Genomic DNA, 71,835 nt, shown 5'->3' with positions numbered 1-71,835 from the left:
ATGTTTATGTGTGAAATGTCGTTATTACTCAATTTTGGCTTTTCTTGCATATTTTGGTGGCTTATGACATTAGATTAAACTTTATTGGTTTACTCTTATGTTTAGGAACACTTGGATAAGTTCATTGCTCAAGATTGAAGAAATATAAAACATAAAAGAACAAGTAATGAAGAAATGTGCACTTGATTGGCAAAGATCATACTTCAAACGCCTATATCTATTGATCTACAAAACATTTTGGGGCGATTCCAATTGGAGATGAAAGCTTATCTTGAGAGCTTTCCAACGACAGGTCATATGCTCAATTCCGATGTAAAACGTGGGAGATATGCTCATTTGAAGCTGAGTAGTTTGCCCAGTCCGCAGCCAGGAGCGCCCGCTCCTCAAGGCCGCACGCCCGCTCCTCACAGGGTGTGCAATTTTGAAGTTTGGCAGAAAGTTTGGAGCGCCCGCTCCTGAGGGGGTGCACGCCCGCTCCTCTACGCGCTGCTCGACTTTTTGCGGAGCTTCCTAGGCAATTTAGTAAGGGCCATAAATAGATTTTTTGCTCATTTTAGAGGGGGGAATTCATATTTTCAGTAGTTTTAGGTTAGTTTTAGGTTTTTAGAGAGAGAAACTCTCAAATTTTGGAGAGAGAAAGTGAGAGAAACAATGGTTTTTATGGATTTTGGATAATCAAAGGAGGAATTTGATGATTTGAAGATCTCCATTTTATATCAATGAGCATTTCTTACTCTCTTATCTCTTTATGCTTTATTAATTGCTTTGTTAATCATGTTTAAGTAGATTTCATTCTACTAGGTGTTGAGTGAAGTGGTTAATTGAGTTACTTGAGATAAAATTTGATGATAATTGTGTGATTAAATTGATTGAATTGATGATGGCATGTTGTTTGTTTTAGATTGGATTGATCTCCTAAGATAACAAACTTAATTGCATGTTAGTTCTAGTTTGACAAGGGATTGTGAATTAGAATTTATATATTTGATTGCATTTTGGGTAAATTTCTTCTATGCACCTAGTCAATGAGGGATCTAGGCTAGGAATTTGAGAGATTACTCTTGAGTGTAATTAATTCTCATTTTAATTCTTTCTTTGCATGATTGATTATCAAATCGATTCCCATTAACTTGTTAATTATTCAAAGTGGAACTTTTCCCCTAGTAGACTTTATAATATCTTGATCTTTATATGTGTGTTAGTGTAGTTGTAGTGTCCACTATCCATAAACCGACTTCAGCGTAGCTTAAGCATTAGATCGAGAACAATCCAACATTACCGTTCCTTGTGGTTCGACTCCGAACTTACCACTAGACTTGTTTAGGGGTTAGTTTAGGATTATAATAAATTTTGTTTGGTCGTGAGGAGGTTAGTCAACGACCTAATTACCCCGCGCTCAGTGACCTATTGTACAAGCTTGTTTTGTCCCCATTTAAATGACATTATAATTTCAAGCAAGAATTGAAATCATTACAAGCGCTCTGTGCGCAATGATTTGGTTCAAGGCCTCATAAATTTTTACCTACAAATCTTTTGTACGTGATTCAACTTTAATTACATGGTTCCTTGTTTCGAGAGCTTCAACTTGATATATTACACGTCCAATTATGTTGGGAAATGAATGAGACTAACATTTGAATTGCATGTGGCCCTACTAAGGCGTTAGCCTCAATATGGGGCTTATTTTTAGAGGAAGTATCGAGATTTTGAGGCTTCCACAACCCACCTCTCCCCACCTCTCCCCTTATACTACCTCCGTTATATATAATAGCAATAATTGGACATAAAGTGTGAGTGAGAGATGTCCAATCGTTGCACTAAATACAACCGGAGGTAGTAGTAATTTTGAACCCCAAGACCTCCCCCCGGTAATTGTAGGAACTTTGAACCCAACTTTAAATGATCGAAAGGTGTACAAGAGAGAGCTTTCCTTTTAGAGAAATAAAGTACCCCGTAGATATTAGGTGGCTTTAGATAGAGAAGAGCTTGAACCTATCTATATAAATTTACAAAGAGAGAGCTTTCCTTTTAGAGAAATAAAGTAGATAATAGGCGGCTTTAGATGGAGAAGAGCTTGAACCTATTTGTATAAATTTCATCCTTTTGCAAACAAAGTTGTAATAAAGGCACATGAATAAAGTATTATCTTATTTAAGTATACTGATTATGTTTTTTTTTTTTCCTCATTTCTCTGTGGATTGTTTTGTGGTGAATGATAGTGGTGAGGAGAGATCTGCAATTTTCTGGCTATAGTAGTGATGAAAAGAGAGAAATTGGCAACGGAAAAGGAGATAAAAAGTTAGTCAAAGCATTTGACATAATTAGCTACATTGATAAAAAAAAATAAGTACAAAGTTGGTCAAAGCAGTTGACATAATTAGCTACATTGATAAAAATAAGTAGCATATCCATCTATATGATAATCCTGTTGCTTAACATAACATAACATAACATAGGATAAGATAAGAGGAACAAATTCATCAACACCACAGATATCCTAGTTTGTAGTAATACTATTACACCCATATTGGTTTGGGTAACTCCTCATACAAGAGAGGTCATCACCATCACCAGCACCAGCACCAGCGAGGTTCACAGCATTCATGGAAAACACGCCACTTAATCTTCGTGGTACATACATTCATGGAAAACACGCCACTTAATATTCGGGGTCACTGTGTTTACGGAATCCAGATCTGAGAACATTGAAAACACAATAAGTAACATTACCACTTGCACACTAAAATGTATACTACACTTGCTACACTTTCCATGGAGATAGATAGTAAAGGCAAAAGGACTATTGAACTGACCAGACAGCCTTTCAGCTTCATCTGGTGTGAGCTTTGCATAGAAGTTCAACGAGGTATATTGTGGACTCATCTTGAACTCAGGGCTGCAACAAGATTTCAACCCACACACACACACACACATATTTTAGGATAAAATAAATATATTTTAGGATAAAATAAATATATTTTAGGATAAAATTGTTTAGCTTTTTTATTTTCAAAAAAACTTATCATGCTTCACACACACACACTCACACACACTCACACACACACACACACACACACATATATATATATAAGAGTATACAGACGATTATTAAAAGGACAGATATACCAGCCAGCATTTCTCATGATTTGACGGAACAAAATCATCATATCTTCACCAGATCCACGATGCTTTCTGACGTCTTCCAACTCCACAAGGACAACGTACTGTAGTTTAAAAAGTATTGAGTGTCATTCCCTTTTATCATATAAACAATAACTGAAAGAAGACGAGTGCAAAAAAAAACCTCTTGTCCAGGAAGCTCACGATATTCTTCATATTTTTCTGTCCAAAAAAAATAATATAAAAATCAAAAACCAGATTATGAACAATTATGATAGGTACATTTATGCAAAGGAAATGGCTGTACTATAATGAACATAATAAAGTAAGACTTGCCATCTTCGGAGTCAGAAGATATCTCCAGATTTGCCTTCTTAGGCGCTGAAACCAATCACATCAAAAAGTCAAGCTATGAAAAATGCAGTAATGTAATAACCATGATAGGAACATTTATGTAAGGAAAATGGTTGTACTATAATGAACATAAGAAAGTAAGACTTGCCATCTTCGGGAACAGGAGCTATCTCCTTCAGCTTCGTCTTCTTAGGCGCTGAAACCAAGCAAACACATCAAAAAGTCGAGCTATTAATAATGCAGTATTAACCATGATAGGAACATTTATGTAAAGGAAATGGTTGTACTATAATGAACATAACAAAGTAAGACTTGCCATCTTCGGGGTCAGGAGCTATCTCCTCCAGCTTCGCCTTCTTAGCCGCTGAAACCAATCATATCAAAAAGTCAAGCTATGTAAAATGCAGTAATAACCATGATAGGGATATTAATGTAATTGAAATGATTGTACTGTAATGAACATAGCAAAGTAAGACTTGCCACCTTGGGGGTTATCAAAAAGTCAAGCTAGGTGTATACTTATATAGTTTGACCTTGAGTTACAAAGTTAGACAAATACTCATCAAACAAACAACCACTAAATTTTTAGGTTAAAGAGATATTACATAAATCCATGGGTTGAGGAGAGATCAAAAAAAATCTTTGGGTAGAACAAATAAATATAGTTGCATCTTAATAAGCCTTAAACAAGTTGTAAACAATAAAGAAACATTAAATTTCAGTAATGTCTTTAGGGTTGATCATGTCCTAAGCCATTTAGGGCTTATTCACGGTAGGAGTTGTCTCTCATTGTCAAATATTTTGAGCATTCCAAATAGCCAATAGCATTATCAACTCTATGAGACACCTCCTCGCTTAAATTGAACATCACATGCTACAAACAGGAAAATAAATCAGGCACTTTTCAACACCACAAATTCTCCCTAAACCAGCTGAAATCCCAGAATCAAAAGTCATACTTGACATATCAATTAAGCAAGAACATGAAGCCAAGTCCAAACATCCAATACTCAAATGCGTACAACTTCATCCCGGATAAAAAAAATTATTCTAATTTTTTGCAGGCTTTGAATGTTATAGTTACGGCATAAGTATAACTAGTAGCAAGGCATAGGCAATCCATACAATAAATTTTTCCGACTAAAAACAAAAGCAAAATTAAGATAAAAAAAGATTAGATTAGAATACATACGAGGAGCATCTTTGACGTCAGGAGAAGGCATTTCTTAATGTCAACTGAACAGAAAGAACAAATGTCAAAGGTCAAATATTATATTTATATAGATGAAAATACTGTGAATCAAATGACATAAAAACAATTGATCAAGCCAAATGAACCATCAATGCAGCATGTATTAACTAATTGGAAATAGAGGTGGTTATCGGGCGGGTCAGGTGAGGGTCGGATCAAATGCGGGTGCGGGTCATTGATGGGCCATGAAAGGTTTATTGGCTACAAATTACAATTATACCAAGGGTAGATACTTGACATTGTCAGCAAACTATGAGTCTACACAACACAACAAGAAAATACCACCATTTTATCTGAATGAATGAATTATTCCGCCATTCATCACTAACATCATCCAACTATACTTTTGCATGAATTTATTGATTTCTAACCAAAAATTAATAAATTCACCAACCAATTCCTAATTAAATTTTGTATCGCAACTTTACTAGATAGTTATCAAGCCCCAGCAGAATCAAAATCCAATCAAAACAAATAATATCAAACAAAACCCAAATTTCAAAAGTCAACAAATTGTTTATTATTATCTTGACATTAGAAGAAAACCCTAACCTCGAAGATGAACATAAAAAAGGGATGCGAGAAGAGAAGAGAAACCCTAGAATGATAGATAAATAATCTAGTAACAAAGTAGAGAAGAGAAGACCTTACTTACTCAATCTTACCTGTAATATCGGCGGTGGAGAACAACCGGATCTCAATTCTCAATTCTCAATTCTCAATTCAGGAGTTTCTGGAAGAAAGAGGAACGATATGATATGAATATATACAACTTTTATAAAGAACATGTTTGAGGTTTGGACCAAAACTCAACTATATGTATAAACCGATTAAAGCCCAATCCAAACCCAAACCCAAACCCTATTAGATAGGAGTAAGTAATAAATTGGAATTCAAAAAAGAAAAAGTTATTTTCACCTAATTAAGAAGCACATACACCTCTCCATTCTCCAAGGTCTAACATGGCGTAAATCCGTATCCCGATAAACCTTGGACGCACGTACCGCATTGATGCAATAATAGACTTTGCTCATTGCGTCACTGGTATAATCCATAAATCTAGTGTGGCAGGGCGAGTTTTATCTTTCACATTCTATCTTTGTCCCAACAATAATCTAAATTTCATCCACATCCCCGCCCCACTCGATCAACATAAATATATCATATTCACATATATCATATTCACATTTAGGAAAATTTGCGAGAAAGGACCTTTTATAGTAACATTTTGTGAGAAATGACCTTTTATAAAAATTGTTGTGAAATAGGACCTTGATCCAAAATTTTTTTGTGAAGAAGGACCTTTGCTCGGAAAGTGGCCGTTGACTGCCACTTTCCGGCGTTGACCACCAGCCCACCACAACCGGCAGTCAGAAAACACCCCCCACGGTCGTCAGAAAGTTAAAAAATTAAATGAAAAATAAAAAATTTAAAAAATTAATTTTTAAAATAAAAAAAAAATTAATCTGAAAATTTTTTAAAAAAAATATGAAAAAACAAAAAAAAATCTGAAAATATAATAAAATAATCTAAAAAATTAAAGAAAATTATTTGAAAAATTAAAAAAAAAATTGAAAATAAAAAAAAATCTGAAAAAAAAAAAAAAACTGAAAATATAAGTTATACCTCTTGTGCATGGTGTCTGTTGCTAGCACATACTTAGAAAATATAAGTCGAATTCCATTGAGAGATAATATCTACCAAGCTTGAAGAGCTTGTTTTAAGCCATAAATGGCTTTCTTCAATTTGCAAACATAAGAAGGAAATTTAGGATCAACGAACCCGGGTGGTTGTGCTACATACACTTCTTCTTGTAGTGTACCTAGTAAGAATGCATCATTGATGTCGTAACAAAGTGACAATTGTTGAGATACTGCAAGGCTAAGAAGAGTGTGAATGGTAGTCAGTTTTACACCCGGGCTAAAGGTCTCCGTATAGTCAATACCAGGACGTTATTGAAAACCTCTGGCTATTAATTGAGCCTTGTTGAAAACATGAGTTAAAAGGTGTTAATGATATTATTGCAGAGACTGGCTTGTTGGGGGCAAAACCTGCAGATTTTCCAATGGAGCAGAATCACAAGTTAGCTTTGGCAGAAGGGAAAGATTTTTTAGATGGTGAAAAGTATAGACGTTGATTGGTGGATTGATATAATTAGCAGTTACTAGGCCGGATTTGGCTTATTCGGTACATATTTTGTCACAATTATGCAGTCACCAAAGGAAGAGCATTGGGAGGCGGCTTGACAAGGTTTAACTACTATTAACATACTTCTAGAAACTACATTTATCATCTCATCTAGAAGCAACCTCCCCAATATCAAGCATCCTCCCTAAGCAACCTCCCCCATATCGGCAAAGCAAATTAAAAATTCAACCTTGAATTAATTCTAGTAGTTGTAATAGTAGATGAATTAAGGCTATAAATAGCCATTGATGTAAACCGTGAATGCTCAAGCCTTTGATAAGAAATACAATTAAACACTTTGAGTGTTCTTAGGTAGAGTGTTATCTCCCTAACCCTTGGAATAATATATTATGATATTTATATTATATTAAAATTCTCAGAGAAGATTTTATCAAATAAGAGAAGGGGTGTTTTTGAAGGGAAAAAACCACAGCAGGAATTGACATGTGTCATTCCTGGTGTATGTTTTAGTATTATGTTATTGATTGATAACTAAATGAATTACTATCTTACTTTTTGCTTGAAAGTACATTTTGCCTTTATCATGGTCCATGAGCTGTAAAAAGCTAACCCGGCCAGAAATACCGACCTAAACCTGATTATTAACCGACTTGTTTGAAACCCCAAAAAAATGGTGACCCGAACCCAATATGACCTGACTTGAAACCAACCCTAAACCCGAGTTAACCTGAGTATTTGAGACCCGAACCCGAACATGAATCGACCTAGAGATGACCCGACATTAATATAACTCGTAAATTATTGACCTAAACCGAACCCGACCTTAATCGAGATTGACCCAAACCTGTTATTACTTGTCAAAATCCAAATTTAACCGACCTGTTACTAACCAGACTCGAATTTTTTCGACTGGTTAAAAAAAAAAAATTAACTAAAACAAATTTACTTTGTCTAATAAATCAAAAGTAAAGCAATGCTCTATTCTTTTTTCTCTTTCTTGATTCTCTTCCAATTTTTGTCTTCATTCTCTTCCTCTTGATCCATAACCTTTGCTAGGAGACAACCATTAGAAGACCTACACTCTATTTTAGTATAGATAGTTTCCCCCTCCGCTAAAACCCCATGTTTCTTCTCTACCCAAACTTCCTTTTTCGTAGAATCAACCTTTCTTTTCCCTTTATCTTTCTTAGAACTTTTCTTCTTTAGCATAATAGGAGTTTTGAATTCACTCCTTTCCCCTAGGCGTTCCTTAACAGGGACCTTTTTGTCACCTAGACGATCCTTCACATTGGTCTTCTCAATCTTGACTTGAGATTTCTGGAATCTTCCATCAAGCCATTGTTTCACTTTGCTTGACAAACAAGGTGGATCCTTGTGGGTAATCACCTCCCATAAGGGCCTACCACTCCAACATCTGTCAAAATGCTCAATCTCTTGTGACACAGGAAATTCATAAGGACGGTAGAGATCTCCTGTAGGAATGGTTTGTGCGAGACCATATTGTCTCATAACTCTACAAGAAAAATTAATCTTGACAAGCTCGGGAGACGACAATATGCTTGGTTATTACAACCAACCATCGCCTCAATCTTCCACCAAGGAACGATCCAGCTTATGGTAAAATCACCGGCAGCAAACACCTTGCTCCATTCACGGCGACCTATCTTCAAAAATCGTTTCTTTCGACGGACTATGCAATTTGGGACATATGTGTGTATATCGTCAGGAGGATTAATAAGCTTTAACCTCTCCATGAGCCATATCTGTAAAATATGTATTTAATTAGTATTACGGTATAAAAATATTTTTTAGTTCTTGGTAAATTAAAAATAGCATTATTTTATACCTGTAATAAAATTGGAGAACCTCGAAAGGGTGCTCTTGGATTCTTTCTTAATGCATCCAACCATAGCATAGTCTCTCCAACAATTAGCGGCATTGGATTTCTCCCAGACTCAACTTGTTCTATAACAGATATAATCATTGATTGGCCTTAATTATCCTTACCACTAACTAAAAGTAATTGGTTAAACATGCAAAAAAGAAAAGCTCTTCTCTTATGGATACGAAAATCAGGATTAGGATTGTCATAAAAATAATGTGCAAATTCCGTCAAATCAACTACATTCCCATGCACTATATGTTTTAAGGCCGTACCCCTTAGATAAAAAAAACATTCAAAATCTTTATAATAATATTCACTAATTCTAGGCATTACCGCAAGATCTGTGGAATAATAGCCTATAATAGCTCCAAATTCTTCCGGTAAAGGGCATATTTCATCATGGAAAAATCTAAAACAGTCCCAATAGTCTATGGCAGAATGAATGAAATCAATGTCAAGACTCACCCCCTTTATTCCAAACATACCCCCCATATGAGAAGTATCTAATGCTTTTTAATCTTTAGCAGTTAAAAGACGACACCACTCACTCATGTACCCACAAAAAGTTCTTTTAGCTAAAGGCATGATTCCTAGTTAATTAGTTAATTAATAAACTGGTTAAGTTATGCAGTAAACGGATGATTCGGGGGCTATTTATAAGTTTTCCTTCACGACAGACTTCAATTTCTGAAGGAAATAGGAAAGTGAGTCTGTCGCCAAGCGACAAAACTGTCGCGTGGCGACGGACCTTGTTGCATGGCGACAGGATGAATTACGTGGCGCCAGTTTATTTCTTTGCAGCTACACCTATTACGCGTAGGAAACCGTGTTTTTACGTGCTTGATTTCGACTTTGACTTGACTTATTATTATCTTTCTATTCCTATTCATACACCCTTATGATTATTATTATTATTATATTATATTATATTAAGCTTAATTAATTTTAGGCTTATTTTTGGTAATTATACTTTCTTCCTTTATTTTTTTCATTTCTTTTTTGGGGAGAGAGTCGGTACCCTCCACTAATATTAAAAATGACGGAAATTTTGCGCAAAAAAAAAAAAAAAAATTACACTTTCTCACACACTCACATGCACAATACACTTGTTATAAAATAATGAGTCAGGTAAATAAAATGTTAATAAATAATAAAGTGCATATATATACAAGTGTCTAGTACATAAGTCATGAATAAAATAGACAAAGTCCTACAAAAGTTAAAATAAATAAACACAGGTACAACTATGGCGCCGGAGGTCGCAAGTCACGAGGGATGCCAAATGTATCGAAAAATGTCCTACTCCGTGGAGTATGTCCATCATCGTCCCCTAAACCACCACGCGGCGCGAACTGCAACTCAGGGCCAGGCCACCTAACCTCACCCTGAAATCCAACAGAAAGAGGCTGGGGCTGCAAAGGCTGCTGCGAAGACGAACCAAACTCGTATGTCCCACCACCCATCCCACCTCGAACGGTCGGCCCGGTCGGAACATCCTCAGGTGATGACGTCGAGTCCTCTACGCGGCCTCAGAATGACCACCTCGGCCACCGAAAATAGTTCGGCGACACCTCGAATCGGACATAGTAGTCTCTCTCTTAGGCTCGGGTCTCGACCGAGGGCGTGGAGAAGGAATAGGCTGCCCCTACAAAAGTAAATCAAAGTTAGCAAATGCAAACGAAAAAATAAAGTCAAGAATGATAAAAGCAAAAAGTAATACCTCCTCAGCATCATTGCTACGGCAAGTAGCGCGGTTCCGTAACCTCACAAGCTGGCTGCGACAAGCGTATGCACCTAGCCATAGCCGTCACCACCTCGCGAGAAAACTGTCAAAATAACTAAGTCAGTAACGAGTACGAAGCGAACATAAAGATAATATGTAAGAAATCACTTACTCGAGTCTGGTGACGAGGAATAGACCGCTCCACAAACTGCTCCCCCTCTGGAGCTGGTGGAATAAGCTCCTCGATCGGCCCATACCTACCTTGGTAGCGTATGGACATCCGCGGAGGAATGAACTCCCTAGGGCCAGCCTGTTAAGAATAAAAGTTAGAAAAATACTTGGGGGGCTACCTAAAGAAAGATAAACCGAATGAACGAAAACATATCGATGCCTCCTCTAAAAGGACAGGAGTCGGCGCTAGCAACGGTAGCAGGTCCTCCTCATAACTCTGCTCGAGAGGAGAACGTAAGACCTCCAAGGAGTACCCCGAGTAGGCCCATATGCCGAGGTGGAGGAGCAGCGAAATAGAAATGAAGAAGAAGACGGGTTTAAAACCCCGATTCTGTCGCCAAACGACATAATTGTCGCGAGGCGACAGGCTCTGTCGTGCGGCCACAGAAGCAAAACCTCGCGACAGACATTTTGGCCAGCGCTGGAGCGGCGACAAAATGTTGGGCCCCTCCTTATGACTTTGTGGGCCTATTTTAGTAATTTGGGTTCCTTGGTACGCCAGTTAGCCCCTTTAAGCAAATTGACATGATTCAGTCAGCTTGATCGCGAATGCATTAAGTGATCGACTTGATGAAAGATCGTCTCACTTAGCTTAGAGCGCCTAAGTATTGGCTCATAATAAGGCACTGAAATATTGGTTCACCGAAATAATGGTTTACAAAGACAAAAGCACCAAAGTATTGGCACAAATATAAAAGCAATGATAAATAACAGTATATTAAGGATCAATGAGCAAAATGATTCTTTGGCAATGTCTCAACATAGAGAGGAGTTGTCTAGTGGCGAAGCACGGCCGTGGCGAGGTAGTGTCACAAATCTTGAAGATGGCAAAGTACGGTCACCTTCGACGGTCACTCAAGGTAAAGAGGAGATTGTCTATAGCGGCGATGCACTGCCGTGGCGACATAAGGCCACAACCTAGAAGATGACGACATACAGTTATTTTCGACGATGTTCCCGAAATACTGTGGAGGGTTGTCACCAAGAATATTGAGGACGACGACATACGGTTATCTTCAATGATGGCGTTCACGAGGCACTGTGGAGGTTGTCACAACAACAAAAGCAACAGCAAAACGGTTACGCTCAGAGACGTGTGCTCGAAGGTGCAAGATACGCGTTTCTTAACTCTTTTATCTGTTTTATCGGCGTTATAAGAATGATTTGGAATTGCAGAACATTTTGAATCATTCTCCGTCCCTATCGATACTTTGACTCTCGTTTTCGAAACATAAGTTTCTCCAAACTCAGTCAAAGTGGGGGCTTCTGTAGACACCCATTTGTGTCTCCCCAAAACCAAACTCAATGATGAATGCCTTTCACGTTGTACTGTTATCGAATTAGGTGAAAGTGGTTAAAAGTCAAGTGTTGCGGTTTAGTTTTAATTAAAGTTCTCTTCTCTCTGTTTTTTAAAATAACTTTATTTATTCGAAATTAGCCAAACCAGTTTAGTTTGGTCCATAATTAAGGTCCGATAATAGTGTAGTTGTATGGGGCTCGAAAAGACCTTTCCAACGATATATTATAAGCTGAATTCCGATGAATATTGAGGAAGTTATGGCCAATATACTAAACTGGGTCTGGTTAATTATTTAAATACGGCCCGATGATCTAGAGGAGGGCCCAATGTTGATTATTATTCCTAAAAATTATTAGGATTAGTTATAATTTTTTAGAAGTTTCTAGAAGATTCTTTTTAATTTTAATATTATTAGATTTAATAATTAGTTATTTTAAATAGACTTTTATTGGAGTGAAATATCGTTTTATTATCTTAAAAATACATATTTTATCTTCTGTACGGATTCCGTAGATCAAATTGATTAAAGATCGGATTCCGCGTGAAGAAAACGCGCTAATACAGGTTGTCGCCACGCGACAGACTCTGCCGCGCGACAGACCCTGTCGCCTCGCGACAGAGTCGATTCCTAGCGACAACGTGTAGTTTTATTCCTTATCAAATTCTATGATTTTCCGGACTATTTTCATTATATATAGGGTCCGAATCCTTGTTTTCAGAATCAAAAAAAATTCTCATTAACTCTTCCTTAATTCTCTCTTTTCTCTCTTGAGCAATATATGCTTACTTTCTCTCTCTCTTTCTAAACCAACCTTTTTACATACAATATTCCGCATTCACAAGATCTTGAAACACCTAGCCAAGTTCGAAGTTGCCATCGCCCTAGACGTGCAAGGTTTAATTTTTTCTGAGGGTTTGGTCCAAAACTAGTCAAAACTTTATTTAATTTGATTTTAATTTAATTCTTTAATAATTCTTTATTATTTTCATTGAAGTTTACTAACTTGTGTATTTTGTAATTAGAAAGAGGTACGAGGCTTCAAAGTAAGTAGATTAGCTTACTCCCTATTGTATTAACAATGTAGAAAGCATGCTTATTATTGTTGTATATGCCTAGTATCATGTTAGGATGCTTTTAATGCTTTCTAGTATCATGTTAGGGTGTTATTTTATGCTTTCTATAGTATCATGTTTGGGGTGCCTTTACTCTTTTCTAATGTCATGTTAGCATGTTAGTACCATGTTAGGTTTAAAGCTTTGATCTTTATTGTTTAGTGACATGCTAGGATTTGTTATTATTCTTGTTAGTATCATGCCTAGGATCTTGCTATTATTAAGCTTTATTATGCCTTATCATGTTATTATCATCGTTATCATGTTTATTGATTATTATTATGTTGCTTGATATCTATATTTTATTGTTATTGCTTGATCACGCCTTTTATGCAGGTTTAAAGGGAATTTGTACTTGAAATCACGCTTAATAAGATAATTTATTAATTTGGTTTAGGCTAATGTGATTTTAACTCAAGTGATCGCCAATAATAGTATTATTTGTGCATTAATATTCAATCAACATAGATTAAACAGGTTAGGTTTAATATGATGTTTGTATGTTATTCGAAAAGCGCGCATGAATACGAGCAGAACAAAGTAGAGGCCTATTTTATAGGGCGGGTCCTTTCTTTTGTAGATTGGATTCGTACCCTCATCCTCGGACCCTGTTTGGTTCAAGACCTTATGGAGTAGTTGACGGTCCTTTGGATTGTCTTTTGGGTTTAGAAGTTCCTAAAACTTGTTGGCGACTCTTTTTTCTCTTTGTCTTTCCCTTTAGAACGCCACCGTACTTTAGTGTATGATCACAGTGGGGTTCAAGTTTGGGGTTATCATAATGCTTGAAATATTCCCTACAACTCCAAATGTGCACTTTGTGGGATTTAGCTTCATGTCGTATTGTTTCAGGATGACGAATGCTTCTCTAAGGTCTCTGACATGATCTTCTGCCTTCTTGGATTTAACTACCATATCGTCTATGTAGACTTCCATCGTGTTTCCAATTTGTTCTTCAAACATCTTGTTTACCAACCTTTGGTACGTTGCCCCTGCATTCTTCAATCCGAAAGGCATCACCTTGTAGCAGTATATTCCTTGACTGGTAATGAAGGTTGTCTTCTCTTGATCGTCCTTGTGCATGAGGATCTGGTTGTAACCACTGTAGGCGTCCATAAAGGATAGCAGTTCGTGTCCTGCTGTGGCGTCTACCATGGCATTAATATGAGGTAAAGGGAATGGGTCTTTTGGGCAAGCCTTGTTGATGTCTGTGAAGTCTATGCAAATCCGCCATTTCTCATTCTTCTTTCTTACTACCACCACGTTGGCAAGCCATTCTTGGTACTTTACTTTTCTGATTTTTCCTGTCTTCAGTAGGTTTTGAATTTCTTCGTTGATGATCTTGTTCCTTTCTGGCGCGAATTTTATTCTTTTTTGCTTCACTGGTGTATGCATTGGGTCTACGTTTAACTTGTGGGTTATAACTTCTGGGGAAATGCCTTTCATGTCTTCATGGGTCCAAGCAAACACATCTTTCTCTTCTTCTAGAAAGTCGTAAATTTGTTGTCTGAGTTCCGCTTTCAGCTCTGATCCTATTCTGACTTTCTGATCTGGATGTAGAGGGTTCAGCTGGACTTCTGTAGCTTCTTGCTCTTCTGATATACTCAACTTCTCTTGGCCCAACTGACCCTCTGATTGCTATGCTGAACTCTTTTCTGCAGATGTTGCTTTCAGTGCTATCTTGTAACATTCTTTGGCTTCCCTAGGATCTCCCCTGATTTCTTGAATTCCCCATCTAGTAGGAAACCTAATGACCTGATGGTACGTAGAAGGGATGGCTTTCATTTCGTGTATCCAGGGTCTTCCCAGAATCATATTGTATGAGGATAGGGTGTCAATCACTAAGAATTTGACTTGCAGGTTGATCCCTTTTGCATACGTTGCCAATGTAATCTCTCCACTTGTCTTCTTGGTTTCCCCGCTTAATCCTACTAGCATTGTTGATTTGTTGACGATATTCTTCTCATCTATGTTCATGTGCTTCAGGGTGTCTAGCATGATGATATTTGCAGAGCTTCCATTATCAACTAGGATTCGCTTAATCATGCAGTTTCCAACTGGGAGTGAGATCACTAGGCCATCATGATGACCTTCTACTGCATCGCTTTCTTCAAACATGATAGGGATGTCTATCTTTGACTTCTCCCTCTTGTTTGGTTGCTCTTTGTTGCTTTCTTTTGCGTGCCGCTTCGCTGCTGAATATGTTAGACCGCATACTTCTGACCCTCCTGATATGAAACAGATGGTTTTGACAATTGGCAGTGGGGGTGGAGGACCTCCTTGCTTAGACTCTCTATCCTTCCCTGAAGCTTTATATCTATCCGACAAGAGTTCTTTGAGGTAGCCTTTCTTTAACAAGTATGCAACTTCCTTTCTAAGCGCGACACATTTGTCAGTAGTGTGACCAATATCTGAATGGAAATCACACCATCTGGATGGATCCTTCTTCTCCCCAGGCCTATCACTTCTTCTAGGCCATTGAACAGTATATCCCATCTTGTTTAAGGTCCTTATTACTCCTGCAGGATTGACATTGAAGCAATACTCGTGCAACTTGGGAAGGAGCTCAGGATCTTCCCTCCAATCAGAAAACTCTCCTTCGACAGCATTGACTGATCCTTCATCAAAGCGGGAACGCTGATACGGCTTGAATCGATGATCTCTCCTGGGGAAGTTGTTATTCGTTCTTGACGGACGATCTTCATCCTTTCTGAGCTCTGAGTCTTTCTTGAATATGCATCTTCTTCGAATCTGACTTGAGCCATTGCCTTAGCTTGTACATCTTCAAAGGTTGTGCATGGGTATTTGGTTAATTCCTTGTAGAGCTCACTGTGATCTAGCAATCCTCTCCTGAACGCTTCAATGGTTGTAGGAGCATCGCACTTGTGTATTCCAATCTTTTCCCTATTGAACCTGTTAAGGTAATCCCTCAAGGATTCACCGTGTCTTTGCACAACACGGTATAAATTCGATGACTGTTTCTCTATTTTCCTGCCGCTGGCGAACTAGACCTTGAATAGGTTTACCATTCCTGCAAAAGATCGAATTGTCCCATTATCTAAATTAATGAACCAAGTTAAAGCTGGACCTGATAATGTGGCTCCAAAGCCTTTGCACATGATGGCCTCCCTGATGTCTCTAGGGATTGAGCTGGTCATCATCTTCTGCTTGTAAAGGGATACATGCTCATTAGGGTCTGTTGTTCCATCGTACATGGCCATGCTGGGTGTGCTGAACCTCTTTGGCACTTCTACCATGGCGATCTCTTATGAGAAAGGAGACTCTATATAGCCATCTGATGCTTCTTCCTCCATGGGCTTTGGCATTCCAAGGATCTTGGCGATCTTGGCTTCGATTGCTTTGAGGTACTCTTTGACTACCTTCTCTATCTTTCCCTCCTCAAATCTTTCTTGACCATTCTGCTTAGGGGTTCCTGCATTCAAAGAGTCCAGATCTAGGGTTGTTTCCCTAATGTTAGATCCTTTTTCCCAGTTAGGGGTATGAAAGACACCTGACATATCAAGCTGCATGGCTATACTTTCAGTGTTTTTTCTGGTATTAATGGTTTTGGAAGTGACTGATTGTATTTGGCTACGGAGGGCTTCATTTTGCTTGGTGAGACTGGTAAGCTTGGCTTCAGTTTGGACTTTTTGGGCCAACAGTGTTTCAATTTGGCTTTTTTGTTGGTCTAAGGTTTGACGGAATGCGTTCATTCCCTCATTGATTTCAGCTATGGTAAAGGGTACTTGGTGCCCAGACATGGTGTTTGTATTGATTTTTTGGCGAATTGGTAGGTTAATTGATTATCAGCCCCACGGTGGGCGCCAAATTGTTTAGGCAAATCTCAACAAGGACATATGAGAATCTGCTAGGTTTGAGGGGTAATAACAATCATACTACCAAAAGCATATAAAATAGCAGTAAAGCAATAATAAAGCAATAGGTAAGCGATGAATAAACGATAAATAAATAGAATGAACTTTACTATGAAAAGAGTAAGTTTAGAGATACAATACTGAATAATGACTAGCCTCCTTCTTCAGTAGGGACGAAGCTCCGTAGATAAATGCAGAGTAATTCTATTATATTTAGAGTATATGTGCGTACATGAATGCTCAAAATGTCTAGTTTATGCTTATTTATACCTAGGGATCTCTAGGGTTTACAAAGATATTCGGAATAGATTCAAAATGAGGAAGATCTTCTTGATTTATCTTCTTCCCTGTTCTGTAGGTGTATCTTTGGCAAGTATCTCTTTGATTGATATCCTTGATGCTGCTTTCCTTGTTTATTCTAATCAAGCCGTTTTGCTCATTTTGTTGATGTATTGCTTCTTGGACTGGTGCCCTAAATGTAATGGGTCGTATTACAATACGGGCCCAACATTATCTAATTTTACATACTTTGTTCTTGTAGTCCAGAGTGTGATGTTATGTAATGGTGCTTCGTATTGTGATTGAGTAATTGAATAGTTTATGCTTTTGCTAGATAAATTACGTCATCTATTTAATCGCAATTACCTTTATTTGTGAGTTTATCCCGGCTTGTAGTTTAGGGTGCTCAATATAACCCATTAAAATTCTCTCTAGTTAAATTGTTAGTTATATTAATAGAGGTGGATTCAATTGTCCTAGAGTCCCTCTTATTTGATTGCTCTCTGATTTTATTGTTCTTTGTTATCTTATTACTTCCATCAATCTTATTGTCTTATTTAATTTATGTTTTCAGTTTATCAAAACCACTCAATATATTTCTCTTTAATATGAAATTAGTAGACTATAGACCATAGTATTATTCAACGTTCCCTGTGGATACGATACCCTATTATTTATCATATACTACACTACTAGAACTTGTACACTTGCAAGAATAGGGTTTTATAACTTGTTTAAAATCGCTATCAACGCTGCAACAGATTTACCATCTTACAGAAGTAACAGTGCCCAGCCTCAAGGAAGATAATAGATGCTTGTGGGAACTTTCTCACATGCATCTTGAAGAAGCCGCAATCTGGAAGGCCAAGTTCCTTTCAGCTAATGAGGAGGTCCAGCGCCTTAAGGAATCTTAACAGCTTCAGCTGAAAAAGGTGGAGAGACTGCAGCGAAAATATGACAAGGTCGAAGCTGAATCCGATAAATGGTACCAAGCAGGATTCGACTTCGGTCGCCGATGCTCTTTTCATCTAAAGCCAGACATCAACTGGGCTCTAGCTGAGCAGTGGTTTTCAAACCCTAATCATCCCCATCTGAAAGAGCCCAGTCGAGCAGAGAAGAAGCTGAGAGAAAGAGCTGCTGCTGCTACTGAGGCAGCCAAGCTCAAAGAAGCTGAAGGGGAAACCTCCTATGTTGCTGCCGGGCAACCTTCTGCTGCCGATGTCCCAGCAACCAAGTCAACTGGAGCATAGGGACTCAGGCAGATATCTACATAATTCAGCGAGTATTATAATGCATGATGCTGAGTTCTGCTTTTGCCTTAGTTTTTGTTTCAGCTTGCCTTCATTATGTACAAAACTGTTTAATTCTTTTTGCTTTGTTTGTACGTAGTTTCGGCTGCTCTAGAATCCATATGTGGATGGCTGTCAATGTAGGACTGATTTCATTTCTGAAACTATCTTGAGAAATTTTTGTAATCTGATTTGCTTCATGAATGAAAAGTTTCCTTGGTTTTGCCTTTGTAATCTGATTTGCCTTAGTTTTTGTTTCAGCTTGCCTTCATTATGTACAAAACTATTTATTTCTTTTTGCTTTGTTTGTACGTAGTTTCGGCTGCTGTAGAATCCATCTGTGGATGGCTGCCGATGTAGGACTGATTTCATTTCTGAAACTGTCTTCAGAAATTTTTGTAATCTAATTTGCTTCATGAATGAAAAGTTTCCTTTCTCATCATTGCAGCTTTTCACTTTAATTTTTGTTCTTTGCTTAAATTTTGCAAATACAAAATCTTTTGTTCTGGATCCGAGCTTTTCTTGACTGAATTTTCTGAAGTTGCTTTCTAGGACTGCTGAAGGACTGTTTCATCTTTTCAGCTCCTAGTCCCTTTGCCCCCCTTAGAATCCAAAGTAAATAACTTTGGGTTCTGAAGTTATTTAAGACTTGAAAAAAATTTTATTCTAGATCTCTGCAACATGTCTGAACAATGAAGGAGGGTTTTTCCTCATTCTTTCTGTTGTCCGTAGGGCTTCGGCTTGAAGGTTTTCCCTTGTTATGAAGATTTGTGGGGTTCAGCTCAGGTGCCTAAATTATCACCTTTATTGCTGAACCTCCTCGGCTTATGAGGAATTTGCTCAGATATCCTTTTTGACATCTCTATTGCTTTTCCTTTTTTCGAAGGTTTGCAGGGGTTCAGCTCAGGTGTCTAAAGTATCACATCTATTGCTGGACCTCCTTGGCTTCTGTGAGATTTGCTCGGATGTCCTTTTTTGACATCTCTATTGCTTTCCCCTTTTTCGAAGTAATGGAGTGGTGAGGGTACCCAATTGGGAATTTTCCCTATGATCCATTTTTTGGGGGAGAAAAATAATTTGCTAAGGCACCAAAAATGGACATTTCCTCAGCGCTCTGATGGACCATTCTTCGGATCAAGTAATCCTCAGACTGGCTGAACCCATCAGAACAACTTTTTGGTGTTCAAGTGCCTTTTTCCGAGGGTCTCCGAAATCCTGGGGGGCAAGTTGTTTGGGTCCAATTTAGTCAAATTGGGCCAAGCCCATAAAATCATTTCCTCATATTTTGTCAAGGAAGCAAAAAGCCCTCCATGCTATTACTAAGTCGGCCCAAACCTCGGCCAGAAGGCCCAGCTCATCCTTGAGCCCATTAAGGTCCAAACCTCTCCTAAAATCAGGTTTAAAAGGCTTCAATGCCCTCATTCTCCTGAGATACATCACAATACACAGTTATTGCCTCAAGCATAAGCTCTTGCACAACTAATTTCTCTCACTACTTATTAAGCATTCACTGACTTAATTATCGGAGGGGCCTTCCTCGGCAACCCCCCCAGGCCAGTTTACGTGTACTTGTTGTGCAAGAAACCCTTGCTCCAGCCCATTGGATCAAGATCTCATCTTCGGCCCACAGCTAAGGACCATCCGAAGGTCCACATTGTTTATACCCGAAACAATAATAATAATAATAATAATAATAATAATAATAATAATAATAATAATAATAATAATAATAATAATAATAATAATAATAATATTGGGGCTCCCTTCTCCTTTTCCTTCGCTTGGGGAATTAGAGAAGGAGGCTGTTGCGTTACTGAAGCGGATTCAGAGGTTCTCGACAACGCAAGACATTGGGGCTCGTGCTGCAGCTCATATCTTCACTAGGGTAGGATTTGCTATAGCTAGAGGAGTGGGGGCCCAGATTGTATCTCGGCTTCCCACTAATTTATTGTAGGTTGTATGACTTTTGTTTTTGATAATAATAATAATAATATTGCTAATAATAATATTAATAATAAAAAATAAAAAAAAAATAAAAAAAAATAATAATAATAATAATAATCCATAACCCATAATAAAAATGGGAAGTTAATGACAGTAACTTTTGGTGCTATTACATTACCACCCCTGAATTCATTGAATTGCCGATTTTGCCTTGCTTTCTCACCTACTTCCTCACCTTCTTCCCCTCTGTCTTTCCATCTCAGAAGAAAAAAGGTCAGAGAAAAGGGGAAACAATGAGAGAGAACCTAGAGAGAAAACTAAAATTTCAGCTACTCAAGATCACCGATCATCCCTTTCGACGATGGGGCTCCGATTCTTCGAGTCTGAGCTTGTGGAAGACGATTTTTCGATCGTCACATTCATCAGGTCCGTTCTCTTTTCTCTTTCTCGATTTTGTTTCAAATTTTTGGGGTTTACTTGTTCGATTGTCGTGGATTTTTGCGTATATGTTCCTGCTGTTTTCGAGTTTTTTGGGTTGAATCTTTGTGGGTGTATTTGTGCGAAATCATTACGTTTTTAATGGGGATAATTTGATCGATTTGTTTTCAATTTTTTGGGTTTATTTGTTCGATTGTTTTTTTTTTTGATTTTTTAAGGGTTTTTTTGTTTTATTTATTTTCGTTTTTTTGGGTTTTATTAATTTGGGTTGAATTTTAGTGCCTTCTTCGATGTTTTTTTTTGTTGGGTTGAATTTAACTGATTTAGTTTTTTTTTTTTTTGGGTTAATTAATTATGTTGTTAGTAGCATTATTGTCTGATTTTTAATTTGTTCTTCCAGTTAAAAGAGAAATTGAAACTTTATGGAATAGAAAATATCGAGGACTTGACGTTAGTGGAAGATAGTAGCAATGAAGGAAAACATTGAGGTTTTGCCTTTTTGGAGTTCTCCTCCCGTTCAGAGGCCATGGATGCTTTTAAACGTCTTCAGGAAAGGGATGTTTTACTTGGAGTTGAGAGGCTTGCAAAAGTTTCTTTTGCAGATTCTTTCATTGATCCTTGAGATGAAATTATGGCCCAGGTAATTAGATCAAGCATCTTTCTCATTCCTTGGATGATAATGGAGTAATATTCATCTTGCAAGTTGTCAAACACCTATAAGGAAGGGTAGTTTGTGAGTACTCGGCCAATTATAGCAGAATACAATCTCTCTTTAATCCTTATTTCTTTTTTTCTCTAATTTATTGAATTATTGGCTATGCTTATACCAGCCTCTATTTTAAAGATCAATTATATTTCATTGTGCTTTATTCATATTTATATCTGTAGATCTAATAATCTATACTGTTTTTTAAACTTAATTAATAACACGTGGTCTTTACGTACGGCTTTGGATATGATATCTGTTTCTTTGATTTCTTGTAATTATTTTATTTATTTATGCTTATCCACACCTTTGTAAGAATGTAGCAATGGTTGGGGTTGCTGGGTATATTATTAATGTGGGTTTATCTTTGAGGTTCCAGGCTTCACTTCTGCATTGCTCAATTTCTTGGAATATAGGTTTCTTTTAACTGTGGGTGATATTTGGGTGAAACTGTTTTAAGTCAAAACTGTGTTTATTGACGGTCAAATCTTGCTCGTAATATGCCATCTGCGAGAAGAAAGGATTTTGGCTTTGTTCGTTTGACTCTCATGATGCAGCAGTAACATGTGCTAAAAGCATTAATAATGTAGGATTGGGTGAAGGAGATCACAAGGTTATTATTGGTTTATAAGCTTAATTATGTGTTTTTTACCTAGGCATGTGAGATTATGCTTATGGCTTTACCTGATTTTATTCTTCAACAGGCTAAAGTAAGAGCCAGACTGTCCAGGCCATTGCAGCTGGGTAAAGGTAAAAACCATCCCCGCTCTGATCATAAGGGTGGCCGTGTAGCTGGGCGGCGTCCCAGAGCTCCTTGGAACCGTCCATTACCACGTCCCCTTCCTCCTCGTGTAAGGGGACTTGCTTATTTTAAGTCAATTTTTGTTGACCACCTTCCAAACCCAGCTCTTTATTTTACAATTTTCGTTGATTCAAGCATGATGATGAACTGGGTATTTCTTTTTTTAGTCAATTTTTTTTTTCCTTAACCGAAATTAAAAGTGAATGGAATTGAAATAGAACATAAAAAAAAAAAAAAAAAAAAAGAGAGAGATTCTTAGTAGTTAGGAAATTGGGATTTAATTTTAATTTAGTGGTGAATAAGTTAGTAATTTCCCCTAATTTGATTTTGAACAGAAGGAAAGAAAGAGGTATTGACATGGAAGAACAGGGCTTGGAAGGTGGTCAACCTGTAGATCAGTCGAGACATCCATCTGGGATCATCCCTACTCTGCAGTATTCTTGAGGTAAGATCTCTATCCTTTTTATAATCATCTAATATCAATTTTGACAATCTTTTCACAGTAATCCTTTTTTGTGCTGCGTCTCTTTGTTAAGCTTCTTGATTAATTATCTCAAATTCGATTAATAACTCAAACTATTTTTAAATGAAGGAGTGGTGATGAAACCCCCAAGGATTTTCGCCCTTTTTATCTCAAAGGGAAAAAGAGGAGAGAAACTGTGATGAACGGCGCCGGAGGTAATGGTGTTGGGGAAGTTCCTGCCATCAATTTGATGAAACTCATAAACTTGTAAGGTATTTTCTCTCCTTCAATTTGATGTGGTTGAATAGAAATATGTAAAAATTGCTCATTTCTAGAAGATTAGGCTATAATTTTTTCTTGGACTTTTGCTCAACAACTTTAATTTAGATGTTTGTTTTTTAATCATCAAAAATCATTTCTCGATCTAGCATTTCATTGTTAATCGAATTAGAGGAATTGAAGCAGCTCACATGTACTTCTTCAATTGATCAGCTGTATAGATATAAAGTAGGGATATTAGAGGATATGATAAAGCAAATTTCAGTATATTGCTTGATTTTTAGTTTTAAGCTAATAATTACATAATTAAGCTTATATTTTTACATTTAATTTATTTCATGTGTTTATTGTTTGTATTTCTCATCCATTAGACCAAAATAAATCCTTAAAAAAATATATGGTCAAAGTTAATAAATAAACCATGCAAATGTCAAAATGTTCCTCCATATATACAAATAATTAAAGAACAGAGGAATTGAAGTATATATATCATTAAGTTAATAATAAAGCATGATACGAGTATTATGATAATTTTTATTTTCATCGCATAAATATGATGTTGATTATGATTCATGAACTTTCAATTTTCTTTTTATTGTGTGGACATAATACAATACCCAAAAAAGACGACTCTACAATGTATTCGTCTGCCACTCTTTTCTAGCTTAGCTTGCATGATGATATAACAATCAGGAGAAAAGAAAAGAGTATAATTAAAAGCACACATTTTATGCATTTTACAGGCAAAAGAGCTACTTTGATTGGAAACTCAAACGAACGACTAGCTAGACACTTATACAAGAAGTTATTGGATGCATGTATAAAAATCTCATACCCTAACGAAATATATCTATGATTTATACGAGAATAAAAGAAACATTCATCTTGTACATATACGTTTATACAATATACATTTGTACGAGATATTATGGGATGAGGAGCTCATAGTGTAAGTAAATATGACTATGATATACAATTATACAGGTAATCAGAATAAAAGAAACATTTATAATTCATATTATACCTATATAGACACTTATACGAGATCTATGTTATTGAATGTATAAGGAGCTCATTACTGTTAAGGATATATATATGACTTCAATTTACGAGAAAATAAAAGAAATTATACATCAATCTTGTACATTTATATGGTTCTCACATTATTATGGAGTTCAAATAAACATTGTTAACCCCACGTAGTCAAATGAGAGTAATACACATGAGCTTCATGTCTTATAATGTGACAAATGTAAGTTTTACATTGTAAATTTGCATAGAATTAAAGTTAGCATTATTATTGGCCTAGCTTAGTTGCTTACTTTTCCCACTAGAATGGGTATGTTGTATTCAAAAGCTATGGAATGAGGACCAAATAAAGATGAAAGAACAGCAAAAAAAGAGATGGGGTTTTCGATCATTTCATATCTAGGAAAAGTGGACGTACATTTATTTTATGGTGGTCCTTAAACCAAATTATGAGCCTAAGCCCTAAAACAAGGATATGTCATGGGGTTTGGTGTTGGGGAATTTCCTGCCATCAATTTGATGAAACTCAGAAACTTGTAAGATATTTTCTCTCCTTCAATTTGATGTGGTTGAATAGAAATATGTAACAATTGCTAATTTTGGAAGATTAGGCTGCAATTATTTTCTTGGACTTTTGCACAACAACTTTAATTTAGATGTTTGTTTTTTAATCATCAAAAATCATTTCTCGATCTAGCATTTCATTGTTAATCGAATTAGGTTGTTATTGTACTTGAATTTGAAAATATTATGTTTGCTTGGAATTTTAAACAAATTGGGGTATATTTCAAGCAATTGCAAAAAATAAAAAATTCTGGAAGTCTGTGTACATGAGTACACGACAGTGGAACAGCAACCACACCAAATCCAGTTACTCGGAATTGCCGATTATGTCCCTTGCTCACCAACCTCGTACTCTTTCATCAACATCCTCCTGAGCTTGAAGTTGTTGCTTAAGATATTCGCAGGTTAGTGAATATTTCAATCAATACCATAAGAAAATCTCTTTTACCAACACCAACCTCATACTCTTTCATCTCACCCCGACTGCACGTGTAAGTGAATCTAGGTCTTCTTGATGATGAAGGGAGATTATGAGTACTTATTTGAGTTTTTTTTTGTTTTTTAGTGTTGAGTCATGAAATTATGAGTGATTTTTGGAGGTGGGATTTGTGTGTTTGTTTATCACAATCAATCATAATCAATTTGTGGAATTTGTTTTTGTATTGTTCAATTTCAGATTACTATTAATTGGTTGCTCTTGTAGGTTTTGGATTGGTTCAAATTTTGTGATGGGAGTCTATTTGTTTAAATCAATTACTGAAAAATTATATCGGCTTATTTGACTGATTTTTTCTGTTTTGGTTTTTTATTTGTTGCTGCCTTCTTCTCACTTTCAGAGTGTCAGGGCTGCTGGAGCAAATGCGGAGGTTTGTTTCTGCGGACTGTATCCATAACCTTTATGGAAATGAAAATGAATCATTGTTGTTTATGAACGGTAACATGAGAAGTAGCTTACTACTGCTTATACAAGGAAAGAGCCTTTGATAATATCGTCATATCACCTGCCCTGGTTCTCCAATCTGTGCTGCTGATATAGGTGAGAGTCGTGAGACTCTTCTGCTCAACATGCTTTCAATAGAAGTGATGAAAGTCACTTTAATTTTTTTCTTATTCATATGTTTGAACTGTGCTTGTTTCCAAGATTTATTGAGCCGATTTATAAAATTTAGTAATGATATTTCTGTCCAAAATTGATTAATGCTGCAATCTTAAATAGTTATTGCTTAATCCTTAGTCTCTGCTAGAACTAAGATCTTATACAACACATCTGATCTGCTCCTCTCCTTTTGAATTCAACCAAGATGAAAACCACTCAAAAAAGGTTGGTACAGTAGTTGTGAATTGACTTTGAAATAAACTTCTCTTACTTATGGTGTGTTGGTTTCATTAATTTGGTAGTTTGTTGTTGATAGTATTTGATGGGTTTGATGTTATTGATATGATTTCTTGTAGTCTAATCTGGAGAATATTGTCGTAATTTGACTATGGCTGGAAAAGGCGTTCATGTATTTGTCACTCCCACCAGTGATCTTGGAAAGATATTGGCTTGTATGCACGGTTAGTTTTCGATCGATCCTCCAATGCCTTCAGTTTTCGCTTTTCAGTATTCTTTAATTCTTTGGCAGATATCTTTCATTGTCCATTTATGTTTAGTCCATTTCTCAGGTTTTTTTGGGTGTTTATTTTGATGGATTTGAATTCTGGGATTTGGGTTTTATTTATTTTATGGGTATTGTTGGATTTCTGTTTAGAGGGAAAAAAAATTGAATTTATTTGTGCAATTTGATCCTAAAGTGGTCATTATGCTCATAGTTAAATCTGGTTCCCCTTTGATTTCTCAATTATCCATGTTTATTTTGATTAGAGTTTCTCTATTTTGATTAGAGTATTTGTGAGATTTGGGGAAACTATTACTCGTACATTAACAATCCGTTACTAAAATTAGCTTTACCTTGAATTAGAGAATTTATGTACATGCTGATCGATAATATGGCTGATACTCCGTATTTGTATTTTATGAACTTTAACAAGTGAATTTTTAGAGTTGTGAATGTTATTTATCTGTTAAGGTAGCTCAAAAGATTGGTTTTTTTAGTGTTGTCAATTCATATTGCTTTCTCTATTGTTTGTTTGCATTTTTTTTTTTTTTTTGGTTTATATATATATATATATATATATATATATATATATATATATTTTGTAAGTATGCTAATTGTGGAAATTGGGGATTGTTTAGTAATGTATTCATTTTCGGAAATAAAAATATGGAGTAAGAGGGTTGCATTTAATTCTCATTTAAATCCAATTTTTTAGATTATTTTTGGGATTTTTTTTTTTGTTATGGCTTCTTGGTTGCTGTGTGTGCCCCTTTTACAACTTTCATGTGGATTCCAGGAGCGTGTCAAAGAGGGTAGCTTTTCTCCATTGCTTTCACATAAACCCAACATTTCATTCTCATTTAAAAACACCAGTAGCTTTTCTCCATTACTTTCACATAAACCCAGCATATTAAAAAAAAAAACTTACCCTTGACTCCTTCTCTAATGTCTATCCTTTCAGCCAGCTCATCAATCTTGGCACCATATTGCAATAAACGTTTTTCAGAACCAGGATTATTGTCTGAGATTTAAGTATTAAATATCTTAGAGGACTCTGCTGAAACAATTTTTAGGGAGGAGTTGGAAAAACAGAGAGGGGTCATGAGAGATACATGAAGCTGCAAGAACAAGGGAAAGCTGAGCAAGCAAAGAAAGACTTATGTTAGTTTTGGGATTATATTCTCACTTTTTCTGCCAAATACTTGTATTGATTGTATGTTCTGTCTGCACTTCTTAAAGAAGTAGGAAACAAATAATGTGCCTAGAGTAGATGAGCAGCTAGATAATCTGCTTGGATGAGCTTTGAATAACTTAATGTACGAGCTATCAAATTTGCTATAAAATACTTTAAACTAAGCAAACCAACCTCCATAAATTTTATAGGCGATTAAATTTTATATGCTTAGCTTTGTGTTTGGGTTGATGAGTTGAAGGGAAGAGCCTGGGAGATAATAAAGGCAATAGATATGTATTGCATTCTCTCTTTTGATTATAAAAAAGGGGAGGGTAATTAAAGGGGTTCATTTTTCTGACATGATACACCAAGCTACTCACAAGCGCAAGCCAGGAAGTTATGCGATAGACTTTGTGAATCAGCTTAAGCTACACACATAAACATCAGAAAGGCCAAGTCTGTGTTATATCAGTTTTGGTTTATTTCTTTGCTTTGTTTTCTAATGTGTATGTAGGTTAGTGTTTTTTTTTTTCATTATATTGTGCCTTGTGTATATAAGTCTAGGCCATGCTTTGCCCCAGTGCTCTATAGCAGATTAAGTGTATAAGCTGTTAAGGCAAATAGAATAGTAGAATTTAGTATCTTGAATGTAAAGTATCAGTTTTTGCATATGCCTTCATCATCATTTAGATTTCTTAAATTTATGTCCGCAAGTTAATACATTTGTTCTTTTTTGTTTGCTTATCACTGAAACTGATATATCTGCAGGTTAATAATTTTGTGGCTACAAATATCTCTTAATATGGGTGACATTCAGAATGCTCCTCTTTCACAAGAGGAGACTACTTGTAGGTCTCTTTTGTATGAACTACAGGTATAATACAAGCTAATTGTTTATTGTGTTTTCATCCGTGATTAGCTCTATTTTTTTTTTTTTTTTTTTTTTTTAATTCTACTGTTTTATTAAGATAATTTGGGATGAAGTAGGCAAGGCTGAAATGTCTTGGGCCAAGATGTTACTTGAGCTTGAGCTTGAACAAGAATGCATAGAAGTATACATGAGAAAAATTGATGTGGCTAGAGCTCAGCTACGACTAGCTATTGATGATTCAGAGGCAGAATATGCAACCATCTATTTTGCAATTGGAGAACTTCCATTACATGTCAACTGTCACCTACATATTGTTGTTAAAACAAATCTTAATGATCCATGATTTCCATTGTGAATCTTTGGAGATTTTTAATGTAATTATGATATATTCAGATTCATTTCTTTGATCAATTTCTATTAACATTTATTTATGTCAATTTCATACTATAATTCAGATTTTGCAAAAGGCCGATAATTTAATGAAGGAATAGATACATGAAATAAAAGCAAACAGGAAAGATCAGTTTCTTAGAGTAATTGAACATGAATGGTGAGTGGGATATGGATATGTGTAGGATGTGGTTTGCAGATAGCACCACTCTGCAAATCCAACAGTCTCAACATCTGGAAGCAGGATATGATGATACTGTTGTCTGGAAAGGAAATAGAGCTGGGATCTATACTGTCAAGAGTGGCTACAGGTTCCTTTTTGATTTAAAGTATTGCTCTGGGGAAGTTCAATCTATGGGTGTGGATAATAACAGATTCTGGAAAGATTTCTGGAAATATGATGGCACTCTTAAGCAAAAAACTTTTTTGTGGAAAATCATTAAAGGAGCTTTGCCTGTTGGAAGTGAAAGCAAAAGAAGGGGACTAGGAGACAATCACCTATGCCATCTTTGCCTTGACAGCGAAAATGTGGGCAGTCAGCATCTTGAATCTTTGGAGCACTTATTTAGAGACTGTATCTTTGCTAGACATGTGTGGAAAGGCTGTCATCTAGGTATCAATGTGGCCTTCCAAGACAATATCCCAATTAAAGACTGGGTTCAGAATTGGCTAAGGTTGCTGGGTACCAAAGGTAAGAACATGGAAAGAAGTCTGCAAATTTTCTTTGCAGGATTTGAATGCATATGGGAGGCCAGGAATGGTGCTATATTCAAGAACTCCAAGCCTAATCCTCGGTCAGCTATTTTGTCAATGGAAAGCAGAGTTGCTCTTAAAGTTCAAAAACAGGAGCAGGACAGTTACCAAGAACAGGAAAGCGATTACCCTCCTGGGTTCTGTCATACCAGTTCAGACAAGAATCAACATCTGGACCTGATTACTGGACAGGGAAGTGCACGACCACCACTTTGAAGATCACAAAATGCAAACAGCAGGGCAATTGTTCAGGCTGGATTTGGGTTCTGGAAAATGCTGCAGGAATGGCTAGCAAGGGTGAGGAACTGTGTACTCATGAAGACAGGGACAACTGTGTTCTTGCGGCTATTTATAAAGGCCTCAAGATAGCTTTGGATAGGCTCCAATGTCATGTTCAGATTTACTGTCATCATCCTAAGGTGCTCAGGTGGCTGCACGGTTTGGAAACAGGAACTCAGAGCACCAGAATTCTACTTAGCAAAATTTTTATGCTTATGCCTTATTTTCACTGTTTGTCTGCAGGTCCTTTGAATTTTGGAGACTAGGTCTCTTTGTACTAGCTGTCGAAAAAAAAAAAAAAAAAAAAAACAAATTAAAATGTCCAACGGGGTTGAAATATACCCCATATTCAAAGTTATTATAAATAGGAGTGTTAATTTTTTAATCATCAACTAATTACTAATGTCGTCATTACAATCGGATGAATTTTGGAATCACTTAATATTGGCTCAGCTTTACAATGAGAGTTTGAGACTTATTTACTTTAGCACAAGTTTAGGTATTGCTCCGTTAGTCTCAATGTCTCATATTACAAAGTTTGCACTCATTTATAGGTAAGTGAAAATTAAAAGCTTATTTTAATACTTTTGACAATATTGCCCCTTTTTATGAGTAGTCATCTTTTTTTTCTTTTTCTTTTTTGTACTAATGATTCCTTTTGAAATCAATCCCAATAGTCTCTCCCTTCCTTTAATAATTCTCAGCTAATATTTCTGTCTCTAACTCTACATTACACATATGTACCCTCAATAACTAATTTTAAGGAATCTATAACTTAATGCTTGGGAAAAAACTCAAACATGCTTTGTTTAATTTTAGTACTTTTAGAGTTAGTTACATGTTTAATTAACTAACCATATTCAAAGTCAATAACCTATAGAAGCTCTTGCGTAAAACTATACAAAAAGAACATATTAATGTTAATTAGAAAAAAAAAATCTTGAGCATAATTATTTAGATAACATAACTTATAATTATCATAAATTTATTAATCAAAATGTAATAAACATGTATCAAAACCATTTTTATTACTTTATACATGTATAAGCACCGATTAATCCCCATTCCCCACAATTTAAATGAATTCGATTCGCATATAATATATATATATATTTTTTTTAAAGTCACAAATTTATGACTACAAATTTCAGTGGGAGAGACTCGAGAGAGGAGAGAAAGAGAGATAGAGAGGAAGAAATAGGAAGTGAGAGAGAGGAAAAATAGGAGGGATGGGAAAGAAAGAGAAGGGTCGAGAGATAAAGACAGAGAGAGTCAAGAATAAAAAGGGCTAGAAGAGAGAGAGATAGAGAGAGAGAGAGATGGAAGGGTCGAGAGAGAAAAAGAGGCCAGGAGAAAGAGAAAGAATGGATAGATAGATAAATAGAGAAGGCAATGAAGAGAGAGAGAGGTGCCAGGAAAGAGAAAGAAGACAAGGTCACGAGGGAAGAGGGGGTGAGAGAGAAAGGTGCTATGAAATAGAGAAAAGGTACTTCGAAAAAGAAAGAGAAAAGGCAGGCCATAAGCTAAGAGTAAAGGGCATGCCGAGGGATAGATAAAGAAGGGCTGGGAGAGAGGAGCCAAGAGACGGGAAAAAGGATTTGGGTGGAGAGAGAGAATAAGAAAGAGGGGTTGGGAAAAATAAAGTGAGATAAAGAGAGAACGAGAGCCAAGAGAGATAGAGGAGGTCGAAAGATCGAATAAAGCTAGAGCGCTAAATATGAGCAAGTGAAAGAGGGGGCTCAAGGGAGAGAAAAAGAAAGCTAGATGTTGGCAGGAGAAGAGCGAGAAAGTACAACCTATAGTTTTAAAAGCCTTTTTTTAAGAATGGAACAAGGACAAAAAGGATTAGGACAGAAGAAAGAAAGAGAGAGATAAGAAATAGTTTGAGCTAATAAACGAAAGGATGAGTGAATTGTGAGCAAGTGAACGTATGATTTCAAGCTATTAAAAAAATGGAACAGGGAGATAAAGTCAAAGGAGATAAATGAAGAGAGAGAGAGAGAGAGAGGGGGGGAGAGAGAGAGAGAGGGAGATTATTAATTAGTACACTTAAAAGCCATTAAGAAGTTATATGTATCATGAAAAAGAAATTATATATATACCAAAAACAAGATTAGAGATTGCAAAATATAGAACGGTTAGCAAAGGTAGGCGTTCTCCAGAATAATATAGAACATGTTTATATAAAAGGTGTTTTGTATTATGATATAGTTAACCGTTTTCTATTTCTTTTTACTCAAATAATTATAAAAATTAAATAATAATTATGTTATGATATAGAATGGTCATCTTGACATGTATTGTATTAATTAATTGTTTTTTTTAATTAAATTAGGAGGAAAAAAAATATACGGAGTGCGGTTTAAAGGAATATTGAAGCGCACTTTCACTTTCACTTTCACTTTCACTTTGCACTTTCACTTTCACTTTCACTTTCACTTTGCACGTTCATTTTCACTTTCACCGCTTACTGTTTATTGCTACAAAAAGTGAAACCTCCATAGTAGCCGCTTACTCTGCTGAACAACCAGTGCAATGAGGTAGGCTCGAATTTTTTTTTTTTTTTTTTTGAAACAAAGGTTCGAATTATAGAGTAATTGGATTATGATAATTTGTCAATCCAATTGCATGAATCATTCCAATTATGAAGGATACAGAAGTAAATTCGTAGTTTTCATCTATTAAAGTAATTTACAATTCGAATTTTAGGGGATTGAAAAAAAAAACTTCAAAGTTCTAGTTTTAGGGATAAACACAATCGATTGTTTGTATGCAAATAATTCAGGCGAATTGCAGTAAGTTCAATCATATTACCCCTAATTTTTTTCGAATTTACATTTATTTCTGTTTCTGTCTGATCCCAACTCCTCCAGGAACTCGGAACTGAGATTCTGATACCCCTATCGGCAAGCTGAGAACCTACACAATGAGAAGAGGTTAGCTAACCCCGGGGTGATCCGGGGATAACCACTCCGATGATAAAGTCAGAAAGTGTTTGAGAAGAGAAGACAAGTAAGAGAAAGAAAGTAGAGAGAGATTAGAGAGAGAGAGTCATTAAAAATTGTCCCCCTTAATGAGGTCTTACCTACTTATTTATAGTAATCTACCTTGACAGGTGGCTTTCACCCATGCACAACCTTTCGCGCCAAGTGTCGAGTTTCTGTTGCCACGTGTTAAATTGCGGCAGGCCGACATGTCCTCGTTCTGTAACATATCGGCGTCTTCTCGTGATCTGGTCACGTGCTTTCGCAAGATATCGGTCATGCCCGGATATCATCCCATACAATTAGCCCCCCAAGTGAGGACGTATGATCATTCATCATCGTGCTCAGTTAATCATGGGAGACATGCTGAACGTAACAGAACAAACTTTGGGTTCCACATCTCATTCTTCAGACTCTTCCCTAAATTGGAAATTTTGTTGTAACAACGTTTCTTGCACTCTGTTAAGTACTGTGTATTAATAAAGTTTCATTAATAATGTTGTCGTTTGTTAAAATTCATTGTAATCGCTTGGCCTGTATCTAGGCAAATTAGTTTCTACATATTCATATATTTTCAAGCTCTATGTTCTTTTGCTGAGAAGTGTCATTTTAATTTGCTACTTTCAGTACTTTTTGTTATTAATTCGGCAGAGGGTAACTTTTATAAACTCCGTTTTCCTCCCCAAGTGACCTTGTATGCTGATATCATACAAGGTCAACTCATTATAAAGAACCTGGGAGCGAAAAACTCCGTTTTCCTCCCCAAGTGACCTTGTATGCTGATATCATACAAGGTCAGCTCATTATAAAGAACCTGGGAGCGAAAAACTCCGTTTTCCTCCCCAAGTGACCTTGTATGCTGATAACATACAAGGTCAACTCATTGTAAAGAACCTGGGAGCGAAAAACTCCGTTTTCCTCCCCAAGTGACCTTGCATGCTGATAACATACAAGGTCAACTCATTATAAAGAACCTGGGAGCGAAAAACTCCGTTTCCCTCCCCAAGTGACCTTGCATGCTGATATCATACAAGGTCAGCTCAGTGCAAAGTGGACGTTATGGTAGTGTAACCGTTTTTCTTCTCTCTTTTTTTTTTGTTTGTTTGGGCGGGAAAATTTTTACACGTGTCACAAATCCTGCCGCTGCTTTTTGAAAAAGCTTGTCAATTAACAGCCGTCAGATCTCTGAACCGCCTTTCACTTCAATTGGCCTTTCAGTTTCTTCTCTTTAGATCAAAATTCCGCCATTTCCTCATTACTTCGCATTTTTTCCTAGTTTTTCCTGTCGAAAAAGTTTAAGTTACCGACCAAAGTTCTTTCCTTTCTTATCTTCTTCGCGTTCGGTTTGTGCATTCCGTCTCCTCAGGCGTATCTTCTCTTTCTTCGTCGTTTCCTTATCAGTTAGAGGCGTCAAATCCGCGATTTTCATCGAAGGTATTTTTGTACCCTAACCTCTGATTTTTCATGCCTTTTTTTTATTTTCTTATATTCAATTAAATGTCTGAAGATAGTGTTGAAGAGAATTTTCCTAACCTTAGTACTGCTAGGCGTCGTTTAATTAGGCAATCTTTAGGCAAAGAAACCGGTAGTAATCAGGGTAATTCGTCTTCCCTTTCTGATAATATTGACTATCCTTTTGAGACGTTATCTTCTGAAGAAGAAAAACGCGCTTTTATGATACATAGGACCATTGCCCACCGTGAAAGTGCCCTTCACCCTACTAACCCTGATATCCCTGCCGATACCGAAATTCTTGACGTTGAGCCTGTTAATGTCCGTTATCACTTACGCAGCTTTACTGGGAGACGATATTTTAATCAATACGGCACTAACGTTGGCAATATAGGTATAAACACTATGCCAAGGGTAAAGAGTACAAGTTATCAACCCCGAGCCGCCGCCCGTGAAGCCGCTGAGGCCGCCAAGGCAGCCAAAGCAGCTGAGGCCACCAAGGCAGCGGAATCTAGCAAAAGACCTGGACAAGGTCAGGTTGTAAGTTCTTCTGAAGAAGAACTTGAGGATGATATCCCTTTGACACCTGAAGAAGGTCCGTCATCTCCTGTTCATGATTCTGCCGTCAACTCAGTTTTAAGAGATGACGACGCTCAGGAAGACAGTGTAAATAATGAGAGTAGGGATAACATTGTTGATTTAACGGCTGAGGTTATCCAGGAAGAGAATCTGGACGAGGGGTATATTTCTGAGACTGATAGGGCTGAGTTCCGACAACCTATGGTCGTTGCCAGCGACGGAAAAGTAGCAAAGGAAAAGATAAGTGAAGCTTTTAGGAAAACGGCAATTACAAAGGACTATTGTCGTCGTGCGAAAAAGTTCTTTAACTTACCTGATGGGTATGAGTTGTCTCTCCCTCCATCTGGAGCTTCAGTGTTGGATTGTCCAGCTGGTTCCGTTGCTGTTTATATGAAGCACTTGGATTTCGGCCTCCGCTTTCCTCTACATCCCTTTGTTGCTAAAATCTTGAAGGCTTGGAACGTTTGCCTGGTCCAGTTAACCCCTCAAACCATTCGTGCCGTTATCGCTACAGTTTGGGTTATGCTATATCGGAACTTCCCTCTAACCCTTAATGTATTCAGGCGGCTTATTACCCTAAAGAGAGATGGTCAATCAGATGGGTGGTGGTCTTTATATACCCTACCTCATAAATATACCGTCCATCCTAAATTATCTAGCTGCAAAGGTTGGAAGGATAAGTTTTTCTTCATGTCAGTCCCAGAGGATTTTCCTTTGAGGAGAACTTTTTTCAAGCCTCATCCCCACTTTGATTCAGTCCCCGAGAGAGATCTCGGGAAACATGAAGAGAGGGCTGTCAATTACTTTGACATCTCTGAACATGATGAAGGTGACGGCAAGGTTCGTCTTATTCCTGCGGTGTGGGTGCCGAATGTGAGTTACATTCTGGGCAACGCGCCGCTTTCTCGTGTCGGTCTTTGTTGGACTGACCAGCATGGTATAGCTTATCCTTCTTGGCTTTATTATTCTTATTCACTAATTATTCATTTTCTTTTTTCATAATGAAAACGGCGTAGCCTACTTGTTTGGTGCTACCTTCTTTTCCCTTTTATTATTATTATTATTTTTTATATATATTCGCATTTAACTGATTGAATTTACACTCCTTTTCACCAGGTATTGATAAGTTGGATAACAGACAACTCGGCCTATCTGCTGACGGGACCAGGGTTATCAGGCGCTGCCCCAAAGCTTCCGACCCCTACGATACTCTTGCTTCCGTTTGCGGGCGTGCCCCAGCCATTAGTGCCAAGAGAAGAGCTGAGATCATGGCCGATGAAAATACCAAGAAAAGAAAACTAACACCTCTAGCCAATCGGCGAGGCGGCATTGCGATCTCCAGCCCCAGGCAACCTGAAGGGCGAGCCGAAAAGAAAAGGGAGCAATCGGCGCCCGAGAAGAAGAAAGACCAGTCGGTGTCTGAAAAGACCCCGACTGCTAACAAAGCTAAAAGCCCTGAGGCCGTTGTGAAGAAGGTTATTCAGGGTATCGAGGTCGAAGATCTCACTTCTGCTGAATCTCCCCGTCTACCTCAGGCAACCACCGTAATTGCTCCTACAACGGTTGGGTCGGATTCTAGCATCCCAGCCTTGACTTATCGGTCCAATCAATGGATTGAACGCGTTTCTGGAAGGTTTCCAGATGAAGTTCTGAAGGGGTTTGCTGTCCCTCCCGGCCATTCCGGCGACCGTTGGCAACCTGCCATGGATGTCGGCCGGAACGAATCTATGATAACCGATGACCCAATGCAAGGTGGGAATCTCGGTTATCGGTTGTTGAGCAATTTGACACTGCCAATGGACAGACCTGCTGGTCCAATCGGCCCCCTTGCTGCTGTTCACATGCACAACATGATGAAGGTACGTATATATGTTATTACTTTATTTCTTTATATATATATCTTTATGTAGCGTTCTCGGCTTTCCTATTTTTATGTATATACATTTCTGTAGGCCGTCATGTCCGGCACAGAGCTGGTTGAGATGTATCGTTACTATCAGGAGAAGCATCATCAAGCCTCCGCCAGCGAAAGTGCTATGCAAGAAGTCATCAAAAATGCTGAAAAAGCTTTGGATGACTTAAGGAAAATAAAAGAGAAAGACGACAGAGAGATGTCGGAGCTGAAGATCAAGGCTGAGAGGGTTGCCAACCTCGAGCTAGAGGTGCAAAGTTTAAAGACTCAGATCACTGAGAAAAACAAGGTCGTTGAGCGGCTCCCCTCAGTTGAAAAAGATCTCCGGGATGCCAGGATTAAAATTAAGAGCCTTGAAGAAAAGGTTCAAAAAATGGAAGCCGACAAACCTGGTATTCGTCGGAGAGCGGTCGGCCGTTATCTAGCCTCTGATGAGTTCTGCTCCAAGCTCCAAGATCGTTTTGATGGAGGTTGGACCGCTGCTCAGAGATGTATTGCTCACGCCGTCGGTTGGAAGAAGGATGATTGGGCGAAAATTGAAAAAGCTTTCGGCGAGGAAGCCTACAAGATCCCTTCTGGCTTTGAGGCGCAGCAATTTTCTGATGAGGACTTGTATAACCTGGCGCCAACTGTTGATGACGGCCCCAGCAATCCCAGCATTTTGGATTCCCCTGTGCCTGAGAATGCTCAATCTTAAAGGGGCGGGCAGTCATCACCGACATCCTCTTGTGGGTCTTGTATCATTGGGCCTTACCAGCCGTAACTCTTTTATTGTTTTTGTATGTATGAACATGTTTTGACAGTGCTGTTTTATCGGCATATACCCCTCTTTTGTGGTGATGCCTGTCGGCTGTTAACTTTATCTGTTGTGTAAACTTATTTTTATTTTTACCGTTTGCCGTTTGCCTTCAAAATTCTATACTTTTATCATAACTGTGTAACTCTTTAGTTATCATTTTCTAATTTGCCTGTTTTTAAACAAGGTTATGATAATCATGTTGCCTCGCCTTGCTAGTTTTCAACGCATAAAAAATTGCAAACAATAGTTACTTACCTAATGCTTTGTCTGAAATCAGAAAACTTCCAGTTAGAAACCTTTTTAAAGACGCCAGCTTCCGGAGATACCAGATCTAAAACCTGGCTCGAGAAATTGCATATAAAAATTACTAGCATATTAAAAACTTATCAGCATACTATGGATATCACAACGCATCTGAACGCCATATCATTCCTCGTGCCCCCCAGTGTACATAGTTCACGCTAGAGCTATGCACACTGAGCTGCGAACATGAAAGCGAACGGTTATTGCTGGTTCAGATTATAACACTGGTCACCTACTGCTGTGTTGTTTTAGCCAGTTAGGTACCCTCTCGGCGATCATTTTCTGAGCTACGCCTCATGTCGGCGTATACTCGAATTGATTTGGCCGGTATTTATATTTTGAACCAGCAACCTCATGAGTTAACATATACAACTGATCAGGTTGTATAACTGTTATCTTCATGGAAGCGGTTTTTAGCTGTCCATCCCACTTAACGATGTTCTGTTAAATGGAGGATGCCTATTTCAATGCGTATTGTCTGAATACTTCTTCATTCATTACCGATATCTTTTTCGATATCAGTTTCAAAAAATAAGGATTTGTTCATTACACATAGTATTTTTTCAATACAGCGGAGTTCCATACATTTTTTAGAGGTATCCCATCCGGGGTTTCCAGATAAAATGACCCTTGGATGACGACATCTCTTATTCGGTAAGGCCCTTCCCAGTTTGCAGTCAGCTTCCCGTCTTCATTTCCCTTACCGGTTGCTGCGGTTCTTCGTAAGACTAGATCTCCTTTGCTTAACGGCCTATATGATACTTTTCTGTTGTAGGCCCGTGACATTCTTTCTTTAAAGGCAGCTGACTTAACTGCCGCTTTTTCTCTTAGCTCTGGCAAGAAATCTAACTGTTGCCGTAGGAGTAAATCATTTTGATCTGCACAATAATGCTGAATTCGGAATGTCAGCAACCCGACTTCTGCTGGTATGACTGCCTCCGTTCCGAAAACTAGAGTGTAAGGGGACTCACCTGTGGCTTCTCTCATTGTTGTCCTGTTGGCCCATAATATTTCTGGTATCAAATCTGCCCATAAACCTTTTGCGTCTTCGATCTTTTTCTTAATTGCCGTTATTATCTGCTTATTTGCTGCTTCTGCTTGGCCGTTAGACTGTGGGTGGCATACTGCTGCATAAGCAAATTTTACCTTATACATCATTAAGAGATCTTTGACTGGCTTACAGTCAAATTGAGTTCCATGATCAAAAACCATCGCCATCGGCAATCCGAACCTCGTGAAAATGCTTTTCCATATAAATTTTTTCACTTCCGATGCCGTTATCTTCGCTACTGGTTCTGCTTCTATCCACTTGGTGAAGTAATCAATTCCCACTATCATATATTTTCTTCCACCTATTGCTGATGGGAACGGGCCTACTATATCCATTCCCCATTGGGCAAAGGGGACTGGATTCAACATCGGAGTCAGATCATTTGGGGGCAAGTTGATAATTGGAGCAAACTTTTGACACTTTTCGCATTTTTTAACATAAGCCGTCGCATCTGCAATCATTGTCGGCCAGTAGTATCCCCTTCTCATTGCCTCTCTGGACAAAGCTCTTGCTCCGAGGTGATTACCACAACTTCCCTCGTGCAATTCTTCTACTAATCTTGTGGATTCAAAACCCGTTATGCACCTTTGCAACGGCAATGAAAATCCCCTTTTGTATAACTGGCCTTGGTACATAACGAACCACACACTATCCTTCTGTAACCTTCTCAGCTCCACTTTATCGGTTGGTCCTACACCATGAACGATGTATGCCAGTATTTTATCATACCACTGATCCTCTACTTCAACACAATTGACATCTGCCGGCATCTCATCTATGCTTCTCTGCTTTAAAATCTCAACCATAACCGTTCTTTCCAAGTCATTGAAGCTTGAACTTGCCAATCTTGCTAGTGCATCCGCTTGAGCATTTTTTAATCTCGGAACCAGTTTGATCTCAAAGTATTGCAACTGAGCTGCCAATTGCTTCATCTTCTCTAAATACTTTACCATTGCTGGCTCTCGAGTTTCGTACTCCCCACTAAACTGGCTTGATACCAGCTGGGAGTCAGTTGTCAAAACTAACCGTTTTGCCTCTGCCGCTATCGACAGCTGCATTCCAGCTACCGCAGCTTCGTACTCGGCCTCATTGTTTGTTGCCTTGAATTTAAATTTCATGGCGTATTCAAATATTTTTCCATCTGGAGTCGTTATCACAACTCCGGCCCCTGCCCCCGTTGCTGCGGCTGATCCATCAACTGATACCTGCCATGTTCCCAACTCCTCTTCTTCATCCGTGTATGTGGTTTCAACAATAAAATCTGATAACGCTTGAGCCTTAATTGACGTCCTAGGCCTGTAACTTATTTCATACTCCGATAACTCTACTGCCCATGTCAGTAGTCTACCAGACGTATCCATTTTTCGCAGTGACTTCTCTAGGGGATGATTGGTGAGTACTTCTATCGGATGTGCATCAAAGTAAGGTCTTAACTTCCTAGCTGCTACCAGTACAGCTAAAGCCATTTTCTCTATCACTGGGTATCTGCGTTCTGCTGCATTCAAGACATGGCTGACAAAGTAAATCGGTTGTTGTTGCCTCTTCCTTTCTACCAACAAAACGGCCGCTATTGTTTTTGGTGATGCTGAGATGTATAATTGTAACACTTCTCCCTTCTCAGGCCTAGCAATTGTGGGAAGAGATTTAAGATGATTCCTCACTACTTCTAAGGCATCACTTTGTTCTTTTCCCCACTCGAATGCCTTATTCTTTCTCAGCACCATAAAAAACGGGAGTGCTTTATCAGCTGATTTGCTGATAAATCTTGTTAGCCCTGCCATCCTGCCCGTTAACCTCTGTATATCACGAATGGTTCTTGGTTGTTTCATTTGAAGCACCGCAATCACCTTATCGGGATTTGCATCTATCCCCCGTTCACTAACCATAAAACCTAAAAACTTCCCTGATCTCACCCCAAAGACACACTTCTCTGGATTCAACTTCATTTGATATTTTCTCAAGGTTTCGAATGTCTCCCTCAAATCGGCTATATGGTCTTCTTTGTTCTTACTCTTTACTATCGTATCATCCACATACACCTCAACATTCCGCCCTTTCTGTTTCTCAAAAATCTTATCCACCAACTTCTGATAGGTTGCCCCTGCATTTTTCAGCCCAAAGGGCATTGCCTTATAACAGTACACACCTACATCCGTTATAAAGGCCGTTTTATTTCTGTCGGCCTTATGCATGCTGACCTGGTGATATCCCGAGAATGCATCCAGAAAACTAAGCATGGCATGACCAGAGGTCGAATCTACCAACATATCTATCCGGGGTAATGGATAGCAATCCTTAGGGCAGGCCTTATTCAAATCTGTAAAATCCACGCACATTCGCCATTTCCCTGTCGGCTTCCTCACCATTACTACATTTGCCAACCATTCGGGATATGTACAGGGTTCTATAAACCCTGCTGCTAAGAGCTTATTCACCTCGGCCTGGATTGCTTCTATCTTCTCAGTCGAGAAATTACGCTTCTTCTGCCTTATCGGCCTAAACTTTCTATCAACATTCAGCTTATGTTCCATTACCTCAGGATGTATGCCTGGCATCTCACTGGCCGAGAACGCAAAGACGTCGGCGTTCTCGCGCAATAAACTTATCAGGTTGCATCTGGTCTCCACATCCATATCTGCCCCAACTTTCACTGTTCTACTGGGGTCGCCTGGCTGCAATTCAATTTGGACGGTTTCTCCGCCCGGCAACGGCCGTGGTGTTTCTTCAGGTCTTGCGTCAAAGTTTTTCATTGTCAAATCTTGCACTGTCGGTTCACCTTCCCTTGTTGGGTTGCATGGAACTGTGGCACTACCAACGGGGTTCTTTAAAGCTGTGACATAACAGGCTTTTGACATAACCTGGCCTCCATACACCTTCTCCACAGCTCCCAAGTTTGACACATAGGCTATTGCCAAGTGGTAGGTTGATACAACAGCCTGCATGTCATGAATTATCGGTCTGCCGATAATTGCGTTATACGCCGACTTGACATCCACCACCAGAAATTCTGCCATCACATCTCTTGCTTGTGGTCCATCACCCATCCTTACAGGCAACACAATACTCCCCTCCGGCCTCACAGTTGATCCATTAAACCCGATTACTGGATACGACACCGGTTTCAGGTATTGCCTCCCGATATTCATCTCATTAAAAGCTTGAACAAACAAAACATTTGCTGAACTGCCTCCATCTACCAGCACCCTTTTGATGTCGGCACCATTTATCCTGATTATCAGGACTAACGGATCGTCATGTGGGAACACTACACCTCGTGCATCTTCTTCCGTAAACACAACTTGTGGTATTGATGCCGGCCGAGGGCGATTATCTACATCCAAAGCACAAACCAGATGCCGGTGCTCCGCTAAATGCTTCTTTGCCCCACTAATCGTTCCTCCGTGAATCGGTCCTCCCGTTATCACATCTACTCTTCCAGTAGATAACGGTGGTATTCCTGCGTCCCCTTGTCGGACTATTCTTCCTTGAGCTCTTTCAGGCCTTGCTTCTATTTGTTGCCTCTCAACGGCCTGTGCCGGTTGTTGATTTCTACCGGTATTCAACCGGTATTGTGTTAGGTGCCCTCTCCTGATCAACTCCTCGATGTTGTCCTTCAATTGGGTACACTCTTCTGTATAATGCCCCACATCCCTATGGAACATACAGTACTTCTTCATGTCCCTCGACCTTGCTTTCATGGGAATCGGCCTTGACCAATCTTCTCTGTTCTGATTCACTGAGTAGATTGCAGCCCTTGGTGTATTCAGGGGGGTATAGGTGCTGTATCTCATTGGCAGCCTTGTCGGTCTGGTATCTTGTCGGCTTTCTCCTCCCCTTCCCGAGGCAGGAGTTCTCGGTCTGCTCCCTCCAGACGAGGTCCCCTCATTTTGAATTTGCCCCTTTCCTACCACCATATGCCTGCTACTCGTCTTCAACAGCTCCTCACTCTTTATGTAATCGTGAGCTTTGCTGAACGCTGCCGCCAATGTCGGCAGACTCTTCCTTGTAAGATACCTTTTGAAATCTGAATCAACTAATCCATTCATCAAAGCCATCACAGCTATCTCCTGTTGTAACTTCGGAATAGTGTTTGCTTCATTATTAAATCTCCTGATGTAATCCCTCAAAGATTCATCTGATTTCTGCTCCACAGCCATCAACTCTCCAGAAGTTTTCTGCCTCACGCTGTTACTGACATATTGCCCTACAAACATCTCAGTCAGTCTTTCAAAGCTATCTACTGATCCAACTTCAAGGTTGTTAAACCAATCGGCTGCAGCCCCAATCAAAGTTGTCGGAAAGACCTTACACCAAACTGCATCTGAGTTTGTGTACAGAATCATGTGTCCCTCATAAGACGTTATAAATCTTGCCGGATCCCCTCTTCCATCATATCTACAAGTCGGCATTTTCACTTTCTCCATTGGTTGTTCTAAGATGTGCTGGGCAAATGGGGATGCCCTTAGCTGCACTACTGTGCGTACTGCTTGACCTGCCACTTGTGAGCTTCTTTGCTGCCAAGTTCTGGTACTCGCAACACGGCTCGAGGATTGCTCATCTTGCCGTGATGTTGTATGCGTCCTTACTGGCGACTCATGTCGGGGTCTCCTTGACGAGTTCTCCAGCTGATTGTGTTGTTCCTCCTGATGATGGTGCGATGTTCCTCTATCGGCCTGGGCAGCTTCTCTTTCAGCCCGTGCTGCCTCAGCCTCCTTTCTCTTCTTGCTCATTGCACTCATCACCCTTGCGGCTGTTTCCAATTCATCTGGAGTAAATGCCGCCATAGGATCCTCTGCCTCCCTTCCTCCTGCAGGGGGGGTTATCGGCATATGGAACTGATTACCCTCTAGGGTATGGGTTTCATCCACTATTTCCACCTGGGGTTGTCCTTCTGGTATCCCATTGTTTAAATTGTTTCCGGCCATGATTATTGTTGTTGTGTATATATTTTGTGTGAGGTTCTTAGGCGATAGAAGTGATCAACAGCCCCTCCTTCTAGCGCCAAATTGTTTCTGTCTGATCCCAACTCCTCCAGGAACTCGGAACTGAGATTCTGATACCCCTATCGGCAAGCTGAGAACCTACACAATGAGAAGAGGTTAGCTAACCCCGGGGTGATCCGGGGATAACCACTCCGATGATAAAGTCAGAAAGTGTTTGAGAAGAGAAGACAAGTAAGAGAAAGAAAGTAGAGAGAGATTAGAGAGAGAGAGTCATTAAAAATTGTCCCCCTTAATGAGGTCTTACCTACTTATTTATAGTAATCTACCTTGACAGGTGGCTTTCACCCATGCACAACCTTTCGCGCCAAGTGTCGAGTTTCTGTTGCCACGTGTTAAATTGCGGCAGGCCGACATGTCCTCGTTCTGTAACATATCGGCGTCTTCTCGTGATCTGGTCACGTGCTTTCGCAAGATATCGGTCATGCCCGGATATCATCCCATACAATTTCAATTGTAATCAAAATTTTTTAGCCAAATTAATCTTACCTAAGTTCAATTTACAACCCTAATCATATGTATATATATTTTTTTAAAAAAAAGGAACAAAGAGAGAGGACTTAAACAGTGAGATAAGCATAAAATAGTACTACTATTTTTGGTTTTGGCTTAGTGGTGATAATATATGTTGTTCGTAGAATTGATGAGGATATGGCTGAGGCTATTTTGTGAATTGGGTGTCGTTTTTAAAACAAAATCTGGTTCTTGTATTGAATTTTATAATCTATTCTTGATATAGATTTTTGCAACAAATGCTTTATTTTATTTGATTTTAATGACACTTCTTAGTGATGATTTCTTATATATTTGTATGTTTGTAGGTTGTTGTCTAAACAGAGAAAGCAAGCAAGTGCTAATGAGGCCTCTGAAACTGACAGGCTGAAGAATCTGCTGAGTGTGAGAATCGAAGGGGTCGTACAATAGCTGCAATAGTTGGAAAAGAAATTCTGAGTGGCGTCAAAATCCCCTTGGAATGGAATCACAATAAATTGCTTTTCATCCTACATTGGTATAGTTGTTCGGGACAGAGTGAATATCAATTATCGCGACTGGGAGGAAGTTCCTAAAGAAGTTATTGTTGACCTCTCTAAATTCATTACGGTAAGCTATTTTAAACCACCTTTTGCTGCTGCTTTAACTTTTGTTAATTACAAATGCTCTTAAGGCTTTGCCATGATGCCTATTATTTGATCCTGAGTGTGAACCATGAGTATATGTCAATTATTTGTTTCATGTGTTTTATTGCTACTAATACACCTATATGATGGTGTAAATATCAGATCTAGAAAAGTTTTTATTTTTTCTGCTGTCAAACTTGGTAGCTTGAGATATATGGCCAGGAAGAAATATTTTGCTAGACTCTTTCATTCATTAAAAGAATGTCGTGGAATTTTAAGTTTATTTACTATTAGCTTTGGAGGATAGTGAGGCAGCTAAATTTCAATTCTTTCGGTGTTTTACAAACTGAAAACTGAAATGAACAAAGTCATTCATATATGCTTATATAAAACCTTTTTCACTTAAGACATTAGTACTTTAAAGGAGAAGCATTCGTATAGTAATATTGTGAGCAGCTCGTTCTCCAATCTAATTTAAATTGATACCAAACTAGGCAAACAACCTCTGTACTGCACATCGTTGATAACCAATGTGGGCAATATAGTGATATTACCGCGTGATCCTTTTCCAATCCGTTTTAAAAGTGAGAATAGTGATACATCATTATATTGTCATAGCTCAAAATGTACCAAGTTATTTTAAACAATATTCTCTAAAACTGCTGTAGTAATGATACTTGCTTGTCTTGTTCATTTTTCAATATTCGTTATCTGCATCAGCTTCTGGATTTCCCATGCACTTTTAAATTTTATCAACTAGAAGATCTATTAGAATGAGAGCAACATTTAATTAGGCAAAAATACATTAGCAGAACAAAATTTCACAAGTCTTAGAACTAAAAACTTCTAAGGAAATAGTTTGACTAGAATGACTTACTAAGGGACTTCAAGACATGTTCAGCACCATGTTTTAGTGTATTTCTTCTCCTTCATGGAACATCGAATATGGAAATCAGTAACATAATGCCACCAAACCTGTTCTCAGATTTTGCAACAAAGTAATTACAAAGCTGCCTCAAATTCTCAAACACAACATCCTTTCCCCATATCCTTCCCCAAAATCCTGCTCAGGGTCAGGAGCACAATATATACCTTCCGTGGTTTATACATTTTGTTAGGAACAGGACATGCAAATAACATTTTATTGCAGGTGAATCAACATGGCTCAATTGATTTAAACAAAAGCAGGTCCAAGAAACCAGCAGTTTGCATAATTTGCGAAAAGAGTATGGTATTGGTATATCTATTTATATTTAATTAGACGAATTTATCGTATATTATTAACTAATATGTATGTATTTTACACTATTTTGTAGTATTTTAAGCAAGTTCCTCCTACATATTTTCAACAAATGATCGACAAGCTTAGGAAAAGGTGGATTTCATATGGTACTGGATACCATAAATCAAATGACGACGACGATGATTTATGTGAATTGTAGATCAATATGGTATTGGTATATCTAAGCATAATTTTTTTTTAAATCAACATTAATTAGAAAGGTGTTTTAATATTTAACTCATGTATTTGTTTGTATAGAACAAATTTTGTAGAAATGATTCAATTTAATTGTGGTTGGATGTTTTAAATTATATATATGAAGTATATTTTGATGGCTTTCGTCGTATCTGAAAATGTTTTGGTTAATTTTATTATACTGACAGTTATATTGCACATATACAGGATCATGAATTTATTTTACATAGAAAATGTGGAATTTTTCTTACAGGATAAATGTACAAAATAAAATATAGAATACAACAAATACAGGTCTAAAATGAAATACAAAAATAATACAGGAATAATACAAGATAAAATACATACATGGTAATTCGGATTATGAAATATATCGCCGGATTTTTTTTTTCAAAAAAAAAACATTAGAGAACTGTTATCTAACTCAACCGTTCTCTATTGTAATGCAATATAGAACGGTTAAGTGGCCTAAACCGTTCTATATTCCTTCCTTAATGTACGATTTTAAGAAGGGAAAAGAGAACGGTTGTGACTAACAACCGTTTTCTATTTGTTAATACTACGTATATAAAACGCCTAAACGACCCGTTCTATATACTTTATACATCGCTTAGCAGAAGAACGCCCCTAAGGCGATCTATAAAGCATTATAACAGTTCTCTAAGGCCTTTTTTGTAGTAGTTAAAACGCTATATCATGCGTTCCATATTTACCCATACACAATAGCACTCTTAAAAATACATATTTAATCAACAAACCAAATTAGAATTCGACTTATCTATTGTTTAAAGCCCTTAGCGCTCTTTCCTAAAACAACACAAGAACATCCTATTTATAGAATAAGATGCTCAATCGCTAAAAACACTATAATCGTTCAAATGTAACTAATTAGCATAAACCAAACTTATATGCATTTATATAATCTTAGAAATAAAAACAAACAATTAACATTACATATATTGCGCCGAATAATCCTTAAATTAGGGCTAAGCAAAACTATTTGAAAATGTGAATATTTGTTGATCCGATCCAAATCTGATCCAAAAAATTTTGGTTATTCGATCTGAAAAAAATTGGATATCGGATATTCAAGATAATCACACACGATAATATCCTTAATGATACAACAAGCTCTTTTTACAATTCATTAAATTATGCTCCCCTAATCAGCATGTTAGTGACACCTCAAACTACGAAACACGATCACATCCACGAAGCTTACATATCTTACCGTCGAGGGGCACGCGCGTAGCACGTGCTCCAACGACTAGTAATAATAAATGAATAAATGGGGCGATAGAAAAGCTAAGATTATCAAAGGTAAGAATATAATTTCAATAGTGAGTACTAAGTATTCTTACAAACTCAATATAAACTGAGAATTGTACAATTGAAAAGTTAATCGCAACACTACAGCAGCAACCCAAAACAATCCAGTAATATTTATAGAGAACTACAGTGGTAACTAATTCTTTAGATTACTGTTTTATAGCAAAAAGTTGATGTGATACATGCACTATTGATATGGAATATTTCTGGATGACAAGATAATTGGAGAATCAACAACCAACTCTGCTTCATCTGCTTCCTCGGTCTCCTTAACCCATATCAACGAACCCGAAACGAGACCAAATGAATGCCTTGAAGACTCTGTGTTCGGCAGATATATCGACAATGCAAAAGATTGTTCATCATTTTCACCCTCAAATGTTAATGTATCTGGAACAACCTTAAATTCAATGGACCCAAGAGGCACCTTTATCGTTGCAACACGAAATTTGACCTTAGCAAAGTAGGTACATCGCCCTTTTTCGACACTCCTCAGCTTTCTGTAGAATTTGCAATCCCAACCTTGACTACCGGAAGGAAATGTAGCCGAACAGTATGGCAGATTAAGGTTAAAACAAAATTTATCAAAGTTTCTCTTTGGATAGCAATATTTCTCAAAATTTTCAGCCGTTTCTTCATAAACTAAACCAGGCCGCATTGCTTTTTCTAGGTTGAAAACTCCAGCCCCATAAGCGAACTCGTATGGAAATAAATCTTTATCATGCAATTTATCAGCTGTATGTATTATAAGACATCAATTAAAGATTGCATAACATAAAGAGTTAGTTGTTTGGTTGAGTGGCTCAAGTCTTTAGTTGAGTGGGTTTAAACTATTTTGATATGTAAATATTGTAAATAAATAAATAAATAAACAAATATATATATTAGAATAGAAGTTAGGCCTTACCAGTAGTCATAGCGGCAGAAATAGTTGCAGAAACTGAGAAATTCTTTTCCACTATAAGCGTAGCAACACCAGAAGCAACCAGGGGAGTGGCAAAAGACGTCCCTGACAAGACGTTGTATTCAGCAAAATAAGGAACCTTGGGGTTTCCTAAAGGCACATCAATTGGCCAACAACCAGCAACATGTTCCCCAGGAGCACATAGATCAGGCTGCACATTATCAAAGCAAGCAGGATGTTATAAGATACCGATATGTTTTTGTATGACTACAAGTGTGGAAGCAAAGAAGTGCAAGAGTATTTGAAGGATAAAACTGCAATTTAAGGCCAGGAAAGCTGTCCACTATGCTTTAGAGATCAGATGCCAAAGGGGTAGCACTATGATAGCAGCCCACATTTACCATTAATTCTGCTACTGATAGCTTTCTTATATATTCACACCTGCTTTTGAAAGTGTAGCTTAGCCAGTTATACTAACATGGCAGGAGTAATTATTGATGCGAATGAAGGTAGTTTGGCAACTAGATGGGGATTTAAATGAAAATCTTCTACCTTAATCCCCTCCAAACAGAATTACTTTTGGAGGTATTTGACTCTCACAATGACAAACAACGTGTACTGAATCAATCAATCAAATCATTAGTCCCATAACATGTACCAAAAGTAATTATTAAGCAACAATGTGTACTCTTAGAGCAATAGAGCTCACAGCTGATCATGATCTTTACAGAAATCTTTTTTTTTTTTTTTTTTTTTAAATGGTCAATGATTGCAGGCCAGGGAGCTCAAGGCACGGAAGTAGAGCTGATATATATGGACTTGGAGAGAATACTAAAAACCTACTGATCCTTAATGTCAACATGACTCGGATACTTCCCCAAACGTTGTCATTGTTTAAACATTTATATGGTAGATTGTAATTCATTATTCTCAGAGATAATATTAATAGATTCAAAGGCCCTTACTTGTGATAACCTTTCATACTAATAACTCAAATTACCTTCATGTACTCCGTGAAGAAACTGCATGGTCCACGACCAGAAAACTCAGATACCAAAGGTGTATCAATAACAGGTTCCCTCGACGAGGCTTTGATAAAAGCAAATAGATTCCTTCACAGAATGAAATATAATATTAGAGATGATACAATGATACACTTTAAACATCAAAAATATAGGAAAATGTTGTATAGTCAACTATTAAAACTAATGATAAGCTCCAACTACAATTGCCTAGGCCAATGGGTTGGGGTCCTCTAGAGTTTTAACATAACTCTACAATGTAGATCTCTCCCCATCCCAACCATAGAGCTTAAAATCAAAGACTCATATTGATAACAATATGAAAATAAGGGGTAGGTTTTGGTGAGAAACTACAGGGGGAATTTTCAAAATTTGATTTTTTAATCAATGGTACGGTTAATATTGTTAAAACTTTGTAGATAGTCTTCGAGAAATCAATCATTTTCATATAGAAAACTATTTTCATAATCAACTAATCACACTTATATACTATATATTAAACCTTCTCTTTAGAAATGAATCCAACTATAAGACTCGTCACATTTAAGGTAAAGTTATGATTTTAACTAAAAAATAGTGAACGACAATAATTTAAACCTATAAAAACTAGATTTTAAACAGTATATACATACCCTTCTTGTGCAGCAACCAATTCAAAGTAATTGCAAAGTATATTGCTGGTCTCTTTTGTAATTTGTACGAGCGGCACTTCAGTTGGGTAATTGTATTGCATTGAGGATGGTCTTATCACAATATAACCCTTCTCTAAAACCATGATGCATTTTCTATTTTTTATATCACCATCCGTCCTACAATAAAAACTTAATCATGATTAAAACAACTTGAATTTGATAAAAAAAAAAAAAATGGAGGAATAACATACAAGGAAAAACAAAAACTCAATTACCTTACTAATCGATAATCATCATCCTCATTTAAACCTGATGAAGACATGCTAATTGAATACCCCTGATATCAATTCAAATTATAGATAAGTTAATAAATTGTAGATTTACATAATTTAAGACAAAATGTATACACGTATATACCTCAATATCCTCTAATGTAACTGGTGCATCTGATGCAAATTTTACTGTACTTCTAAATTTCTCCTTAGGGCTGCATGATGCAACCGTCAAACACCAGGGGGGACTGCTTTCAATGGATCGAAGACCATATTCTCCATAGTTTCCTCCTGCAACTACAACTAATGTATTTTTCTTCAAAGCATCCAAAGATGCTAAAGCCCACTCATCTATCATCGTATCAGAAAATCGTGCAGGACACTCTCTTCCAAGCGATACGGAAACCACATTAGCATTTTTTTTTATTGCCTTTGTGATTCCCACAGCTACATCATTAGAATCAATTGCGCTACAAGGACACCCAACTGCGTAGATGGCAATGCGATGACGTGGGCTAGTTCCACCAAGAGTACCCAAATCAATCTCACCTAAAGAAGCACACTCAGTCCTACGGGAGGCAATGAGAGAAGCGCAGAAATAACCATGCGCATTAATCCCTCCAAAACTTGCAACCTTGCCGTCATCCATGCACTTTTCGCAGTACCTCTTAAGAACTTTATAATCAACTAACCCACTGTAAATAAGAAAATTTAAAAATTCATTTATCATGCATAGAAAAAATTATTACCAATTGACTATACTAAGCGAAATACGCGTTTACCTATGGTCAGAGAGAAAAATCAAGTCATTTTTATCACTTTTTTTGCTCATCTCTCGACAACCATCGATTATAGCAACAATAGCTTTTGAATATTCAACGTTGCTAGTTGAACTCTCATTGCTTCCAGGTAAATTCCATGAATCCATAGATTTATAATTCAACATTGCACAGTCCTACATAATAAAAGTAATTATAAAGATTAATATAGTTAACGTCCAATCATTTCTACAAACACACTCAGATTACACTTTCTAATAAAAGAACTTTGCTTCGCTCTCCATCAAGTTCAGCATTCATATCATGAATTCATATTCAATATAATACAATTTGAAAGATTATTTGTACCTATATTCGATATGATCAGTAAGGCAAACTGAGAAGTAAGAAGATGAGCACCTATTACATGAAATCTCATCTCATCCATTTCAAAAAAATTGTCACATGTTTAGTTCATTAATATAACAGAAAGACTGAATCTAGCGAAAAGTTATGATGGCATGTAATTGTTGTGATATTGGAAAGGTGAATCACCAACATAATTTATCTAAAATGTTAATATTCCCTCCAATGGGACAAAGGGAGCATTTCCTTGAGCATTAGACATGTTAATAAGAAAACACACATAGAAGAATATCCAGTAACATTAGAAATACCAGATTACTGACCATATCAAATAGTGCATGCAGACATATATAATCAGTACAGTTGCATGTGTTTCTATGGTTTGGTAATCACTACCTAACAGGTTAAAGATCTTCAGGCTTAGAATCATTGAACTAAGTTTATAAGCAAGGGACATATATCATCAACAAATGTTATGGTGGACCCCACCTCCTATTGGCTACCTAAAATTAAATGTTGATGCTTCTCTCTGGCTTACAAGTTACAACAGGAAATGCAGGTATTGCTGGTGTTTGGCATGGTGGTTTCTATATGAGAACTATGTCTAGCTCTGTCCTTGAGGTTGAGGTTGAGGCTGAACTCACTGCCATCTTGGATCCGGAGGGTCTAGAATGGAGCAGGTTGCAAAATTGGAACAACATCATTTTAGTTACTGACAGCAAAACAGGAGCTCAACTCATCCAAAATATTAGTAGCATTCGTTATGAATTAAAACATATCTTATCAAAATGCAGGGACCATCAATCTTAAGTCGAGGCCTCAGGTGTAACTCAGATTTTAAGGGTGCTTAAGTAACAAAGTTGCTGACATTGATACTAGCTAAGGACACTAGAACTAATTGTAATCAACTAGCTCATGTAAATCATTGGGATACCACTCCCCCGGTTTGTATCAACCCTCTAATGCAGCCAAGCAGGACTATGAGGCTTGTCATAGCCAGCACAGCTCTTCTACTACTACTGTGAGCCTTAGCAATAAATTAATTTAAGTAGCTCCTTCTTTTCTATATATGTATATTACATCGTGTAATATTAATTTCATCGCAAAAGGACATTTTTATGGTGTGAAATTGTGCAAAGCCTCAAAAAGTAGCTAGCTGAAATTCTGGCCCAAAGCCCAACTGGTCATCAGCCCAAGCCCAAACATCCTCATATAATGACTTCTTAGTCTTCTTGCATGGTAACACAGGCCCATCCCGACCCTAACCATTTGACCCTAAATTGTCTTATATTAGCTCCCAACATTAAATTATTCATATCAATCAATCAATCAAAACCTTAATCCCATTAGAGGGGTAAACTATTCATATCTAAAATCTAAATAAAACAAAGGAAATTTTGTAATAAAAAAAATAATAAAACCTTACAAAAGTTCTATCTTGTGAGAGAATATCTTATAACTTTTTTTTTCAGATAAAACCTTAAACTTAAAAAAAGAAAAAAAAAAAAAAAAAAAAATTGCAAGATGAAACCCAGATGAGTTTTCTGACGTTGGCCACAATTATATATTCTAACCAATGTTATTAAAATAATAAACCAAATTTTAAATCCCAATTTTACAGTTTATTTTAAGGTATAGTGTTTGTTTAGTGGAAAAAGAAATTGGAATTAGAGGGTTGCTTTATTTAGGGTTAGTTCAATTAATTAGATTATTTATTAAAATCTGCAAGGTCAACACGGAAATAAAAGCAAATAAGACTATGCTAAAACAAAAAAACCCAGAATTCAAACAACAACAAAAAAAAACCCACTTAGCCAAGATATAAGAAAAACACCAACAATCATACTAAAATGAAAGAAAATTTTCAAAATTTTGGTACATTATAAAAAATATGAAAATTATTAAAAAAAAATTGAACCCTAAAGTAGAGAATGAAGTAGAGACTACCAGGTGGGGAAGAAAACCCAGAAAACGGTGAGAATGAAGGGTGGGAAATCTGATTATGTTGTTCTTTTCTTCCTTTTTTTTTTAATTAAGGATAAACCAAGGTGAACATAAATCTAATGAGTACTGAGGGTAGGGGTATGATGACAGTACATGAAATGAGGAGCACAGCCACCACTACTCTACTAGGCTAGGCTCTATCCCTCTATTTTCAGTTTTTACTGTAAGAAGACTAAGAACTCTCCCTCCGATCTTGAGTTAGCTGCTTCAATTTTTTTTTTTTTGGACATTTTTTATTTTTGTACTTGTTACATGTCAAGCTAAAACTTTAATCAATAATATCTCAAATTATATAAGACAAAAAAATGTAATAATCGAATATTAATAATCTACTCGTTGAGACGATTCTAATGAGTACACACAACACTATTTTTTTCTTTGTATACTCCCTCCGTTTCATAATAAGTGCATCACTTTTCTTTTCACGCTTACCAATGCGTTATTTCAATCGTTAATACGAGTATCTTTTAGTACTAATACGAATAAATTATAACAATTATACATTAATAAAATACAAAACGAGACGAATCTAACAAGATCTCACATGATTATATTATTCATTAACTACAAATAAATAAAGCTACTCAAAGTGAAATATGTGAATAGTGTAAAAGTCAAAGTGTTGCTTTTATTATGAAAACGGAGGGAGTAATTCTCAAATATTGGTCAAAGTCAGTAAGATGAATAGTGTCATTTTGCCCAATGGGGCACTTAAAAAAACAGAGAGAGTATAATTTATTTTTGGAAACTTTGTCAAAAATAAGCCAACCCTTGGTCAGTCCACTCAAAATAAATTAACTTTTCGATTAACTCATAGTAAGTCAGCTTTTATATGGTACTTTCTTTAAATAAGTCAAAACTTGATAAATTAAAAGCTAACCTGTTATTAAAGTCAATTGTGACACGTGTCAGCATATGCTTGATAATTTTTCTAATATAAATTAATTATGAATTAATATATAATTAATTGCTTATCACAAATTTTTGTATGTGGGGTGTGGCCAGCCACAATAATATGAGCCGAAAAGTAACCCCCGAATGAAAAGTAACCCCTGACCAAGTAACTCCCAAAAAGTAACCCCTAAGGGTAAGATTATCCCAAGTCTTGAGTTGAGTCTTGAATGGAGTATTAAGCAAGACTTCGCAATAATGTCACTCAAGACCCACAAGAGTCTTGACATGAGTTTGGAAAATCAAAACCCATGTCAAGACTCTTGTTTGCCAATTAAAGAGTGACACCTCATATTTCACCAACCAAAAATCAAAGCAAAAATAATAGAAAATATTTTACAAAAATAATATATATATTTTTAAGAGGATATGTGAGTCTGGAGTTGAGTCTTGGGATAATGTGTGAAATGGAGAAAATCTTGTATGAATCTGAATAATAAAAAAATATTATAAAGTTAGTGGAAAGCTGATGTGGCAGAGTCTGAAGAACAAGTCTGGGTCTGAGGATAAACTTACCCTAACCAAGTAGCCTCAAAAAATAACTCTTGAAAAGTAACCCCTGACCAAGTAGCCTCAAAAAGTAACTCCCAAAAAGTAACCCTGACTACGTAGCCTCGGAAAGTAATTTCCGAAAAGTAACTCAAGACCGTAGCCTCGAAAAGTAACATTTGAAAAGTAACCCTTAACCAAGTAACCTCAAAAAGTAACTCCTGATTCTTGAAAAGTAACCCCGAAAAAGTAACCTTTAAAAAATAACACCTGCCACACCGTGTGGCCAGCCACACACAAAAGTGGCTGATTACTTATTTATTAACTATAATCATATAAAATAAAAAAAGAAAAAGAAGAGGAGTAGGTTGATTATTTTAGAATATTAGATTTTGTACGTAAAATAATATAATTAGTATTGTCAGAACTTAGCAATACATAATTTTAATTTTTAAAGTCAAATAAATTGAGCGAGATATGCATATGTAGTGAATCTTTTTTTTTTTCTTTTCTTATTTTTTGGACAAAATGTTAGTTGCATATAATATCAAAAAAATGATTAAAAGACAAAAAAAAAAGTGCATGTACTATGATCTGCACAATAATGCTGAATTAACTCTAGTTTTCTGTTGTAGGCCCGTGACATTCTTTCTTTAAAGGCAGCTGACTTAACTGCCGCTTTTTCTCTTAGCTCTGGCAAGAAATCTAACTGTTGCCGTAGGAGTAAATCATTTTGATCTGCACAATAATGCTGAATTCGGAATGTCAGCAACCCGACTTCTGCTGGTATGACTGCCTCCGTTCCGAAAACTAGAGTGTAAGGGGACTCACCTGTGGCTTCTCTCATTGTTGTCCTGTTGGCCCATAATATTTCTGGTATCAAATCTGCCCATAAACCTTTTGCGTCTTCGATCTTTTTCTTAATTGCCGTTATTATCTGCTTATTTGCTGCTTCTGCTTGGCCGTTAGACTGTGGGTGGCATACTGCTGCATAAGCAAATTTTACCTTATACATCATTAAGAGATCTTTGACTGGCTTACAGTCAAATTGAGTTCCATGATCAAAAACCATCGCCATCGGCAATCCGAACCTCGTGAAAATGCTTTTCCATATAAATTTTTTCACTTCCGATGCCGTTATCTTCGCTACTGGTTCTGCTTCTATCCACTTGGTGAAGTAATCAATTCCCACTATCATATATTTTCTTCCACCTATTGCTGATGGGAACGGGCCTACTATATCCATTCCCCATTGGGCAAAGGGGACTGGATTCAACATCGGAGTCAGATCATTTGGGGGCAAGTTGATAATTGGAGCAAACTTTTGACACTTTTCGCATTTTTTAACATAAGCCGTCGCATCTGCAATCATTGTCGGCCAGTAGTATCCCCTTCTCATTGCCTCTCTGGACAAAGCTCTTGCTCCGAGGTGATTACCACAACTTCCCTCGTGCAATTCTTCTACTAATCTTGTGGATTCAAAACCCGTTATGCACCTTTGCAACGGCAATGAAAATCCCCTTTTGTATAACTGGCCTTGGTACATAACGAACCACACACTATCCTTCTGTAACCTTCTCAGCTCCACTTTATCGGTTGGTCCTACACCATGAACGATGTATGCCAGTATTTTATCATACCACTGATCCTCTACTTCAACACAATTGACATCTGCCGGCATCTCATCTATGCTTCTCTGCTTTAAAATCTCAACCATAACCGTTCTTTCCAAGTCATTGAAGCTTGAACTTGCCAATCTTGCTAGTGCATCCGCTTGAGCATTTTTTAATCTCGGAACCAGTTTGATCTCAAAGTATTGCAACTGAGCTGCCAATTGCTTCATCTTCTCTAAATACTTTACCATTGCTGGCTCTCGAGTTTCGTACTCCCCACTAAACTGGCTTGATACCAGCTGGGAGTCAGTTGTCAAAACTAACCGTTTTGCCTCTGCCGCTATCGACAGCTGCATTCCAGCTACCGCAGCTTCGTACTCGGCCTCATTGTTTGTTGCCTTGAATTTAAATTTCATGGCGTATTCAAATATTTTTCCATCTGGAGTCGTTATCACAACTCCGGCCCCTGCCCCCGTTGCTGCGGCTGATCCATCAACTGATACCTGCCATGTTCCCAACTCCTCTTCTTCATCCGTGTATGTGGTTTCAACAATAAAATCTGATAACGCTTGAGCCTTAATTGACGTCCTAGGCCTGTAACTTATTTCATACTCCGATAACTCTACTGCCCATGTCAGTAGTCTACCAGACGTATCCATTTTTCGCAGTGACTTCTCTAGGGGATGATTGGTGAGTACTTCTATCGGATGTGCATCAAAGTAAGGTCTTAACTTCCTAGCTGCTACCAGTACAGCTAAAGCCATTTTCTCTATCACTGGGTATCTGCGTTCTGCTGCATTCAAGACATGGCTGACAAAGTAAATCGGTTGTTGTTGCCTCTTCCTTTCTACCAACAAAACGGCCGCTATTGTTTTTGGTGATGCTGAGATGTATAATTGTAACACTTCTCCCTTCTCAGGCCTAGCAATTGTGGGAAGAGATTTAAGATGATTCCTCACTACTTCTAAGGCATCACTTTGTTCTTTTCCCCACTCGAATGCCTTATTCTTTCTCAGCACCATAAAAAACGGGAGTGCTTTATCAGCTGATTTGCTGATAAATCTTGTTAGCCCTGCCATCCTGCCCGTTAACCTCTGTATATCACGAATGGTTCTTGGTTGTTTCATTTGAAGCACCGCAATCACCTTATCGGGATTTGCATCTATCCCCCGTTCACTAACCATAAAACCTAAAAACTTCCCTGATCTCACCCCAAAGACACACTTCTCTGGATTCAACTTCATTTGATATTTTCTCAAGGTTTCGAATGTCTCCCTCAAATCGGCTATATGGTCTTCTTTGTTCTTACTCTTTACTATCGTATCATCCACATACACCTCAACATTCCGCCCTTTCTGTTTCTCAAAAATCTTATCCACCAACTTCTGATAGGTTGCCCCTGCATTTTTCAGCCCAAAGGGCATTGCCTTATAACAGTACACACCTACATCCGTTATAAAGGCCGTTTTATTTCTGTCGGCCTTATGCATGCTGACCTGGTGATATCCCGAGAATGCATCCAGAAAACTAAGCATGGCATGACCAGAGGTCGAATCTACCAACATATCTATCCGGGGTAATGGATAGCAATCCTTAGGGCAGGCCTTATTCAAATCTGTAAAATCCACGCACATTCGCCATTTCCCTGTCGGCTTCCTCACCATTACTACATTTGCCAACCATTCGGGATATGTACAGGGTTCTATAAACCCTGCTGCTAAGAGCTTATTCACCTCGGCCTGGATTGCTTCTATCTTCTCAGTCGAGAAATTACGCTTCTTCTGCCTTATCGGCCTAAACTTTCTATCAACATTCAGCTTATGTTCCATTACCTCAGGATGTATGCCTGGCATCTCACTGGCCGAGAACGCAAAGACGTCGGCGTTCTCGCGCAATAAACTTATCAGGTTGCATCTGGTCTCCACATCCATATCTGCCCCAACTTTCACTGTTCTACTGGGGTCGCCTGGCTGCAATTCAATTTGGACGGTTTCTCCGCCCGGCAACGGCCGTGGTGTTTCTTCAGGTCTTGCGTCAAAGTTTTTCATTGTCAAATCTTGCACTGTCGGTTCACCTTCCCTTGTTGGGTTGCATGGAACTGTGGCACTACCAACGGGGTTCTTTAAAGCTGTGACATAACAGGCTTTTGACATAACCTGGCCTCCATACACCTTCTCCACAGCTCCCAAGTTTGACACATAGGCTATTGCCAAGTGGTAGGTTGATACAACAGCCTGCATGTCATGAATTATCGGTCTGCCGATAATTGCGTTATACGCCGACTTGACATCCACCACCAGAAATTCTGCCATCACATCTCTTGCTTGTGGTCCATCACCCATCCTTACAGGCAACACAATACTCCCCTCCGGCCTCACAGTTGATCCATTAAACCCGATTACTGGATACGACACCGGTTTCAGGTATTGCCTCCCGATATTCATCTCATTAAAAGCTTGAACAAACAAAACATTTGCTGAACTGCCTCCATCTACCAGCACCCTTTTGATGTCGGCACCATTTATCCTGATTATCAGGACTAACGGATCGTCATGTGGGAACACTACACCTCGTGCATCTTCTTCCGTAAACACAACTTGTGGTATTGATGCCGGCCGAGGGCGATTATCTACATCCAAAGCACAAACCAGATGCCGGTGCTCCGCTAAATGCTTCTTTGCCCCACTAATCGTTCCTCCGTGAATCGGTCCTCCCGTTATCACATCTACTCTTCCAGTAGATAACGGTGGTATTCCTGCGTCCCCTTGTCGGACTATTCTTCCTTGAGCTCTTTCAGGCCTTGCTTCTATTTGTTGCCTCTCAACGGCCTGTGCCGGTTGTTGATTTCTACCGGTATTCAACCGGTATTGTGTTAGGTGCCCTCTCCTGATCAACTCCTCGATGTTGTCCTTCAATTGGGTACACTCTTCTGTATAATGCCCCACATCCCTATGGAACATACAGTACTTCTTCATGTCCCTCGACCTTGCTTTCATGGGAATCGGCCTTGACCAATCTTCTCTGTTCTGATTCACTGAGTAGATTGCAGCCCTTGGTGTATTCAGGGGGGTATAGGTGCTGTATCTCATTGGCAGCCTTGTCGGTCTGGTATCTTGTCGGCTTTCTCCTCCCCTTCCCGAGGCAGGAGTTCTCGGTCTGCTCCCTCCAGACGAGGTCCCCTCATTTTGAATTTGCCCCTTTCCTACCACCATATGCCTGCTACTCGTCTTCAACAGCTCCTCACTCTTTATGTAATCGTGAGCTTTGCTGAACGCTGCCGCCAATGTCGGCAGACTCTTCCTTGTAAGATACCTTTTGAAATCTGAATCAACTAATCCATTCATCAAAGCCATCACAGCTATCTCCTGTTGTAACTTCGGAATAGTGTTTGCTTCATTATTAAATCTCCTGATGTAATCCCTCAAAGATTCATCTGATTTCTGCTCCACAGCCATCAACTCTCCAGAAGTTTTCTGCCTCACGCTGTTACTGACATATTGCCCTACAAACATCTCAGTCAGTCTTTCAAAGCTATCTACTGATCCAACTTCAAGGTTGTTAAACCAATCGGCTGCAGCCCCAATCAAAGTTGTCGGAAAGACCTTACACCAAACTGCATCTGAGTTTGTGTACAGAATCATGTGTCCCTCATAAGACGTTATAAATCTTGCCGGATCCCCTCTTCCATCATATCTACAAGTCGGCATTTTCACTTTCTCCATTGGTTGTTCTAAGATGTGCTGGGCAAATGGGGATGCCCTTAGCTGCACTACTGTGCGTACTGCTTGACCTGCCACTTGTGAGCTTCTTTGCTGCCAAGTTCTGGTACTCGCAACACGGCTCGAGGATTGCTCATCTTGCCGTGATGTTGTATGCGTCCTTACTGGCGACTCATGTCGGGGTCTCCTTGACGAGTTCTCCAGCTGATTGTGTTGTTCCTCCTGATGATGGTGCGATGTTCCTCTATCGGCCTGGGCAGCTTCTCTTTCAGCCCGTGCTGCCTCAGCCTCCTTTCTCTTCTTGCTCATTGCACTCATCACCCTTGCGGCTGTTTCCAATTCATCTGGAGTAAATGCCGCCATAGGATCCTCTGCCTCCCTTCCTCCTGCAGGGGGGGTTATCGGCATATGGAACTGATTACCCTCTAGGGTATGGGTTTCATCCACTATTTCCACCTGGGGTTGTCCTTCTGGTATCCCATTGTTTAAATTGTTTCCGGCCATGATTATTGTTGTTGTGTATATATTTTGTGTGAGGTTCTTAGGCGATAGAAGTGATCAACAGCCCCTCCTTCTAGCGCCAAATTGTTTCTGTCTGATCCCAACTCCTCCAGGAACTCGGAACTGAGATTCTGATACCCCTATCGGCAAGCTGAGAACCTACACAATGAGAAGAGGTTAGCTAACCCCGGGGTGATCCGGGGATAACCACTCCGATGATAAAGTCAGAAAGTGTTTGAGAAGAGAAGACAAGTAAGAGAAAGAAAGTAGAGAGAGATTAGAGAGAGAGAGTCATTAAAAATTGTCCCCCTTAATGAGGTCTTACCTACTTATTTATAGTAATCTACCTTGACAGGTGGCTTTCACCCATGCACAACCTTTCGCGCCAAGTGTCGAGTTTCTGTTGCCACGTGTTAAATTGCGGCAGGCCGACATGTCCTCGTTCTGTAACATATCGGCGTCTTCTCGTGATCTGGTCACGTGCTTTCGCAAGATATCGGTCATGCCCGGATATCATCCCATACAATTTCAATTGTAATCAAAATTTTTTAGCCAAATTAATCTTACCTAAGTTCAATTTACAACCCTAATCATATGTATATATATTTTTTTAAAAAAAAGGAACAAAGAGAGAGGACTTAAACAGTGAGATAAGCATAAAATAGTACTACTATTTTTGGTTTTGGCTTAGTGGTGATAATATATGTTGTTCGTAGAATTGATGAGGATATGGCTGAGGCTATTTTGTGAATTGGGTGTCGTTTTTAAAACAAAATCTGGTTCTTGTATTGAATTTTATAATCTATTCTTGATATAGATTTTTGCAACAAATGCTTTATTTTATTTGATTTTAATGACACTTCTTAGTGATGATTTCTTATATATTTGTATGTTTGTAGGTTGTTGTCTAAACAGAGAAAGCAAGCAAGTGCTAATGAGGCCTCTGAAACTGACAGGCTGAAGAATCTGCTGAGTGTGAGAATCGAAGGGGTCGTACAATAGCTGCAATAGTTGGAAAAGAAATTCTGAGTGGCGTCAAAATCCCCTTGGAATGGAATCACAATAAATTGCTTTTCATCCTACATTGGTATAGTTGTTCGGGACAGAGTGAATATCAATTATCGCGACTGGGAGGAAGTTCCTAAAGAAGTTATTGTTGACCTCTCTAAATTCATTACGGTAAGCTATTTTAAACCACCTTTTGCTGCTGCTTTAACTTTTGTTAATTACAAATGCTCTTAAGGCTTTGCCATGATGCCTATTATTTGATCCTGAGTGTGAACCATGAGTATATGTCAATTATTTGTTTCATGTGTTTTATTGCTACTAATACACCTATATGATGGTGTAAATATCAGATCTAGAAAAGTTTTTATTTTTTCTGCTGTCAAACTTGGTAGCTTGAGATATATGGCCAGGAAGAAATATTTTGCTAGACTCTTTCATTCATTAAAAGAATGTCGTGGAATTTTAAGTTTATTTACTATTAGCTTTGGAGGATAGTGAGGCAGCTAAATTTCAATTCTTTCGGTGTTTTACAAACTGAAAACTGAAATGAACAAAGTCATTCATATATGCTTATATAAAACCTTTTTCACTTAAGACATTAGTACTTTAAAGGAGAAGCATTCGTATAGTAATATTGTGAGCAGCTCGTTCTCCAATCTAATTTAAATTGATACCAAACTAGGCAAACAACCTCTGTACTGCACATCGTTGATAACCAATGTGGGCAATATAGTGATATTACCGCGTGATCCTTTTCCAATCCGTTTTAAAAGTGAGAATAGTGATACATCATTATATTGTCATAGCTCAAAATGTACCAAGTTATTTTAAACAATATTCTCTAAAACTGCTGTAGTAATGATACTTGCTTGTCTTGTTCATTTTTCAATATTCGTTATCTGCATCAGCTTCTGGATTTCCCATGCACTTTTAAATTTTATCAACTAGAAGATCTATTAGAATGAGAGCAACATTTAATTAGGCAAAAATACATTAGCAGAACAAAATTTCACAAGTCTTAGAACTAAAAACTTCTAAGGAAATAGTTTGACTAGAATGACTTACTAAGGGACTTCAAGACATGTTCAGCACCATGTTTTAGTGTATTTCTTCTCCTTCATGGAACATCGAATATGGAAATCAGTAACATAATGCCACCAAACCTGTTCTCAGATTTTGCAACAAAGTAATTACAAAGCTGCCTCAAATTCTCAAACACAACATCCTTTCCCCATATCCTTCCCCAAAATCCTGCTCAGGGTCAGGAGCACAATATATACCTTCCGTGGTTTATACATTTTGTTAGGAACAGGACATGCAAATAACATTTTATTGCAGGTGAATCAACATGGCTCAATTGATTTAAACAAAAGCAGGTCCAAGAAACCAGCAGTTTGCATAATTTGCGAAAAGAGTATGGTATTGGTATATCTATTTATATTTAATTAGACGAATTTATCGTATATTATTAACTAATATGTATGTATTTTACACTATTTTGTAGTATTTTAAGCAAGTTCCTCCTACATATTTTCAACAAATGATCGACAAGCTTAGGAAAAGGTGGATTTCATATGGTACTGGATACCATAAATCAAATGACGACGACGATGATTTATGTGAATTGTAGATCAATATGGTATTGGTATATCTAAGCATAATTTTTTTTTAAATCAACATTAATTAGAAAGGTGTTTTAATATTTAACTCATGTATTTGTTTGTATAGAACAAATTTTGTAGAAATGATTCAATTTAATTGTGGTTGGATGTTTTAAATTATATATATGAAGTATATTTTGATGGCTTTCGTCGTATCTGAAAATGTTTTGGTTAATTTTATTATACTGACAGTTATATTGCACATATACAGGATCATGAATTTATTTTACATAGAAAATGTGGAATTTTTCTTACAGGATAAATGTACAAAATAAAATATAGAATACAACAAATACAGGTCTAAAATGAAATACAAAAATAATACAGGAATAATACAAGATAAAATACATACATGGTAATTCGGATTATGAAATATATCGCCGGATTTTTTTTTTCAAAAAAAAAACATTAGAGAACTGTTATCTAACTCAACCGTTCTCTATTGTAATGCAATATAGAACGGTTAAGTGGCCTAAACCGTTCTATATTCCTTCCTTAATGTACGATTTTAAGAAGGGAAAAGAGAACGGTTGTGACTAACAACCGTTTTCTATTTGTTAATACTACGTATATAAAACGCCTAAACGACCCGTTCTATATACTTTATACATCGCTTAGCAGAAGAACGCCCCTAAGGCGATCTATAAAGCATTATAACAGTTCTCTAAGGCCTTTTTTGTAGTAGTTAAAACGCTATATCATGCGTTCCATATTTACCCATACACAATAGCACTCTTAAAAATACATATTTAATCAACAAACCAAATTAGAATTCGACTTATCTATTGTTTAAAGCCCTTAGCGCTCTTTCCTAAAACAACACAAGAACATCCTATTTATAGAATAAGATGCTCAATCGCTAAAAACACTATAATCGTTCAAATGTAACTAATTAGCATAAACCAAACTTATATGCATTTATATAATCTTAGAAATAAAAACAAACAATTAACATTACATATATTGCGCCGAATAATCCTTAAATTAGGGCTAAGCAAAACTATTTGAAAATGTGAATATTTGTTGATCCGATCCAAATCTGATCCAAAAAATTTTGGTTATTCGATCTGAAAAAAATTGGATATCGGATATTCAAGATAATCACACACGATAATATCCTTAATGATACAACAAGCTCTTTTTACAATTCATTAAATTATGCTCCCCTAATCAGCATGTTAGTGACACCTCAAACTACGAAACACGATCACATCCACGAAGCTTACATATCTTACCGTCGAGGGGCACGCGCGTAGCACGTGCTCCAACGACTAGTAATAATAAATGAATAAATGGGGCGATAGAAAAGCTAAGATTATCAAAGGTAAGAATATAATTTCAATAGTGAGTACTAAGTATTCTTACAAACTCAATATAAACTGAGAATTGTACAATTGAAAAGTTAATCGCAACACTACAGCAGCAACCCAAAACAATCCAGTAATATTTATAGAGAACTACAGTGGTAACTAATTCTTTAGATTACTGTTTTATAGCAAAAAGTTGATGTGATACATGCACTATTGATATGGAATATTTCTGGATGACAAGATAATTGGAGAATCAACAACCAACTCTGCTTCATCTGCTTCCTCGGTCTCCTTAACCCATATCAACGAACCCGAAACGAGACCAAATGAATGCCTTGAAGACTCTGTGTTCGGCAGATATATCGACAATGCAAAAGATTGTTCATCATTTTCACCCTCAAATGTTAATGTATCTGGAACAACCTTAAATTCAATGGACCCAAGAGGCACCTTTATCGTTGCAACACGAAATTTGACCTTAGCAAAGTAGGTACATCGCCCTTTTTCGACACTCCTCAGCTTTCTGTAGAATTTGCAATCCCAACCTTGACTACCGGAAGGAAATGTAGCCGAACAGTATGGCAGATTAAGGTTAAAACAAAATTTATCAAAGTTTCTCTTTGGATAGCAATATTTCTCAAAATTTTCAGCCGTTTCTTCATAAACTAAACCAGGCCGCATTGCTTTTTCTAGGTTGAAAACTCCAGCCCCATAAGCGAACTCGTATGGAAATAAATCTTTATCATGCAATTTATCAGCTGTATGTATTATAAGACATCAATTAAAGATTGCATAACATAAAGAGTTAGTTGTTTGGTTGAGTGGCTCAAGTCTTTAGTTGAGTGGGTTTAAACTATTTTGATATGTAAATATTGTAAATAAATAAATAAATAAACAAATATATATATTAGAATAGAAGTTAGGCCTTACCAGTAGTCATAGCGGCAGAAATAGTTGCAGAAACTGAGAAATTCTTTTCCACTATAAGCGTAGCAACACCAGAAGCAACCAGGGGAGTGGCAAAAGACGTCCCTGACAAGACGTTGTATTCAGCAAAATAAGGAACCTTGGGGTTTCCTAAAGGCACATCAATTGGCCAACAACCAGCAACATGTTCCCCAGGAGCACATAGATCAGGCTGCACATTATCAAAGCAAGCAGGATGTTATAAGATACCGATATGTTTTTGTATGACTACAAGTGTGGAAGCAAAGAAGTGCAAGAGTATTTGAAGGATAAAACTGCAATTTAAGGCCAGGAAAGCTGTCCACTATGCTTTAGAGATCAGATGCCAAAGGGGTAGCACTATGATAGCAGCCCACATTTACCATTAATTCTGCTACTGATAGCTTTCTTATATATTCACACCTGCTTTTGAAAGTGTAGCTTAGCCAGTTATACTAACATGGCAGGAGTAATTATTGATGCGAATGAAGGTAGTTTGGCAACTAGATGGGGATTTAAATGAAAATCTTCTACCTTAATCCCCTCCAAACAGAATTACTTTTGGAGGTATTTGACTCTCACAATGACAAACAACGTGTACTGAATCAATCAATCAAATCATTAGTCCCATAACATGTACCAAAAGTAATTATTAAGCAACAATGTGTACTCTTAGAGCAATAGAGCTCACAGCTGATCATGATCTTTACAGAAATCTTTTTTTTTTTTTTTTTTTTTAAATGGTCAATGATTGCAGGCCAGGGAGCTCAAGGCACGGAAGTAGAGCTGATATATATGGACTTGGAGAGAATACTAAAAACCTACTGATCCTTAATGTCAACATGACTCGGATACTTCCCCAAACGTTGTCATTGTTTAAACATTTATATGGTAGATTGTAATTCATTATTCTCAGAGATAATATTAATAGATTCAAAGGCCCTTACTTGTGATAACCTTTCATACTAATAACTCAAATTACCTTCATGTACTCCGTGAAGAAACTGCATGGTCCACGACCAGAAAACTCAGATACCAAAGGTGTATCAATAACAGGTTCCCTCGACGAGGCTTTGATAAAAGCAAATAGATTCCTTCACAGAATGAAATATAATATTAGAGATGATACAATGATACACTTTAAACATCAAAAATATAGGAAAATGTTGTATAGTCAACTATTAAAACTAATGATAAGCTCCAACTACAATTGCCTAGGCCAATGGGTTGGGGTCCTCTAGAGTTTTAACATAACTCTACAATGTAGATCTCTCCCCATCCCAACCATAGAGCTTAAAATCAAAGACTCATATTGATAACAATATGAAAATAAGGGGTAGGTTTTGGTGAGAAACTACAGGGGGAATTTTCAAAATTTGATTTTTTAATCAATGGTACGGTTAATATTGTTAAAACTTTGTAGATAGTCTTCGAGAAATCAATCATTTTCATATAGAAAACTATTTTCATAATCAACTAATCACACTTATATACTATATATTAAACCTTCTCTTTAGAAATGAATCCAACTATAAGACTCGTCACATTTAAGGTAAAGTTATGATTTTAACTAAAAAATAGTGAACGACAATAATTTAAACCTATAAAAACTAGATTTTAAACAGTATATACATACCCTTCTTGTGCAGCAACCAATTCAAAGTAATTGCAAAGTATATTGCTGGTCTCTTTTGTAATTTGTACGAGCGGCACTTCAGTTGGGTAATTGTATTGCATTGAGGATGGTCTTATCACAATATAACCCTTCTCTAAAACCATGATGCATTTTCTATTTTTTATATCACCATCCGTCCTACAATAAAAACTTAATCATGATTAAAACAACTTGAATTTGATAAAAAAAAAAAAAATGGAGGAATAACATACAAGGAAAAACAAAAACTCAATTACCTTACTAATCGATAATCATCATCCTCATTTAAACCTGATGAAGACATGCTAATTGAATACCCCTGATATCAATTCAAATTATAGATAAGTTAATAAATTGTAGATTTACATAATTTAAGACAAAATGTATACACGTATATACCTCAATATCCTCTAATGTAACTGGTGCATCTGATGCAAATTTTACTGTACTTCTAAATTTCTCCTTAGGGCTGCATGATGCAACCGTCAAACACCAGGGGGGACTGCTTTCAATGGATCGAAGACCATATTCTCCATAGTTTCCTCCTGCAACTACAACTAATGTATTTTTCTTCAAAGCATCCAAAGATGCTAAAGCCCACTCATCTATCATCGTATCAGAAAATCGTGCAGGACACTCTCTTCCAAGCGATACGGAAACCACATTAGCATTTTTTTTTATTGCCTTTGTGATTCCCACAGCTACATCATTAGAATCAATTGCGCTACAAGGACACCCAACTGCGTAGATGGCAATGCGATGACGTGGGCTAGTTCCACCAAGAGTACCCAAATCAATCTCACCTAAAGAAGCACACTCAGTCCTACGGGAGGCAATGAGAGAAGCGCAGAAATAACCATGCGCATTAATCCCTCCAAAACTTGCAACCTTGCCGTCATCCATGCACTTTTCGCAGTACCTCTTAAGAACTTTATAATCAACTAACCCACTGTAAATAAGAAAATTTAAAAATTCATTTATCATGCATAGAAAAAATTATTACCAATTGACTATACTAAGCGAAATACGCGTTTACCTATGGTCAGAGAGAAAAATCAAGTCATTTTTATCACTTTTTTTGCTCATCTCTCGACAACCATCGATTATAGCAACAATAGCTTTTGAATATTCAACGTTGCTAGTTGAACTCTCATTGCTTCCAGGTAAATTCCATGAATCCATAGATTTATAATTCAACATTGCACAGTCCTACATAATAAAAGTAATTATAAAGATTAATATAGTTAACGTCCAATCATTTCTACAAACACACTCAGATTACACTTTCTAATAAAAGAACTTTGCTTCGCTCTCCATCAAGTTCAGCATTCATATCATGAATTCATATTCAATATAATACAATTTGAAAGATTATTTGTACCTATATTCGATATGATCAGTAAGGCAAACTGAGAAGTAAGAAGATGAGCACCTATTACATGAAATCTCATCTCATCCATTTCAAAAAAATTGTCACATGTTTAGTTCATTAATATAACAGAAAGACTGAATCTAGCGAAAAGTTATGATGGCATGTAATTGTTGTGATATTGGAAAGGTGAATCACCAACATAATTTATCTAAAATGTTAATATTCCCTCCAATGGGACAAAGGGAGCATTTCCTTGAGCATTAGACATGTTAATAAGAAAACACACATAGAAGAATATCCAGTAACATTAGAAATACCAGATTACTGACCATATCAAATAGTGCATGCAGACATATATAATCAGTACAGTTGCATGTGTTTCTATGGTTTGGTAATCACTACCTAACAGGTTAAAGATCTTCAGGCTTAGAATCATTGAACTAAGTTTATAAGCAAGGGACATATATCATCAACAAATGTTATGGTGGACCCCACCTCCTATTGGCTACCTAAAATTAAATGTTGATGCTTCTCTCTGGCTTACAAGTTACAACAGGAAATGCAGGTATTGCTGGTGTTTGGCATGGTGGTTTCTATATGAGAACTATGTCTAGCTCTGTCCTTGAGGTTGAGGTTGAGGCTGAACTCACTGCCATCTTGGATCCGGAGGGTCTAGAATGGAGCAGGTTGCAAAATTGGAACAACATCATTTTAGTTACTGACAGCAAAACAGGAGCTCAACTCATCCAAAATATTAGTAGCATTCGTTATGAATTAAAACATATCTTATCAAAATGCAGGGACCATCAATCTTAAGTCGAGGCCTCAGGTGTAACTCAGATTTTAAGGGTGCTTAAGTAACAAAGTTGCTGACATTGATACTAGCTAAGGACACTAGAACTAATTGTAATCAACTAGCTCATGTAAATCATTGGGATACCACTCCCCCGGTTTGTATCAACCCTCTAATGCAGCCAAGCAGGACTATGAGGCTTGTCATAGCCAGCACAGCTCTTCTACTACTACTGTGAGCCTTAGCAATAAATTAATTTAAGTAGCTCCTTCTTTTCTATATATGTATATTACATCGTGTAATATTAATTTCATCGCAAAAGGACATTTTTATGGTGTGAAATTGTGCAAAGCCTCAAAAAGTAGCTAGCTGAAATTCTGGCCCAAAGCCCAACTGGTCATCAGCCCAAGCCCAAACATCCTCATATAATGACTTCTTAGTCTTCTTGCATGGTAACACAGGCCCATCCCGACCCTAACCATTTGACCCTAAATTGTCTTATATTAGCTCCCAACATTAAATTATTCATATCAATCAATCAATCAAAACCTTAATCCCATTAGAGGGGTAAACTATTCATATCTAAAATCTAAATAAAACAAAGGAAATTTTGTAATAAAAAAAATAATAAAACCTTACAAAAGTTCTATCTTGTGAGAGAATATCTTATAACTTTTTTTTTCAGATAAAACCTTAAACTTAAAAAAAGAAAAAAAAAAAAAAAAAAAAATTGCAAGATGAAACCCAGATGAGTTTTCTGACGTTGGCCACAATTATATATTCTAACCAATGTTATTAAAATAATAAACCAAATTTTAAATCCCAATTTTACAGTTTATTTTAAGGTATAGTGTTTGTTTAGTGGAAAAAGAAATTGGAATTAGAGGGTTGCTTTATTTAGGGTTAGTTCAATTAATTAGATTATTTATTAAAATCTGCAAGGTCAACACGGAAATAAAAGCAAATAAGACTATGCTAAAACAAAAAAACCCAGAATTCAAACAACAACAAAAAAAAACCCACTTAGCCAAGATATAAGAAAAACACCAACAATCATACTAAAATGAAAGAAAATTTTCAAAATTTTGGTACATTATAAAAAATATGAAAATTATTAAAAAAAAATTGAACCCTAAAGTAGAGAATGAAGTAGAGACTACCAGGTGGGGAAGAAAACCCAGAAAACGGTGAGAATGAAGGGTGGGAAATCTGATTATGTTGTTCTTTTCTTCCTTTTTTTTTTAATTAAGGATAAACCAAGGTGAACATAAATCTAATGAGTACTGAGGGTAGGGGTATGATGACAGTACATGAAATGAGGAGCACAGCCACCACTACTCTACTAGGCTAGGCTCTATCCCTCTATTTTCAGTTTTTACTGTAAGAAGACTAAGAACTCTCCCTCCGATCTTGAGTTAGCTGCTTCAATTTTTTTTTTTTTGGACATTTTTTATTTTTGTACTTGTTACATGTCAAGCTAAAACTTTAATCAATAATATCTCAAATTATATAAGACAAAAAAATGTAATAATCGAATATTAATAATCTACTCGTTGAGACGATTCTAATGAGTACACACAACACTATTTTTTTCTTTGTATACTCCCTCCGTTTCATAATAAGTGCATCACTTTTCTTTTCACGCTTACCAATGCGTTATTTCAATCGTTAATACGAGTATCTTTTAGTACTAATACGAATAAATTATAACAATTATACATTAATAAAATACAAAACGAGACGAATCTAACAAGATCTCACATGATTATATTATTCATTAACTACAAATAAATAAAGCTACTCAAAGTGAAATATGTGAATAGTGTAAAAGTCAAAGTGTTGCTTTTATTATGAAAACGGAGGGAGTAATTCTCAAATATTGGTCAAAGTCAGTAAGATGAATAGTGTCATTTTGCCCAATGGGGCACTTAAAAAAACAGAGAGAGTATAATTTATTTTTGGAAACTTTGTCAAAAATAAGCCAACCCTTGGTCAGTCCAC

General features: G+C 37.3%; 4 protein-coding genes and 1 long non-coding RNA gene across 22 annotated transcripts; 1 reads left to right on the top strand and 4 right to left on the bottom strand.

The window, feature by feature from the left end:
• Nucleotides 1-2,292: 2,292 nt before the first annotated feature.
• LOC145614984 (uncharacterized) lies at nt 2,293-5,507 on the bottom strand. 4 transcript variants are annotated; one of them, XM_081670064.1, is made up of 9 exons: nt 5,392-5,507; nt 4,667-4,710; nt 3,791-3,838; nt 3,623-3,670; nt 3,457-3,501; nt 3,305-3,342; nt 3,127-3,224; nt 2,814-2,896; nt 2,293-2,696 (listed from the first exon to the last, which is right to left on the bottom strand). In XM_081670064.1, the coding sequence occupies exons 2-9, from the start codon at nt 4,695-4,697 to the stop codon at nt 2,620-2,622; spliced, it is 468 nt and encodes a 155-aa protein (XP_081526190.1). In that variant the 5' UTR covers nt 4,698-4,710; nt 5,392-5,507; the 3' UTR covers nt 2,293-2,619. The 4 variants fall into 4 exon arrangements, with proteins under 4 accessions (XP_081526190.1, XP_081526192.1, XP_081526191.1 ...); XM_081670066.1 differs by having other exon boundaries at nt 5,382-5,479; XM_081670065.1 differs by having other exon boundaries at nt 5,378-5,476.
• Nucleotides 5,508-14,761: 9,254 nt separating this feature from the next.
• Nucleotides 14,762-15,619, bottom strand: LOC145613999 (uncharacterized). Its single transcript, XM_081669013.1, has 2 exons — nt 15,400-15,619; nt 14,762-15,351 (listed from the first exon to the last, which is right to left on the bottom strand). The coding sequence occupies exons 1-2, from the start codon at nt 15,617-15,619 to the stop codon at nt 14,762-14,764; spliced, it is 810 nt and encodes a 269-aa protein (XP_081525139.1).
• A 5,123-nt stretch (nt 15,620-20,742) lies between these two features.
• LOC145613514 (uncharacterized) lies at nt 20,743-28,900 on the top strand. Of its 15 annotated transcripts, none has more exons than XR_014106975.1 (10): nt 20,743-20,936; nt 21,349-22,267; nt 22,359-22,505; nt 22,792-22,901; nt 23,049-23,191; nt 25,628-25,827; nt 26,244-26,348; nt 27,440-27,550; nt 28,332-28,437; nt 28,532-28,900. It is a non-coding gene; the product is annotated as an uncharacterized LOC145613514 (long non-coding RNA). The 15 variants fall into 15 exon arrangements; XR_014106973.1 differs by lacking the exon at nt 27,440-27,550 and adding an exon at nt 26,026-26,112; XR_014106963.1 differs by lacking the exon at nt 27,440-27,550 and having other exon boundaries at nt 21,349-21,588; nt 22,071-22,267; nt 25,628-26,348.
• Nucleotides 28,901-38,431: 9,531 nt separating this feature from the next.
• On the bottom strand, nt 38,432-43,279 carry LOC145613997 (uncharacterized). Its single transcript, XM_081669012.1, has 5 exons — nt 41,271-43,279; nt 40,190-40,559; nt 39,824-40,036; nt 39,117-39,721; nt 38,432-38,879 (listed from the first exon to the last, which is right to left on the bottom strand). The coding sequence occupies exons 1-5, from the start codon at nt 43,277-43,279 to the stop codon at nt 38,432-38,434; spliced, it is 3,645 nt and encodes a 1,214-aa protein (XP_081525138.1).
• A 22,001-nt stretch (nt 43,280-65,280) lies between these two features.
• Nucleotides 65,281-69,373, bottom strand: LOC145613996 (subtilisin-like protease SBT1.9). The gene is made up of 8 exons (XM_081669011.1): nt 69,359-69,373; nt 68,706-68,878; nt 68,069-68,618; nt 67,927-67,988; nt 67,652-67,828; nt 66,998-67,109; nt 66,001-66,208; nt 65,281-65,828 (listed from the first exon to the last, which is right to left on the bottom strand). Exons 1-8 carry the CDS (start codon nt 69,371-69,373, stop codon nt 65,281-65,283), a joined length of 1,845 nt encoding a protein of 614 aa, XP_081525137.1.
• Nucleotides 69,374-71,835: the final 2,462 nt, after the last annotated feature.

This window comes from Chenopodium album, chromosome 25, assembly GCF_948465745.1.
Source record: "Chenopodium album chromosome 25, dcCheAlbu1.1, whole genome shotgun sequence".
Taxonomy (NCBI): Eukaryota; Viridiplantae; Streptophyta; class Magnoliopsida; order Caryophyllales; family Amaranthaceae; genus Chenopodium; species Chenopodium album.
The sequence above is the reverse complement of the archived record's forward strand: the minus strand, read 5'-3'. Positions and strand labels throughout refer to the sequence as shown.

What these genes read in the sequence shown, in the direction of transcription:
- LOC145614984 (XM_081670064.1), bottom strand. Translation starts at nt 4,697, where the DNA reads ATGCCTTCTCCTGACGTCAAAGATGCTCCTC. An exon ending in AGCTCCTGACCCCGAAGATG is followed by an intron (nt 3,671 to 3,790) that starts GCAAGTCTTACT and finishes GCTTGGTTTCAG; the next exon opens with CGCCTAAGAAGACGAAGCTG. An exon ending in ATCTTCTGACTCCGAAGATG is followed by an intron (nt 3,343 to 3,456) that starts GCAAGTCTTACT and finishes TTTTTTGGACAG; the next exon opens with AAAAATATGAAGAATATCGT.
- LOC145613999 (XM_081669013.1), bottom strand. Translation starts at nt 15,619, where the DNA reads ATGGGATATACTGTTCAATGGCCTAGAAGAAGTGATAGGCCTGGGGAG. An exon ending in TAGAGAGTCTAAGCAAGGAG is followed by an intron (nt 15,352 to 15,399) that starts GTCCTCCACCCC and finishes GTTTCATATCAG; the next exon opens with GAGGGTCAGAAGTATGCGGT.
- LOC145613997 (XM_081669012.1), bottom strand. Translation starts at nt 43,279, where the DNA reads ATGATTCTGTACACAAACTCAGATGCAGTTTGGTGTAAGGTCTTTCCG. An exon ending in CCGACAGGGAAATGGCGAAT is followed by an intron (nt 40,560 to 41,270) that starts GTGCGTGGATTT and finishes CACAATTGCTAG; the next exon opens with GCCTGAGAAGGGAGAAGTGT. An exon ending in AAGCGTTATCAGATTTTATT is followed by an intron (nt 40,037 to 40,189) that starts GTTGAAACCACA and finishes TTTAAATTCAAG; the next exon opens with GCAACAAACAATGAGGCCGA.
- LOC145613996 (XM_081669011.1), bottom strand. An exon ending in TTACATTAGAGGATATTGAG is followed by an intron (nt 67,989 to 68,068) that starts GTATATACGTGT and finishes AATTGATATCAG; the next exon opens with GGGTATTCAATTAGCATGTC. An exon ending in TCTTCACGGAGTACATGAAG is followed by an intron (nt 66,209 to 66,997) that starts GTAATTTGAGTT and finishes GATAATGTGCAG; the next exon opens with CCTGATCTATGTGCTCCTGG.